Source organism: Anomalospiza imberbis, chromosome 2 (assembly GCF_031753505.1).
Source record: "Anomalospiza imberbis isolate Cuckoo-Finch-1a 21T00152 chromosome 2, ASM3175350v1, whole genome shotgun sequence".
NCBI lineage: Eukaryota > Metazoa > Chordata > Aves > Passeriformes > Viduidae > Anomalospiza > Anomalospiza imberbis.
Genome location: NC_089682.1, coordinates 69,804,780 through 69,875,316, shown reverse-complemented (window position 1 = coordinate 69,875,316; position 70,537 = coordinate 69,804,780). Strand labels below are relative to the sequence as shown.

The window sequence follows — 70,537 nt, the reverse complement described above, 5'->3', positions numbered from 1 at the left end:
TGCTCGGCGCAGCTCGCGCAGCCCCGCCTCCTGCCGGGCCCGCCCCGCCCGCCATTGGCCCAGCCCCCACACGGGAGTGGCGGCGGCGGCCGCTGCCGGGGCGCTGGGGTTGCCCTGCTGCATGGGAAGCGACTGGGCGAGGAGCAGTGACCACCAGTAAAACCAGTGACCACCAGTAAAACCACATGACGTTCCACCTCAGCACGAGGAAAAGCTTTTTTTACGTTGAGGGTGGCAGGCTGCCTTGGGAGGTTTGTGGAATCTCCCTGTCTGGAGACATTCCAAACCCACCTGGACGCGTTCCTGTGTCACCTGCTCCAAATGGCCCTGCCTGGGTGCGAGGATTGCAATAGGTGGTGTCCGAGGTCCCTTCCAACCCTGACCACGCCGTGATTCTGTGCCTCGTTCGCCTCAGCAAGCGGCCCTGCCCTCCGTGTTTCTCTGATGCCCTCCCTTTATCAGTCCCCCCTCGCACCAGCGTTTCCAGGTCTGCACAGAGCCAGCAGCCGTAGGAGAGCCAGGAGCAGGGGGGGCGAGAGCAAAGTAACACAACCTGCCTTGCCTTGGTCATTAGATTTGCGCAAAGGTATCTCTTGGAAATGAAGTTGCTTGAAAAGCATTTTCAGGTGTAGCCATTCCTTCCCCCCACACTTCCTATTCCTTGGTAACCGGAGAACTGTCAGCATTTGAAACAAGGCAAGGGGTGAATGCTTCATTAAAACACACTGCATGAAACACATCGTGTGGGATCTTGTTTAAAGTGCGAATTGTATATATATATATACACATACAGACATAAATATATTCTGCAAATATAGTAGAAAGATAGTAAAAACATAAGCCTGATGCATTTCTGACAAGAACTGCTGCCTGTTGTTTTATATGGCTAAAAAATTTAGTTTGTGTGTTCACATTTGTATCCCCTTTACGAAAAACAGAGAAGGAGGGAACAAAAATGCAACGGCATCTTCTACTTGCCTGTTGAATTGCATGCTCATGTTTGTTCCTGTAAGCCTCAGAACACTGTACTTTGAACGCATCACTTCGCCTTTACAGTGTGTCACCGGAAGATAAGAGAATAAAACTGAAGTTTCTGTTCCTGACTGACCAAAGCTGAGATCGCAAGACCTTTTCTCAGAGTAAATGTTAGCCAGCTGTTTGAAGACACACTGTCTACGAAAAATGTTAATTATGTGCCAGGAATCAAGCCATAATGTATACCCAGTTTATTTGGCAAAACCAGAACACACTGTTCTGCTGCTAGGGGAAAAATGTGGGGGTGGGGAAATCTAGCTCCTCTCCAAAGTGTTTGTGAGTTAGAATTCTCGTTCCTATTAATTACAGGAGCAAAACCAATAATAGAAACAAAGCAGCCTTGATGAGGATACCATGTGGTCCAAGGCCACCCTCAAAACCAGATTTGCTGTTCACTAATCAGGAAAGGACCGAGTCTGCTGAGGTGAAGCAGTTTGCTGCCTCCAGAACGCAGAGCCTTCCTGAGACCGAGTACATCCAACATGCCTGAGCAGATCTCATGCTTTAGTGTAATATTTGTTTGCCTTTTATAATTATAAAGTTTGCCTTTTCCAGTCTTCATGTGAAGCCAGTGGCACCTCACCTGTTGGTGGTGAGGAGAGCCTTGAGGCCCCTGTGTGCCGATAAGTCATGGGAACACTTCATGCTCTAAGCGATTCCTGAAACAGCACATTAAGAGTGACACAGGAATAGCCCTTGAGTCTATCCTCGGGCTCTTTAATGAAAAAAGTTGATCGTTATTACAGAATTATTATTTGTGTTACTTGTATTGTTAATTACAGGAATTGTGTGGTACCAGCAGTGTGCGCAGAGTAAGGGTTTCTCTATGCCTACAAAAGCACACTTCATACACGTGTTCTTGAACCTCCTGTCAAAAGCAGAGCTTTGCTGAAAGCATCACCTAGAAATGCCTCTGGTGCAGCTGTATTCCACTGCTTCTTATCACAGTTGACGTAGCTGTCAGATAAAGTTTGGATATTTGGGTCATTTGAGGGTTTTTTATAGATGCAGCTATGGGTTTTGCTGGCATCAAACCTGCTAAAAAGCCTCTAAACTAGACCCACATATAGCACACATGCCTGGAGAATCACCAGCAATTGGTGATTAAGGAAGTTTTGCTGGATAGCCATGAAATTATTGTAGTACATAAGAAAACATGTCAAGTTAAAACACCTTCTAAGGATTTATTACATTCCAAAACATTTATAATTGAGAATAGTCATGCTTGTGTTTATATGTTTATGTATTTATGTGTTTATGTTATGAGATTAATTTTCTTAGGAAGTTTTATAAAATTCCTTTAAACTATTTTATAGCTATACGAGCATCGGGGGGTTGAGGGGGGAAGAAGGATCTCTAGGCATCCAGAAATGTTCTTGCTGCTTTTAATTTTGGAAAAGTGAAAAAAACCCCAACTAATTAAAAATGCATCCTTTTTAACATGTCTGGAAGTGGAAAACACAGACACGAGAGAAACAAACACAGTGTCGATTTTTAAATATTGGTTTAATGAGATGCAAATTACCCCTCCGTGTATGAGCTGAAGTCCTTTGTTCTCCAGCCGAGATTCTCTTAAGGAAGCAGGCTGTGTTTCTCCTGTTTCTCGGTGGGCTTCCCAGAGGGTGGGGGTGCAAAGCTTTATACTCTCGTCAAGCTTCCAGAGCAGCTGTGCTGTCTCTAGCCTTGCACTCGCCAGCAGCTGATTTCTGGAACAGCCTTGACTAGAAAGTTTGCCGATGTAGCTGCAGTAGAAGACCTGGTAAAACCTCCTAGGGACGGGATCCAATTTAAATTGCTTTAATAATTATCTCTTGCTTATAGCAGAACTGCAAAGGGTGTTTTGGTTGAAACCACACCTGTGGGTTTTTGCTGGCAAAGCTGTATTGATTAGTGAGTGTTGTTAGATCCCGCTATTGCTAAATCAGCAAAACTTTTAAATATAAACCAAATCCCTGTCATCTGCCAGCCAGATTACTCCTTGCCCAGGTTACATAGGTGTCAGGCAGCTTCCCTCACTTTTATTCACCTTTAGAGTTGTACCTTGGTGACCTCTGTCTGAATAACCACAAGCTCTTTCTAACTGGATTAGCTTCTCTTTAGAGCTAAGCACCGGGGTTGTTCTGAATGCGGAGAGCCTAGTTTTGTTCATAAGGTCAAAATGTAGGAAATGCTGGAATTACAGATCTGTGGAAGCACAAAAAATTGCAACTTACTTTTCTGGGGAGTACACCTGAGTTGGAGATGCATGATGAAGGAACCACCTACTAACATTTCTTTACTTTCAAAATTCTGGCTATTGTAACTTTTCTAATATGTTAGCCTCAGGAAGTCTAGATTTAGTAAAAGATTGTTTGCTGAGTTGATAATTAGGAAAAATTCAAACACAGACAAAGTGAAAAACATGTTTAGTATGTCTAGACAAATGTACCAACCTGTATTGCCTTTCAAAGTTCTGCAAGATAGTCATGGCAGCTTGCAATCTCTGTAAGATTTTCAGTGTGATGGGTTCATCTTTACAGGAAGGCAGACAGACCTCAAACATCAATGAGCCACGATCGAAGACTAAGGATAAACAGGAAAGAAACTCTTGAATCTACATATTCCTGTCTTTGTCAATCTATACTAAAAACCATGGCAATTAAAAGATCTCTGAAATATTTTGGACAGTATTATCAAACTCAGTATTTGGTATGTGGACATAGCACCCAAAGATGTGACAGTAAGTCTTGTGAAGCACATCCATATTTACACTGACTTTAACTATGTGGGCTACCACTAAAAGCCTGCTGACAACACCTTTTAACTTTGTGTTCCTGGTGCTAAAGTCTTGCTGCCTCCCCAGGAAGGTTTCTGTAATCTTTGGAAACCCCATGTTGTCACAGCTAGATTATTACTGGCACCCAAGTTGACATGCCACTAGCTCACCTTCTGAAATGACATTTTTGTGGGTCTTGGGAAACTGGAGGACTCAAAACCCAGATACATTTTACTCTGGCACATCTGTGTCATCTTCAGCTACCCAGAGAGATATTTATTACCATTCTGTGTTAGCTGGGTGACATTTTGCTGGGCAAGGTTCTGGGTTGCTACAGAAACTGTCTCTGCAGATCCATTCAATCAAGCAAGGATCTAGTGACAAGACCCATGCTTTCAGCAAGAATATAAATAATTCACATTTTTGCTGGCCAGTTCTCCATGCCTTCCCTACAAACAGGCTGGCAGCTCCAAGGAAAGAAGCTGCAATTAGCTAGAGCTAATATCTAGAGATTTAAAAGCATGTTTACTAAGGTAGACTGTATTTTGGAAACATTTTGCTTTAGAGACTAATGTTTTGGGCTTTTTTTTTTTTTGAGAAGAGCAACTCCAGCGTGCCTCTCTGTCAACTGTTTTTCAGAAAGATAATGAGAAAGACTCCTGGTTTAATTAAACCTGCTCCTATCACATAGCATCACACTCCCCCATCCATCCCTCGTGCAGTACAGCCGCCAAGGAGGCAGCTGGCTTTCTCACAGATAGAGCACGCAGTCACATAACACCATGGAATTAACATGGGAAGGATTCCCTGGTGTTTCAGATCTGCCTGCCTACCTCTGCCCACGAGCAGCCGTTGGCACAGATAGCGCTGGGTACCCATAGTGAGGGACTCGCGATGCTAAGGCTCTGTTTACACAGGGCACTGCAAGTGCTCATTAAAACTTGGCATTACGCTGGAGAACTGAAATGCTGCTTCTGCACACAAATTCAAGAGGATTCCCTCTGCACAAGTTGTAAACACTTGTCACTTCAACTTCTTCCATCTATGCAAACTATCTGTCCAGTGTTTAATCCATCCCCTTCTCAGCTGCACTTCTGCTGTTCAGTTCCGAGAGTTCAACTCTTCCTTCTCCTACAAGAACATCCCCTTTTACAACTATTTTCAATGAATGTCAACCAATACGGGATAGATGTTAAGGAGTGTGGGATAAATATCACTGAATACTGGATAGATGGAGTCTACAGCAGTGTTTGGATGAGCCAGTCTCGTCCATCTTTAGCAAGAAGATTCGTCCAAGAATGTTGTGAGTAAATTCCATGTAGTTAAACAGTATTTGGGTTGTTTTAGTGTTTAATGTGGCTGCAGTTAGCCCAGCCTCTGTTCAAGTCATGGACTGTTTTTTTTTTTTTTTTGTGTTACAGTGTGGTCTGATATCAAGTCCTTTAACACTTAAGTGTGTGCTGGTTTTGGCAGGAATAGAGTTGTTTTTTCTCACAGTGGCTGGTATGGGGCTGTGTTTTGGATTTGTGCTGGAAACAGTTCTAGTAACACAGGGCCGGTTTTGTTATCCCTTTAGTGGCAGTCACATAGAGCCAAGGCCTTTTCTGCTCCTCACCCACCCCACCAGTGAGGGGGCTGGGAGTGCACGGGGATGTGACACAGTCAGGACAGCTGACTCCAACTGACCCAAGGGATATTCTAGGCCATAAGGTGTCATGCTCAGCATATGGAGCTGGGAGAAGAAGGAAGGAAGTGGGGATGTTTGGAGTGATGACATTTGTCTTCCCAAGTCACCATTACCTATGACGGAGCCCTGCTGTCTTGGGGATGACTGAACACCCACCTGCCCACGGGAAGTGGGGAATGAATTCCTACTTTTGCTTTGCTTGTGTGTACAGCTTTTACTTCACCCGGTAAACTGTCTGTATCCTGGCCCACGAGATTTCTCACTTTTACCCTTGTGATTCTCTCCCCCTTCCCACGGGTGCAGGAGCGTGAGTGAGGGGCTGCACAGGGCTTAGTTGCCATCTGGGCTCAAAACACAACAACACCACTTGTCTTTAGTGGTCACCTGCATCTGCTGGAGGTTGTAGGTGCTAGATCATTGTGCTGGGAGCTGCCACATGAATTACAGCCCCTCCTGCCTCCCCTGTTCTACTCATCACAGCTGTTTCTGCCTGTGGGATTTTGCGGGGGGGGGGGGGGTGTGAGGCTTCTGGGCATTGCACCAGCTTAATAAATGTTTGAAGTTGGTATGGGAGAATGCATCTGATTTTCCTAGGTCCCTTTTTAGAAATATTCCTAGTCTGCCAACTCTGTGGAATAAGGAGACTGGAAAGCTATAGACTTCTGGTTGTGATTTTAACTCCAAAGATATAATCCAGTCATATTCATGCAACTGATGTTTCTTGCAAAGTATGGCAGGTGGTGGAAGGTGTGTTGTGTTTCTTTTTACTTCACAGATCCTTTTGGGAAAACCAGCTGCTCACCAGCTCCTACTCAGCCTGTGTGTCTGATTGTTCATGCCTTAGTGTCTGACTTAATGCAGGTCCCTATTAAGTTGAAGTCCTGAAAAAGTTGCTCTGGTGGTCAGGTTTGTTTTGAAATTGAATCCCATCCTTCATTATAACTGTGGCCTTCCCAGTTTTGCACTATCAGTAAACTTCAGACGTGTATTTTTTTATTCCATCATCTGCATTGTTAGTGAAACACTGAAAAAACTTGGATAGAACCGTGTAGCCACCTTTCTGTGCTGAGAATATATGAAACCAAATTTGTACGGCGTCTGTACGGGTTTCTGTTAGTTTGTTTATGAACATGCACAATGAGAAAAATCTCACTGAAGTCCACATATCTGATGATATCTACAACTTCTCGCTTATTTATGAGTCTTGGCAGTCTATCATAGAAAGAAATTAGATTGCAATTTCTACCAGATATAATTTATACCTGATGAATCCATTGTAGTTGCTACTCCTCTCCTTGTTATTTTCCAAATGTTTACAAGGAACTGTTTATCTACTCCAAATTGAAGGACTGGAAGTGGCTGGTCTGTAATTTGCTAGTTCCAAAGACCAAAGCCATCAGATCCTACTTCTTATTGACAGTATTGAAGTTACACACCTTACAGAAACCCACTAGAAATGCTGGAATTGATTTATATAATGAATTTACAGCCTGCACCACTGCATGCTCACAAGTGAGCGAGGACTTGACTAACAGAGGACCATCTGATCTTTGCACTAACATGTGAAAATCAATTGGGAATAAAAAAGACAGTGTAAACTTCAAGCTCTGAAGAGAAAGAGCTATTCCCTTATGCCTTTATGGAAGCAAACCTGAGATGAATGCCTGCAGGTGCACATCACTCTGTTCTGACAGTGAATCACTGATAAATATGTTCTGAGAACAGTTACACAACCAGTTTTGCACCTCCTTAGAAGATGTAGCTGCTTTGCTTATGGGACTGTTATGTGAAGCAAAAGCCCTGCTCATGTGGACATTTTCAGTGCTTTTTTTTTTCCTCTCCAAAAATCTGTTTACCCATGCAAGTTTTGCTATTGGCTTGAAAATATTTTTTTCAGATAAATTGATGTTGTCAATTACTAATGTCTTTGTTATCTCTTGTAAAAAAAAAAAAAAAAAAAAAAAAGAAATTGAAATGTTGGCAAAGATTTGCAAGACATTTTTTAAAATGTATATTTGTGAGGTTTTTGTTTGGTTGGTGTTTTCTAATTTAAAGCAAAGCTTCCATTTCTCTTTAAAAAAAAGAATCCTGTCCATCAGAAAATGCTCAGTTTTGCCATGAGGTGCAAAGTAGTTTTCCCAAAATCAATAGATAATGTAGATGGTGTCTTTCTTTTAAGCTCTTCGTTTAAATTAGAAGGAAGCACCTTCTAATTGAATTGAATTTTATACTGCTCCTCGGGACATTTTTCTGGGAAGAACTGTTGTGATTCTAGGCTAAAAATCTCCCATTTGGCTAAAAGTGTCCATTTTTGGGGTCCATCTTACATTACTAGCCCAACAAAACTTTATATAGTGGTGAAAAATCTTTTTGTATTATATTGCAGAAAGCTTCCAGCATTTCTCTTGAGAAGAGCAAATCTGGTCTTGGGATGGTGCTTTAACTCTTACTTAACACAGCTGTGGTTCCAGCAACATTAACACCCACGAGTAGGAGTAGGACACATTAACAGGCAGGAGTAGGGTGTAATGTTCCAGGAACATTAACACCCATTGAGTAGGAGACAAAGCCGGCACCCTCCCTCTCTTTTCCCACTCCCATGCTGGATGGCTTGTAACGTTATGCATCTCCCTACTAACACATCGCTTCCCTCTCTAATTTTCAGCCCGGACAAAAAAACCCATGCATGGATAAGAAAACAAATTATTCTTGCAGTGCCCTCAAGCTCGTGTGTTCATTAAAATACATTTGTTGCTAGCTCAACTGCAGAAACACTTCCTAGAACCTCTTCAGTCCTTCACCCACCCTGGACAGACCCTGAAAAATATCAAACCACAGAGGGCTGGACTCCGCTAGCGGGATAACCACATAGAGGGTGGGGAGACTGCAGCATTATCAGCATTTTATCTCTTGTTATCCAGAAAAGGCTCTCCCCTGGTTCCTCAAACAGGATTTTCCTGTTACTGTGTGTGGGCTGGAAGGTTTAACTACTTTCTGACTCTTCTTTGCTAGGCCTGCAATTGTCTCACAGAAATCTTTATGGAAACCTTTATGCAAGGAGGCATAAACCTGCTTGGGAGAGTAGTCTCAGTGCTCGGCAAACCCAATCTTTGCAGCTGCCATCATCACAATACAGCCAAGCGAGCAACCAGCCTCCTCAACCCTTTACACTAAGGAACAGTTTTTGACTTAAGCCTATTTTGTATCTTGTAAGAAGATTAAAAGAATTAAAGAGAAACATGTTCAGTCCATTTAATATTAAGCATATGACACATAGCTTCATCTTGTACAGGGTCAGAATAAACAGAAGGACATAATGATTATACACATTTTATGCTGCTCTTGAGGACTTTTGAGCTGGAATACCCTGCCTGCATCCATCTCCAGAGGATCCCCAGAGCTTTGTAGTTACATACAGATGCCAGCAGCCACAGTTATTGGAAAAACCATCCTGAGTAAGTAATCACTTCGGTATACTGAAAAGGAAAGCCCCCTTGGCTGTGCTGCAAAGGTTTTGAGGAGGTGGAAAGTGGTTGGCAGTGGGTGGGATGGGGCTAAAGTCACAGCATCCCTGCAGACCCTGCCCAAGGGGTACCACACAAGGTCCACATGAATCAGCACTTCTTTCATCAAAGGTGTGAGTAGACCCTACTCGTCAACCACATCAGTGCAATGGTGGCACATTGGTGTGGGGGACATGGAGAGGACAGAAATTATGGCCTTGAAGGAGGGGCCCTGCAGCAGATCTGTGCCTGCCAGCCCATTCCCCAGGACTGCAAGACAAAGTGATATGAGCACGATGACTTCTTGCCATACTGGCCATGCCTAAAGCCCTTGCCTGTCCCTCAGTAAATGCCAAACTGAGTGCAGCCATTTTGAGGACTGTACAGTAAAACAATTCACTGGCTGACCTAAATGGAATAATTACAGAAGTACTTACAATGTACTTCTTCACAACCATCATAAAAGTCCTGGGCTAATTCCCAACTGCTTTTACAATCTGTTTGCCTGAGTTGCTAGCAGGAAAAAAGCTCCAGCTACAGTTTATTTGCATGGTATAGGAACATACGGCTGCCTAATATCTCTATTTATTTACAGCACGTTTGTTCAAAATGTACATACAGTAAATATTGTCAATCATAAACAATCCATAATGAACAAATGAACTGTTGTCTTTGTCTTGGGAGCAGCAGGTATATTGGGACATACCATGAGAATCAGCATTTGGAGATGTGCCAGGTGAGATGAGATAGAATTGGGATGGGTTTCTGGCCTCGTCACAGCCAGTTATTGCTTTGAGCTGGGTTTATATGTGACAATACCGTGCTTGGGTGTCTTAGTGTATTTTTAAACATATGTAGACAAAGGTAAAAGTTATGTGTTTCTGTGTCTAGTTAACCACTTCAGTGCTGTGAAAGGAGACACAGTCTAGCCCCATAATAAAACCAACCCACAATAATCCAGATATGTATTTACCCCACATTTTATATGATTAGGCTGCAATTTCAGTAAAGTCAATAAATTTGCAGATTTGAATTATCCAGTCACTAAATAAATATAGCAAATAAACAGAATATATACATACTGATGAGCTAGTGATTTATAGCAGAACTCATTAGCAAGCAGACACATTAGTAGGTTGCTCAAATAAAATCTTCTTAGATTTTCTCTACCTCCATTTTCTTCCCGATAGCAGAAATTCCGGCTTCTCCTTTTGCCCTCTCCCCCTTGCTGCTTCCATCAGGAATAAGGAAGTATAAAGTTACCTATTTGTTTCACTCACACTATGTGAAACACTGCAAAGTGTACACAACAGCTCATAAATAGGTAGAGGAGCTGCAAATATGCCTTGTTCAAGCTCTGCATCTGTTGTAAAGGGCCCTGTGGTGCAAAGTGTGCAAAGGCACAAGCATTTAAAAGGGCAAAACTCAGACTCATTGATACAGGCCAACAGGGTAGCTCTGCTGAGGTGCTTCATGAGTTCTTCTCTTTTGCCTTGCCTTTTTATTGCTCTTTACCTCTGTACTCACCTTTTGTACGTGCAAATGCTCAGAAGAACAACTTGATGCTTCCAGGCCAAAGTTTAGCAATGAGTTTACATTCAAATCTTTGTGTTTCACAATTGGCTCTTGTCATGTACACGTGCAAATCTACTAAGTGCAAATCCACTAACCACGGGGCAGAGGAACAGCATCTCCAGCAATGAACTAAGAAATTAATATTATTATCCTGCAAGACACCTTAAAGCAGGCACCTCCTCATTTTGGAGGTAATAAACATTTATAATTATATTAGCAGTTTGGTGGAGTCAGCAGATCTTTGAGGCGGACCTACCTCCGGTTTTCCCTTGAAACATACATCCCAAAACACAAAGCTCTTAACTTCAGAAATCAGATTTTGTTAAACATAAAGGAATACTTTTTACAAAACCCCAACAACAACAACAGAGAACTCTTCAAGTTAGGCAGAATAGAAACAGAAAGTTTCTAAATTAACCCTGTGTTAGTTTAGGTTCTTTCTTCCAAACACTTTTCTCTGTCCATCCTATCCTTAAAGTGGTTCACTGAACTGATCGTGCTTAACAGCACCAAAGAAAAGCATCTTGTCCCCTTTCCAGGGTTCCAACCACAGCTGCAGCATCCAAGACAGAGGCAGCATCTTCCCTGGTGCCAAAAACACAGCCTGTATGTTTTGTTATACACCGTGTTCCAGGGAACACAATAGATAGTGGACACGAAGAGAGCAGGTACTCCCCCTGCAAGCTGCAGAAGGAGGCCCAAGGCTGTGGCTGCTGTGCCCTGCGGCAGTCAAGTTAGATGCCCTGTAACTGCCTGCCTTGTCCTGTTCCAAACCAGCTGTGTGTGTCCAGGTAGGTGCTCATTACAGGTGAAGACATCTGGCAATTTTGTGCCTTGTGTTGACTTACGTGGGTAAATGAAGGCATGTCAGTGCATGCAGAATGAACATGTATGTTTATACTCTATATAAACAGCTACATTGTCAGTATGGCAAGATAGCAATCTCTTGTCACTTTTTTGGGGATGTAGAACCTGTGCAATGGAAGGCATGTAGGTAGTCACTGTGGAGATGGGTGCAAGAAGCTGGTGATTTTACGCCAAAGCTGTATGCCTTCACAGACTGTGACCCAGCTTGTGAGCTGATGAAGTAAACAGATACCATGTCCCATGTATGCATGAATCTGACAAAGCACATTTACCTAGTTTACTTAAAATTTCAGCAGACTGATGACAAACAAAGCAATGATCTATATTTTAGATGATTTAGGCTGTGTTTTCAGTGAAGTCAATAAATTAGCAGATCCAAATTGTCCAGTCACCAAGTTACCACAATGGATAACCAGGTCACATAATGAAAAAAGTAAGGTTTTTTAAGCTTATCTTGGAATACAGATTAAAATTTCCTAGTTTTCTTTTAACTAGAAAAACCCAGCTACTATTTAGCTAATAATTTTTTGACATAGTTAACATGTCACTGGAGGACCCTGTCATTACTGGGCATAGGTGTCTGTGGAATTTTAAGGGTATATTTTGGTTTTTGGCCAGTTAAATGATCCAAGCAGACAAGAACTGCATCTGAGCTCAGTACAACAAGTGTAGTTATACAAATGCTTGCAACACATCCTTAAATCTCCCTGCTTGTACATGTTAGCAGTTTCACGTTGTTTTTGGCATCTCTATGCAGTTACAGAGAATTCTGAAGATTTAACATGCAGACAGATGATGGCTGAATCATCTCCAACAGCAGTTTTCACATAGCACTGGCTTTTTCACTGAGAAGAACATACCAGTGGCAGTGTTCTCCTTTTTCAGCAACTTTAAGAGATTCACCCTCCTCCTCTCTGGCCATGGCTTAATGACACAATAAATGCAACATTAGGGCCCTTGGCATCAGACCAGATATACCATAACCTGCTACCCAAGGTGCAGATCCAGCTTTCACTCACACTGTCAGCTAAAATTTCTCTAAAATGTTGCTCATTTCTTACTGACACACTTAATGTGACTAAAACTACTGCTCTCTGTGCCATTGTCAGTTCATGTCAGATTAGATATCAGCTACCAACTGTTAAAAAACTCATATGAACTCCATATGTTGCATGTGTATATCTTAATTCAATGGCAAGGTGGTCGTGTGCCCACTCTGAACTGGAACCAAACCTATATGCTTGGAGATCCATCACTGCACACATCCAGTACAAATCATGGAAAAAGCCTCACACATGCACTGCACACACTAAAATTAAGACATGCTTTCACTGAGAAAAAGTTAAAACATGAAAGGTTCAAGCAGCTGTTTAATTTCTTAGGATCTCTCTCCTTAATCTGGAATTTTACCATATTTGGTGTTCCTACATAAGGGTGCAAGGCAGTGTGTAAGGGTCATGGTTGAGAAAACAGCCCTGGCTCCTGGTTCAAACTGCAAATGCAGGACCTCCATCACTATCAATCTTGTTTTACAAAAATAATTAAAAATTTAAAAAGTGCAGTATGTCCTTACATTCCTTCTTTTCTTGTCAATCACTGTCATGCTCTCAGCATTTTTAAAGCACTCCAGATTCTTACTGTGGAGGAACAGAACAAGTAATAGGAGCTCACAGTTCAACTTGTTAACTTTTGGCCTAAAAAACACAAGGCTGTTTGGCATTTTGTAAGAGGACATTCCACTCATAGCTAAACAGTTTTCTTGTACCAGTTGTCAAGGGGATTTTAAAAAGCTTCGCATGTTCTTTATGTGTGAGTAAATACTGAGGCTTGGGAAGACATGGTGTGCTGTTGGTTTTGGTTGTAGTGTTTGAGGGAAGGGTGAGGAGAAGAATGGAGAGAGAAGAGGTATAATCTCTGTTTTAAGTTAGTTCTTGAACTCCTGGCTACTTTTGTTTAGTTACATTTCTGAAAGATAGAACTGCTCTGGGCACTGCCTCACACTTTCCGCTGCTTGAAGTTTGATCTTTCAGTATTAAAAAATGGCAGTTTGCAACCACCCAAGTTTTGCACTGTTGATTTCTCTCAGGAGATTGACATGTCTGCCCCACATCAGCCATGACCAGGCAGCAGGGTGATATTTTTATGTACTGTTGTACCAATATGTATTTCTTTCCTTTGTCATAGAAGCTGCAGCATTGTCAGTAGAAAAACAGACCCTGTAATTACTGCCAAGACTCCTAATCCTTAGCGTTTCAGCTTGCTTGAATACTTGCCTTAGCTCAACTCAATAGAATGACTGGAGCTGCAATATCATGTGCAAGGCTGTTCTTTAGTAAATCTCTTTCCCTTTACTTCTCACAAGATGAAGCACCCCCGTAGCATTGCTGCAAGGCAAGGGAAAGAGTCAAGCTTGTTTTGCTGATAGGAAACTGCTTTTTGAAAGAGAAGCAGACCCTCCTCTGAGCATGCGTTCTCTTCAAACATGTCACAACTTCCCTGTTTCTAAAGTCTGTCCTGTCAATTCCTTCCTTGTTGATTTTGGCAGAAAATTCAGACAAATCGATTAACTGGTGACAAATCTCTGCTTTAAAAAAGTAAGATCCCACTGAAACACCAAGAATAGCCATTAAAAACGTTCCACAAGAAAATGCCTCATGTAGCATCTGTATTTAACTTGTCAAAGACTTTTGCAAAATTCTGTGCCTTGATGAAGCAACTGTCAGTTGTCAATGTCTAAAGGCATTGCATTTCAAACCTGGAAAACTGCTGGCTCTTTTACCCCACCGATGTAATTTCATTTGTTCCACCTTCTTTCCTCCTTCTTTATAGGACAACAGCTAAAATGAGCTGCTTCTAGGAAGGCACGGTGGCTTTAAACTGGCATATACATTATGCTTGAGTTCACACTGGGTCCAGGGATAGGTAAGATCAATAAGCAGATTATTGTCTTAGGTTGCAATGCAAGATGTAACCGTAAGTATGTATTCTGTTACCATCTGCAGGTGGGGCAGTTATTTTCTGTTAATGGGCCAGCTGTTAAAAAACAGGTGGTTTAACCTTTTCCCACTGGATTCCCAGAGGAAAATCAGACCTGTCTGCATCACCACTAGACTTTCAGAGGAGAACCACACCCTTCTGCAGAATCACTGCTTCAACAGAACCACATTTATCACTCCAGGACGACTGCAGCCACCAGACTGCTACGTCAGGTTCTAGTCTGACTGTATTTTTTTTTTTTTTACTACTGCATTTTTATTTTAATTTTCCTAGTAAAGAACAGTTATTCCTATTCCCATATCTTTGCCTGAGAGCCCCTTAATTTCAAAAATACAATAATTCAGAGGGAGGGGGTTTACATTTTCCATTTCAAGGGAGGCTCCTGCCTTCCTTAGCAAACACCTGCCTTTTCAAACCAAGACAGTGACTTATGACGCTGTCCCAGAGATGTACAGAAATGTCTCTCTGGCAGAAACAAATTAACAACAACAACATCACTCTGCAATCTCCAGCTATTTGGCAGCACACCCAGCAGTCTGCACAGCCACTAGAAATGCAGCTCTTCAGCCAAGATGTTATGTCGAAGTTAAACTAAATTTAACCACTCTAAGGGCCATCCAGCCTGCTCTACCTAAGCCTTTGGTATATTCTGTAGAGAAAGGATAAAATACCCAACGAAATACCTCACAAAAGACTTTTTGTTTTTTGCAGACACCTACTCTATTTCATCCCTTGAAGGATCAGATGTCATATTGCTGAGATTTCACTGGCATTAGGGCCTCTCTCCAAAAGTCAGTGAAATATAATCTTGTGGAGCATTACAGTATATACTTTCCATCTGAATCCAGAACTTTGTGGACTCCTGGACTCATTATGCTGTGGGAGGAAAGTTAGGTACATACAGTAAATACAAGTAATTAATCCCCCAAATCAAGAATCCATTAACTTAAACCTAACTATACACAGGTAATTTTTCAGTAAGTTACTATAATTCAAATCAGCAGTGATGTGAATCAAATCTTTTCCCTAGGAAAGAGCAGTAATTCATCCAAAACTGGTAAAACTGGGACCAGTTCAAGTGAAAACAGTTGTCCAGGGTCATCAGTCCAAATCCCAGGGGACAGGTCACAAACAACAAAGAGCATGTACAGGGAAGGCTCAGGGGTTAGAGATGACTCAATACTTCACTGCATCATTACAAACAGGAAGAGGCTATTTCATAAGTCATGGGTCATTTCCATAACTTGAAAGCCCATCTGTATACAAACAGGTCATTACAGCAAGGAATCACACACAGGATTTTCCATCTTAACCTCAAGCAGAGCACAAATGCTGGGCACGCTTACATCCTGCAGAAAGCTCTGTATAGTCTGGTGTAGCCTGGAAACTTCCAGAAGAACCACAGTGTATGCTGGTGTCATGAATACACCCTTGTGTCTGCAATAATCTTCTCTTATCCTCCTGACCCTTTTCCTCTAATCCCTTAATCATTGTTGTGGCACGTCTGTATGTTTACATACATCAAACCCTTCTTGCACTATGGACATGGTCTTGGAAACAGGTTCAAAAGGCTTGATACCTGCCGATCAGGCAGGGAGGAGGAAGTGAATCCTATTCATATTTGGTATTGCCTGTCTTCTGTGGAAGAGAAAGCCAGAGGTCATCTGCTGTATCTGCTGTTTGTAGCCTTTGTGAAGATGCCTCTTCAATTCTTTGCTTGAGTTGGTCCCTAAGTTGTTCTATTTCCGCAAACAGTGAGGGATTTTACCTGCTCTAGTAAATACTAAGGCTGCATCTGTGCTATACTTTTGCAATTCCTCAAACTGCTCATACTCAGGTGTTTGAGCTTTTTAATTGAAGAACTTTAGATAGGAATTCCATTTTGAAAATAATTTCTGAAAGTTAAATAAACTGAAATAAAGAACAGAAGTGTTTGAATTTTAGTTCAAACCTTTTAAAGCTACTTAAAGATATGTAGGAAAATTCTGAATAGAGCATCTAATTCAGAATATAAATCACTATATATTAGAACACAAAATATTTTCCATCATCATTTAATACTATCTTTTATTTTGTAAAGCTTCTCAACAGGTCTCCAGTTCAATAACAGCCTGAACTACTTATTCACACACACATGGTCCCTTGTGAAATTCCACTGGTTTCAGAAAATTTAACGACTGTCTACTAATTATGCAACTTTAACTGTTACATTTTAGTCCCTTAGATGTGAAATCAGATCTATAAAATCTATTAAGTGTGTGCAGGCCTTCAAAGATGAAGCAGAGTGTTACCCAAGCAGAGTGTTAGCAGCAGCAGCCTGCAGGCACAGCGGCTGAGCTGTATCTCAGCTAGATGTGGAGGTCAGATAATCTTAACTTTGAGCTAGTTTAACCTCTGCTTCCTCTGTGGTCAACGAACAAACATATCAAGAGACAAATTAGTCTCCCTGCAGCACAGACACAAGAATTGATCCCATTCCTACATAAACTACTCACATAACTAACCATCTAGTCATTAACTGTCACACATAGTGGGACTCCACGTGAGAATAATTATACACACACAAGTGTTGTTTGGGCTCAGGCTCCTGCTAGCTCGTGTTCTCGAAACTGAGATCTTGAATTAGGGTAAAAGGTGCTGAAATCAATCTTTGGATGTGTGCAGTGCTCTCCACAGAGTGCAAGGAAAGCCAAAGCACACACTGGGCACCTTAGGTATCTGAAGTTCAGGGAAATTACTTTCATTCACTACTCATGTCTCATGTTTCAATCCCTAATGAATGCTAGAGCATTGACAACTTATGCAATTACTTATTTCAAATACCTTGATCCTGGGCAGAAGCAGTTCCCAATCAAAACCAACATTATTTCAAACCTGTCTTCCTAAACTTAATAATATTTGGTTATTCTTATCTGGAACAATAATGCCAGAGGGGAAAAATCCAAAAACAAATCAGGGAGGGAAAGCTGAAACAAAAATCTTTTCTAGATACTTCTTTCTTGTAATTACTAACTAAAGATGAAGTATTAGGCACTAAAGGAAGCACTGAGGCCGTCACACTCAATATTCACACTGTAGTGTTTAAACATTACAGCAATACATGAACGGTCTTAGAGCCACCCTCTGCTGGTGGACACCCACGGGTACAGTGGGCCAGCAGCCAAGGCAGCTACAGCAGCCTCTCCAGTTTCAGAGCCAGCAGATATCAATGCCCCTGATGTGCATTTTGCAGCACCACGCAGAATTCAGCTACCTTTAAAGACTTGAGCAGTGTGACCCAAGGGGAGCTGGGAGGGACCGAGGTAAGCTCCTCTCTTGTGCCCGTTTGCATTACAGGGTGCCTCGGGTTCTGCAGGGGAAGCTCTGCTATTCCCTTTCTCCCCTTACAGCTGCATCCAACCCGGGTTTCACCTTACAGCCGTGTCCCTAGGAGTTTGCCAGGAGAGAACAGGATTTATGATTGCACAAACTGCACTCTTTGCTGCTCTGCAGGCAAAACAGGTGGGCTAGGAAACCACAAACCCTGCCTGAACTAACCCTGTACTGACTTGCACAACCACCTGCATGCATTCATTTTATTTTAAATAAAACACAAATGTAATGTTTCTGTTTTGAAAATTAGGCCTTCTTTTATGACTCCTACTGTTTTCTAAAGAAATATCATAAAGCTACCTTGCATTTTGGACTCAGAAATGTGAACGTACCTGCTGATGTCAAAACCAGGCCATATGAAAATGGGTGAATAATTAAAACTGTATCAAGAAGTTATTTATCTACAGATGGCTTCCAATATAATCTTTACTAAAGAGAGAGCAGTAGTTGACTATGACTATGAATACACTACAAATTAGGGGAACCCTACAGAAGTAGTGCTAAGTCTTTGATTCTCCTTGTTAAAATGTGTCAGCAACTTTTCCAAGGGATAACATCTTTCACACAGAACACTGTAGACATAACGTGTATGAAGGACTGGGTTTGCTCAGCCTGCTGACAGGTTTTGCACTATTGTATTTTAGCTGTGACAGTTGGTTCCCAGCAATACTGTGGGTCTGCATCTTCCCTGGGCATCTGCAAAACACCACTTCTGTATTAGAGGTATAGGTATTTGAAGCAACTGGCTACAGAGATCTGGTTTTCCTCAGGTTTCATCAGTTTGGGAAATAGAAGGTACAACTTTAAAATTTTAAAATGCAAAGGTTAAATATATGAAACTTACCACATGAAGAGCACTTTTTGTCTACTTTTTAAGTGCTATTACATCTCTTTCCCCACCCAGATTCAAGGAGGGCTCTTTCCTCTAAGCTTACTTTTTTCTTTATAATGATGGGATGCTATAGGTGGAATTCTCCAGACACCAAAATCACCATCTCCCCACAGCTAAAATTTATTACTATACAGAATTATCCTAGGTTTTCTCACACACTAAACACTGAGTGCAATGTACTACTTATGGGTGCCAAGGAAATAGGAGAAAGAGCAAAAAAAAAAAAATAAAAGGAGTTTGGAAAACCTGTGTGTTGGCAGACACATTAGCTAGAAACAAAATGGTGATGAAAACCAAATGCCATTTGTGAATAGTGGACATGAGCAAAATAATGCCTTGTTTTTCCTGCTAAGTCACTGACTGCTGAGCAGTAAATTCAGCAAAGACTAGGATAGCTACTCCCTTACATCCATGAAGGTGAACATTACCTGGAGGTTGCACACATAAAGCACTCTCAGAGCACAGGGAAAGTTCAAGGTTTCCTTTGGGAGAAATAAGATGATAAATCTATAGTACTCAAGAAGCAAAAACACTCATACCAGAAAGAGTAAAGCAGACATATTCCAAAAACAAGATCTTGGCTGATGTGATTTGTACCTAAATTTAACTTCAGGTAGCAGAGAACCGAATATAGCAGAAGTATGGGATATATCTGAGGTATCATCAAACCCATGCAATACCACTCAGAATGAACGGCAGCAATGCCACCCATCCCAGAGAGCCACATCACTGAAGTGTTGACAGAAACTTGTGAGAGACCCCTCACATTCTTGCTTTCATGGCCAAGCATTTCACATGCCTCAGTACTCATGACAAGGTTAATCCACCCTCTCAAGGTTAAGAGTTTAAAAGAGTTTGAGCAGACATTTTAACAAAACAATTCATGCCAACTGTATTTGTTGTGGACCAGATGTGTTCTATTTGTTCTCAAAAAGGAACAGCTTCTCCATCCCATGAGTTTGTCAACACAAAGTTCCTCTCCTTTTCCATGATTCTCCCAACTTTCTAATTTGTATTTTAACAAGTGTTAAACTATGACTAATATATAAAACAATGTATACAAATGTATTTAAATATATACATTTTATATACAGACATATATGCCTAGATTTCCAGATATGTACTTAAAAACAATTTACACTATAAAAATACTTATGAATGATTGTAGAAATAATTATAATGAATAACATTCATTTATTCTCTTTGGACCTACTAAAATAAACTCCATTTCATCACCTCCTTGTTTCCAGGAAGTAGCTCTGGGACAGCAGCTCCTCTAGTCACAATCTACCCTGGAGTTGACAGGTTTCAGTGGGCAAGAATTTTCAGGAGGCCAAATGGACATCACTGCTGTGAGTTAGTAAAGTGTGACTGCCTGTCATCCCTGGTGACACACAGCACCCACCTGGCTGCCAGCTCATGTGAGGCTTGCGTGTGCCTCTACTTCATGTTTGCTTCTCCAGAAAGGTTAACAGCAGCAAGCCTAACTCTTGGGGGATGCAATTACTCTTTTAGCTGATATCCACTGACGCAGAGCATGTACAGTGAAGCCACTGCAGTCCTCTCTTAAACAGCTGTCACTTCATTGTCCTCATCAGAGGGCAACATTCACCACTATCAGAACAGAGAAAGGAAATCATAATTGCATAGTAAGAGCTCACAGCAGAGCAGCCTTCACTGGAAGCAGGAACACTGCAAAAATGAAATAGGGATTAGCTTTTTACCTATCATATGTACAACATTTTAGTAACCAATTCTCTCTTTTGCTGATCTACTCTGCCATTGAATATATAATTGTATTTGGCTATGTGTGCAGGGGTAACATACAACTTCATATATATAAGAATTAGTTCCATCAAAGGAAAATATATTGGTAGCTTCAGTAATAAAAAGCCCCACAAACTTAGGAGAAAAGTGTTCCACATCTAACTCCAGCTCTGTTTACAACAATTTGTCTGGAGTACATTGAACAATCTCTAGTGCTGCTTATAGACAGCAGGGTTGCTTGAGCTGCCTGGTCAGAAGGCTACACACAGCAAAACCACATAAAGCCTGTGTCATGAGACCTAACACAGAAAAACATGGTTAACAAAAACACCCATGTGCACAAGGGACACTGCTGCTCCTCCCCACAAAATTAACAGTATCCTTAGACGCATGATTTAATGAGTCAGAGACATCAGCAACAAGGCAACAACTTTGGACTTCTAGCATGCCCCCGGCCAGCTGTTTTTTGTGCCATGGTGAAAATGCTCTAAAGCAGTTCACAAACCTAAGTCAAGTTCTAGAAAGCCACAGAACTACAAAACTCCTCCTCCGAACATCTGCAATGACCCACAGAAAAGCATACCCAGGGCAGGGAGTGTGTGTTAACACCCTGATTAAAACACTGATAGCTCCATACGCCACTCCAGGTAGTTGCATTAGTGTGAAAGGGAATGGTGTACTGCAGCATGGGAAGGGGCAAGGGCAGGAGGTAACACCAAACTCCTCAAACTACCAATGCCACTGCTGCCTTGTTTCACGCAACTGCATTTTTCAAGAGCTCAGAAGCAGGGAATTCAAGTAATTACACCACCTGGGAATGCATGCCTAGAGGCTCTACTAGAAACAAAACAATGCTGATACCCCTGAAAACAGAACATGAGGGTTAAAACTACCTTGAGCAAGGTTCCTTAAGTCATCAACTACACATCTCCATGCTATCTATCTTTCCTGTATTGTGGCACATCAGACCTATTAAGACATGAAGAATATATCCTTCCCACCTTGTGTTCACCGTAGGTGTTGTGCATGCAGAAGAAGGTTCAGAAATCATTCTGGGTCATGCAACTCCACAGGTAAAGTGTGCAACACTAATGTGACCAACTTTAAATCTCTGCAAGAGCAGTGTAACATTATCTTTTTCATAAAGTTGTGCATCAGGAAACCAAGGGCTGCAAGAGTAGCCACTGAATTCATGAGGAAGCAGGTTTGTGTAACCTATGTGGACTGCAGCCCACACAAGGTTAGCTCCTCACCAGCAATCCATTACATTACATCCTTAGGACACCACATGTAAATAACTTGACAAAATGAAGCAAGTGAAACCATGTGAGTGGAAACTTGGCCAGGAACCTGAGATACTTACTGTCACTGCCAGTTTTCCAGGAAGAGGCATTTGCAAATAAACAGCAAAAAAAACCCACCCAAAAATGAAAGAGTCAACCAATGGTAACATACAGAAATACTAGAAGTTTGGGTAAAGAATCCAGGGCTAGGAAGAGAGCAAACCCAGGCAACTGTGGCACAGGCAACACAATCAAATGTTGCTGTCCTAGAAGCCGCATGTTTTTTTGCAGTGCAGTATTTACCCAAAAGGAAATGGTTTGTGTGTACTGACGAATGCTCTGACTACAATGCTGTTGGATTAGGTACTCACTGCCCAAGCTTGTATTTTAAACTGAATCATAGAGGAAGCAACACGTAATTTTGCACCACTGCACTCAAATAGCTGAAGAACCCAAAGACACTTGCACACATGATCAGGGATTCCATCAATTTAGGTGTGGGACTTCCTTTGAAAATTAGTAACGGTGCATCACTTCACATAAACATAGCTGCTAAAATTAAATGTTAACCTCTGGTTATGGCTTTCACTCTCCCTTCATCCAACATTCTTCCCCTACAACCTCACAAAAGAAAGGGCCAAATAACAGTGCTGGACACTTGCCATAACCAAAGGCTCATACTGCCCTTGTCAAAGGAGGCAATTTCCCAAAATGCATTATTTCAATAAACATATTCTTAGTGAGCTTTTAATTTCAGTAAAATTTATGTGGCCTTTAAAAATCCTGTTCTCTCCACTCCCACTTTTTTTTTTTTTTTTAATGTTGAAAGATGTAAAAGCTAGTACCATGCTTGAATGTTTGTCAGCTCATGGACTGCTCTCCTGGCATGGACAAGCCCATCAGCTAAACAGTACGAGTTACCAACTCAGGTTTACCACAACACAATAGAAATAGACCTTCCCTGGATTAGTGACAACTGAGTCAGGTCCACACCAACCATAACCTCAGTGGGATATCTCTACCTGCTTTATGCAATACCAGATTTTATCAAGCTTTGTGCTGCAGAGGGCAGTGTACACAGAAAATACATCTAAACATGCACTCCAAGTGTTTCTTGTTCCACATGGAAGTGCTCAGGGCACCCATTGTATATATTAAATCCAAAACAGTGACAGCCAAAGGATTTATGCTCAGCCCTGAGTCTATCTGAGCCACATTTGTGTGCCATTATCCAGCAATCCAGGAGCGGTGAAGGCTTATCTTCAGTGCACAGCTGCAATCAGCCAGCTGGCTCTGCAGGAGTTAGGTGGCCCCAAAAAAGCTATTGTTCCAAGAACTAAGAGTATTTGACAAAAACTGAAGCTGTTTGGGTGGTTCTGAACTGGGTAGTGGCATATATCATTTTAAGAGAAATGCAGTCTGCCTACAGCCTTATGGTCTTTAGTGGCCATGTCAGGCCATCTCACCTTAAGAGATATATCCATGTGTAGGTAGCAGTTGCAGAACTTTAGATTCCCCTCGTGTTTAGCAAGTTCTTCCCACTGCTAGTGCGCCTTCCAAGAGGGAGCTTCCCAAAACTGAAATCTTGGAGCCTCCTGTACTTCAGCTACCTGCAGTTTTTCAGTGTCCTGACTAGCACTTTTAAGTTCTGCATATTGTGATTATCTTCCCCAGTATCTAAAATAAAATCAATTTCCTGTTTCAGTGTTAGATGTGCTCTTTTTTCAACTGAGTTTGTTAGAGTGAACTGAACAAGTTCGAAGTTGTGGAAGCAACCACCTTTCTCTCTCTACTGAGTTCTTTCAGATACAGATCTTAAGAACATAGGGACTTGCAGCAGCCTGCACACCCTTTTCTGTTGTGTAACTGCTACTGAACTACTGCCATGTTTCAGCTGAAGAACATGTCCATCCTAACTTGACTCTTGACTGCTCTTAGAGCACTCTTCTTTCTGCTGAAAGACAAAAGGATAACATTTTATAATTAGTCATTAGAATTATTTCCAGAGTTGCTTTACACTCGTTTGGCTCAAGGTATTGGTTTAACAGCTGACTCCCCACAATTTCATTTAGAAGACTTTAAAAATGCACAGAAACCTTCCACTCTTTCCTGTTTTTCCAAGCTCACAATGTATTCTTAGCATTAAGATATCTGGAAATACAGTAATGCGACATACAAGTATTTACCTGTTCTTCCCAGCTGAACTCATCCTCTCACCTTTCCCCTTGCAGCTCCAGAAACTTTTTGGCAAAGTTCCAGCTCCACAGGAAACAAACCAACCTGCATCACAGCTTCTTCATCCACTATCATCTGAACAGTAACTTTAATTTGAAAGAGTTTACACCCTTCCCCCACGGGCTTTGAAATAAGCAGTTGGTCAGTGACACTTCCACTCCTTCCCCCAAAGGGACTGCAGACAACTAAGTTTTACAGCCAGGATAATTTAAAAAAGAGGATCTTAAAAGAAAATGTATGTGCCAAGACTAGCATAGATGGTATAACTCTTAGAAACCATATAACACTTCGTTTCAGTGCACATGCAAATCTTTCCGTCCAGTTAATTTGTATACCAGGAATGACATTATGCCTGACCATCATTTCCAAGGACCCCAAGTTTTCTGTGCTGTACTGTGGATGTGACAGTAGACCTAGACCACTACACACCTTAAAAATTATGACATGATGTATTAGTACACCTCATCTTGAAATCTGTATTTCTTATGCAGCCTGGCTTTGTATACTACCCAGTGAATACTCAATTTAAGCATCCAAATGCTTGGTTTCTGTAAGAGCAAACTTGTCAGAATGAGCACTGAGACAAGACAGGCTTCTCGTATGAACTTGGATTAAACTTAAGACTGTGCAATTTCTTCTTTGAGCAAAATGATAGCACATTCCTACTTAACTTCCTCATCCCTCCTTCAGGATCTTCCAACTGATTCTCCAGGTCAGGAAACAGGGTGGTTGCTTACCAGAGTCCACAGTGACCAAAATCGCTTCAATAACAAAGACAACCCATAGGTATTGCAGAGCAGGATGTCAGCATAGTAAAGTACACACAAACCTCTCAGCTACATAGGCTGAGGACCACACAGACAGAGGAGCAGGTTTTCATTAACAGCGTTAAAGCAGAGCATATTGATGTTTAGGAAATGCCACAGGTGGGTTTTCAGCTCTACTGTCACCTTCTATCTTTTCATATGAGATGCAGCCACAGCACCTATTTCTGCAATAGGACTGTAAGCTTCTTACAGACGTTGCAATTAAGGCCTGTTGGGTCAGGATAGATTTGGACATTGGCACTTTCAGGTGAACAGATGATCCAAGTCTGAGACACGTAACACAGGTTTCATCATTAACATGTCTGACAAGCTGTGACCAACAAGATCCATACACTGGCAAGTATCAAATCCTCCAAAACAGACTAAAGTGAACAACACACGCAGAGAAAACTTGTTTTACTTCTCTCTTGCATCAGGTGCTCATCTGGGTCTTTCTGAAGTAATTTATTTTTTCGTACTTTAGATGAGACATCAGTGGCATCTACATCTACAGATAAAGAAATAAATAACAAAATACAATTATCTGTGAAGTGGGGTGCACAGCATCCTCCTCAGAGCAGCAGCACTGACTGCAGGGGGATGGGGAGGGAGTGAAGGGAACTACTGCAGGTCAAACCAATTGTTTCTAAACCAGTTTAACAAAACATACTGTCATTCGGCCAGCAGACCATCCTGGATGAGAATTTCACATGCACTTTTTCTGACAATTAAAGAAAAGATAACCAAGCTTGACCCAACCATTGCACTGCAATATTTATCATCCTTACCAGGTATCAGCTGCAGAGATAAAAGCATAGGCCTAAAGTCTACAGCGGACAACAGCTGTGACAGAAGTCATTGTGCCCTTTATTTCACCCACAGCTCACCTAATCAAAAGTATCTGTGTAGAGGAGAAACAGAATTAGGAAAGAAATAAAAGGGGCTGTACTTGTAATTCGGAATTCTCCAGATATATGGAACTATTGATGCTACAAATTTTATTAATAGAGCATTACACCCCCACCACTCCTTTTTTTCAGTGAGGAGTATGATAAAACAGGAGAACCTGCCTGTGAGGAGAAGCACACTCAGAACACTGGACTTTCTGCAGGATGGCATGCAACTGGTTCAGCTTCTTTAACTAGAGGGAGCTGCATCTGAAGTGATAAAAGCATAGCATACATTGCTGTAGTACCAGCAAATCTTGAAAGGCTGCAATGTTCAGGTGAAGTATCTGCACGACAGAACATCTCACAACATCCTTCCTCCAGCAGTCATGTATCCTGTAGCAAACACACCATCTGTGTAGTTACTGGGCAGCAGTGCCCTCAGCAAATGCCTTGTACTTACCTCCAGGAGGAGCCAAAGAATGAAATACACCGTTGTGACTCCATTTTACCTGAGCTGTACCACTACTGGACTTTTGCCAAGACTTCAAGCAAGCCTGCAAAACTCTTCACAACCCTTTCCAATTTAGTATCCTCTTGGCACAATGAAATGCTTTATTTCACAGGAATCAGCTGTAACTAGAAATGGTATTATTTCACAAGCCATGCAACACTTTGACCATCTTCCCTTCCAGTTTCGAGCACAGGCCTTCCACACATGGTTTCATGGAACTCCAGTCCCTTTAATGCTCACAGAAATTTGATTACTCTCTCATTTGATGAACAAGTACATTCCCCAGCACAAAAGACTAGCACAAGCAGGGATAATGTTCACTACAAGAAAGTCTAAAACCACTGCTCAAAATTCCAGCCTACGTCCTGCATGCCAACCAGAGGGCTGAAACTAAGAGAGCTCCTAGTCAGCTGGCTAAGCCATGGCAACATGAGACAGTAAGCACAGGCAAAACAGTGGGGAAGCAAGTCAGCATGGCTGCTCCCATACCATGCCGAGAAGTCTTACACCATCTCATCTGCTCTCTCAGCTTTTTTCAAACATGATTTACGTGTCTGTGGACACAGAATTATACATTTGGGTTGGAAGTGACCTCAAAGACCATCTGGTTGCAACCCTCTCCTGCCATGGACAGGGACACCCTCCAGTAGACCAGGCTGCCCAGTGCCCCATTCAGCCTGGCCTTGAACAGTTCCAGGGATGGGGCATTCACAGCTTCTCTGGGCAACCTGTGCCAGTGCCTCACCACCCTCACAGTAAAGAATTTCTGCCTTATATATAATCTCAACCCACCCTCTTCCAAACAAGCTAAGGACTTTAAAAGGAAGCAAAGCTCCTCCTGCTGGTCACACCAAGGCGTATGTCTCTGACAACCAGACAGCATTAGTGCTATTATGAGGCATCAGACAGAGCCAGAACCCTCAAAAAACCCCCTCAAACCAGCGATGCGCAAGCTGTCACCTGGTGTGCGACAAAGACATGTTCCAATCTGCTCTCTGCGGGCAGCCGCCCCACCAAGGCCAGCCCTGCTCTTTAACCCACAGTGCGTACTTGATCCAAGGGCCAAGCACCGTGGCTGGTACAGCCCCGCACGGGCCCCTCTCCCCGGAAGGCGCGGGGGCCCCATCCCCAGGAGCCACCGGGCCCGCCCCGGCTCCTGCGCCACACAGGGCGGCCTCCCGTTCGCGACCAGCACCGCCCCGGCAGCCGGGACCGGCCCCCGCTTCACCGCCACGCCGCCCGCTCCTGCCACGCACCCACCGCAGCCGTGCGGGCCCCTCCAAGCCCCGGGGCAGACTCCCATCCCACGGCCCCGGCCCACCACAGAGCACCCAGAGCCGGCAGTCACCGAGTGACAATCGGCCGTGTCCTTCAGGGCACCCCTCTCCTACCCGCCGCGCCCCTCCGGCTACTCCTCAGCCTCCCCTTTCTTTTTCACCCGCTCGCACAAGCTCTTTCTTGCCCCTTAAACCAAGACAGGACTCCCACCCTTCCCCCTTTTCCGACATCTTAACCCGGCTCCCCGACCGCTCCTCCAGAGCTAAGCGTCCCACGCCATCAACATGGCGGCGGCCACCGCCTCCTTCCCTACCCCGCTTCCTAGCGCGGCCGCGCGGCGCGGGATCTGCCGGGAAATGGAGTCCACGCCCTGCACGCTGCCGCGATGTGGCAGCAGAAAAGAAACTACAAAACCCAGAAGCGCCCGCTGCCAAGGGGCGCCAGCCAATGGCGAGGCGGCGGCGCGGGCAGTGGCCCCGCCCCGGCGGGCGAGAGGGGTGATGTCATTGCCCAGCGGGGCCGCGGGGGCGCGCCGCGCGCCGCCGCTCATTGTGCTCGGCCGGTGCCGCGTCCGCTGCCGGACACGGCGGGGGGGGGCCGCGCTCCCGCTCCTGCGCTGCCTGGGGCGGGCGGCCCTGCACGCATCCCCGCAGACGGCTGCCTTGCGCCGAGCCCTGCAGCTCCTATCCCGGGCGTCCTGGCCCCGGGGTGGCTCGACGGCGTTCCGGAGGGCTGCGCTGCGCTGCACGGGCGGTGGGGACTGAACACCCATCCCCGAGCGGGACTGCCTTGCGCCCAACCCCGCTGCACCCATCCCGGGGAGCTGCCCTGCGCCGGGCGGGTGGCCAGCACCCATCCCAGTGGAAGTGGGCTGCCTCGCGCTCATCTCCGCGGTCCGCACCTAGCCCGGCGTGCGGGGGCTGCAGCGCCCAGCCCCGCTATCCCCAGCGTGCGGCGGCCCGGGGCCGCCGCTTCTTCCCATTGCCGCTGACCGGCTCCTGGCTCCCGCCTCGTTTTATGGTCGTGGAGAGGGAGGAAAAATCCCAAACCAGGTGAGTTCTGCGCTCCTCTTCTCTTTTTGTATGCTTTTCCTTGTCCCGTTACCTCCTCCCTCCCCGGCCCCCATCTCCCGGTGCTCTTCCCCGCACTGTGCGTTCCTCAGCGGCGAGCAGCGCTGCCGGGCGGGACTGCGCTGTCGTTCCCTGGTCCTGCTGAAAAAGGAGGGGCGGAGGGACGGGAAGGGGAAAAAAAAAGCCCTAATCCGCTACGTGGTCTCATCCCGCGGAGATGAATCCCTCTCGCTGCTCTTCGGGCCCGGCGGCTGCTCCGCCGCTGCCCTGCGCGTCCCGCAGCCCCCGGGAAACTCCCGCAACTCCGGGATGCTCCGGGCGCCCCGAAGCTGCGCGGTCCCGAGCCGGCGGGGAGCCCTGGCTCGTTTGTCTCCCTCGCTGGATAAGAGTGGAAAATAAGATGGGTTTTGAATTGCTGTCGTTAAGCGCTGCGGAGCCTGCGAGAGCCGGGCTCCTGAGGACAAAACAAATACGAGGTGTGCTTTAGGGTGGTTTTGGGGGCGTTGGTGTGCTGTCGTGCGGCTTCGCTGCTTTGACGCCGCTATTCCTCCCCTCTTTCAGAGAAACGGGGGAGATTTGAATCCAACTGACTCTCAGTCCTGGCTGTGTGCAGTTGGTCCAGGTATCTTTTCCAAGTCATGAGTTAGTATCTTTAAAATTCTTGGCTGGACAGTCTGATGTTTTATTTCAACTTTCAAGCTACTGTTCTGATCTTTTTCACTTTTATCGTAAATACAAGAAGTGCCTCTATTTTAAACTTTGTAGAATTTTTGTGGTCCAGCAGAGCTTCATTTTAGTGTGGCTTTTTATTTTTTCCCTGTTCCTTGCTGTTTGTGAGGTGCAATTTCGATCTTTACTTGAACAGTGCTAAGGTATTAGTACAACATAAACGAATTTTTTTGTTGTTATTATGTGACATCAGAAGGTTTTATCCCCTTCTGTAACTAAATTACTTCTGTAATTGCCAGTGGGCCCCAGACACCTCATTTTGTGCTGGTGGCAATGAAATGTGTGCACACAGAGGAGTCCTGCTCGCTTCAAGTCTGTCAGTATCTTTCAGTGCCTTTTTCAGTTAATCCTCACCAAAGCCCCACTTGGAGGCTGTTCTGAGAGCAGCAAGAGAGTGTGCAGCTGAGCTGATATTTTTAATTCTTTTCCTCCCCTCTGCTGCATATTTACTTCTGCGCTTCTCTTGTGTAACTGGCACTGTGTGTCCTCTGGCAGGGCTCTCCCTGGAATTGCAGTGCTGGGGAGAGGGTGACATGAGTGCAGTGGGGACAATGAAACTCCCTGTTTGGTTTGCTCAAAGTGTTTGTAAACACCCAGGCGGTGTTGGGGTGTCCGTATGCAAGGGATGGTGCTTTACAGCTTCCCTTTTTCCAGTGGGATAAACATGCTGCATCCACACCTCCTTGCATTTATTTTAACTGTGTTTTTTCCTTCCTCTTTACTACTGACTCAAAGGGAAAGAACAACACTGTTCACAGGCGTTGCCTTTGGTTGGTCTTTTTTTAACATTTTTGTTTCCTGGAATGGCATTTCCCCCTTTATTTTACAAGGCAGGGAACAGATAATCTAATAGAGTGTTTCCCATCTTGGCTGTAAAAGGAGAAGTTTTATAGCAGTGATTTTGTTAGCTTGGGATAGAAGGCACTGGATATGAAGTGATAATTTGAAAGTGTAGGCTGGGAATTGTTCTGGGAAATACTGATTTAGAAGTTGGTGAGAACAAGCAAAGAATCCATGGCAAGGGATTTTGCATTTAAATAATACAATTTTTGTGATGCCAATCTTTTTAAATTCTGTTTTCATCTTTCTATATGTATACCTCTTGAACAAAACATGCATAAATAGCAGTACATATTTGTATGTTTTTCAAAATTTATTACATTTGTTGGATTCAGAAAGACTGGTGACAATGCATGCTAGCATTTTCAAGCTATATTATACTATATCAGGAGGTGGATTAAAAATGTACCTCAAAAATATACACTATTGTATTAATCAGCTGAAATTTTGCCTTTCAGAAATTGAAATATAAAAAGGGACAAAAAGCTGAAAATTGCTCAATGATTGCTGTGACTCAACCTAAATGAGCTAGGGGACCCTTCCTCTTGTCCCACAAAGACCTAAATGCAGTGTATGTGTTTATTCTGAATCAAGAATTCTCCAAAATGCCAGTTGCTGGAAGCAAAGACAATATCCCAGGAAGGCAGCACTAAACATTTCCTCATGTCTTTAACTTTTTCCCTCCCTTTCTTACACATGTCAAGTTTCTGAAGGGAAATTTAAGATTAGGTGGTCTCATGGTCTTACTCTCCAGAGTTTTCTTGTATTTTAGTCCTGTTCTTCATGAAATTGAGTATGATGCCAATTTTTGGCTTCCTAGTGAAGCCAGAATTCACATCCTTGCAAATTAGTTTTATGAGCATCATCTGTGTGCCCTGAACTGTGTTAAATTGCCTGTCCCAGAAGTGTTGCTGCCCTGGGATGCTTGGGTGTCACCCAACCTTATGTACAGGGGAACCCAAAGGCTGGTGAGATGAGGGGAACTGGGACGAGCCAGAGCTGGGCCAGCCTTGCTGACTTTTCAGCTTAGCTTTCTTCTTTGATCCAGAGATGAGCTAGGAGAGGACAGGGATTTCTGTAGCCTGGAGCTGGAATCTGGTGAGACAGATGAAGTTCCTGAAGCTGGAGGTGGATGGCTGAAGGTGGCTCTTCAGGGAGGAGCTGCAGAGTTGCTTCCCAAACAAGCCCAGGGAGAAAGGCGAATGCAAGCAAACAACCCCCATTTGTCACCCTGCTGTGAAAGAGCTTTTCTCTGTTGGCTGCTGTGTGCTCCCCATGTTCCCAGACCCAGCTGCAGGTGGTAGGTGTTGCTCACAGCCTGCGCTGGAGTGTGGTGGCTCTCTAATGCAAGTTTTAGAGAGCGCATGGTTTAGCTCTGGAGCTGCCTTGGTTGGGGTCCTCGCTGGGACGGCCAAGCTGGCATCCATCAACTGGCAAATTGAGACACTTGCTCTGAGTTTTGTGGTGTGTCCCAGAGAGGTGTATTTGCAGCTGGGGTTTTTGTGAGAGGCATAGGTTTGTTGGCATTTTCTTATTTTTACATAGAATGTAGCCAAACAAGAAATTATAATAGCTGGTATCTAGATCGATTCCATTTCTCATTTTTTAAGGACAGGACTAGCAGTTTGAGTGCAAACCCTGCTCTCTGTGAGTACAGAAGGAGGAGTGGGGAACATGCTAGATGCTAGTTCGTGCATGTTGTCAAATAACCACCCAGGCAGTGAGAAAATTAGAGAGATTCATTGCAACTGTGTGGATGGCATGGCAAGAGTGCAGAAAGTAGCACAGGATGGGCATACCTTGCAGTGGTGAAGCTCCTTACATGGAGCTCCTCCATACTGATGCTTGTATGGAGGTTTGCAAAACATTGGAACAGGAGATTTAGGAGATTGTAAAATAATTTCCTGTATTACAGATGGGTTTCTGATACCAGAAACATCAGTCCAGTTGGAGAGGTCTTGGGGCAGTTGGAGAGGTCTTGAGGCAGAGATGCTCAGCAACAGCTCTGCTTTGGCCAGAGGGCAGATGAGATGACCTGAGGCAGTGTTTTGATTGACTTTATAGTTTCCACAATTTCATTTTGCAGCAAGTCATTTAGCTTCCTGCTCCCTCCCAGTGCTTCTGTCAATAACTAACTAAATTCTCATTTTATTTTTAATGGCTCTCTTACAGTGGGAAAGAAGTGGTCTGTCATGTTTGTCATATAATCCTGGTTGGCCCGTGCATAAATCATGAATTTAAAGTGGGGGGAGGGAAGGGGTTGAGTCAAATATTCCTCAGGTGCTAATATGTTGAAATAATTAGGGCAGAACGAGGATAAAACTTGTCCCTTAAAATCATTATCAGCTTTTAAACAGTCTAGACCACACTGAAGTCTGTTGTTGTTGCAGTAGTTTCATAACTAACTTGTGCTATTAAACATTGGCCCTGCATAAGGTATTAGTGAGATTTGTGTTGTAATGTCATTTGATTTCACCTTGCATAGATAAAAATAATTAGAGAGCTTTGCTGCTTTGAGCTGAGCAGAGATATTTAGGTTGTGAACAGCTTGAGATTTACTCGCTATTTGTCATCTCACCTCTCCTGGAGTTACTGCTTTCACTACACTGCAGAGGTGCACTCTTCCCTAATATACTTAAGGCAAAATTTAAACCTATTTAACACCCATTTAACCTAGCTATTAGTTTCCTGCGATAATTAGGGAATACTTGTACAAAGAGAGGAGAAAACCTTCAGTAAGGTCTCACAGAAATCTGCTGCTGTCCTTTTAAACATCACAGGATGCCCTGTTTATTTTCTTTCCTTTTCGCAGAAATACTGTCTTTTGAGCACTGCTGAACTAAAAAGTTAACTGTAACCTTTAAGTATCTGAATAGTGTTTTCTTTTAGACCTTGAAAAGAGTAATGAGAAAAGGGAAGAAAGGAGAGGAAAGGCTGTGCTGGCATGAAAAAAGATGAGCTTGTGCGTGGTTTCTTAAAAGACTGTATCCTGCAGGCTGAATTTAAAAGGGGAGGAAAAAAAAGAGGTGTTAGAGATGCCAAAGTACGGAAGTCAAGCAGTGCTTGGGTTCCTGTGTCCTGCTAAAGATGCCCTCCACAGGGAGAGGGACTTCATGCAGGGCCCCAGCAGCCCAACCCACTGCTGCACTGTGCTGCTTCTCCTCTGCAATGAAGGTTCCAAAAAACTAAACTCTGCTTTTTTTTGATTAAGCAAAAACTCAGTTTCTCAAAGGGCAGCATGTGTGCATTTAAAGTGGGAGTATTTCTTGATATAAATCCAGGCTGTTGTTTGTAAAAGAGAATTGTCATGGAAGTACCATCCTGTAGGCTGGTGCTGAGCCTTGATGCCAATTTTTTCGGAACAGTGCAGAAAATGAATCTGACTGCGTATCAGAGTCTTGCATCCCCCACAGTAACAACCATTTGCATGTGCTTTCCTGGGTGTTTTGGACCAAAATCCTTGCAGAAAAAAGAAAAAAAAAAAAAAAAAAAAAAAAAAAGGAGCTTTTATTGCTTTGGCAGGAGGGATTACCCCGTTACCTGGCTCTGGAAAGATGGGACCCCTCTCCAGAGTAATCAAGCACTTAGAATAGAATATTTTCAGTTGGAAGGAACCTACAAGGATCATCTAGTTCAGGGCTGACCATAAACATGTTAAGGGCATTGTCCAAATGTCTCTTGAACACTGACAGGCTGGGGTATAGACCCCCTCTCTAGGAAGCCTGTTGCAGTGTTTCACCATGCTCTTGGTCAAGAAACACTTTATGTCCAGTCAGAATCTTCTCTGGTGCAGTTTTGAACCATTCCTATGCATCTTATCACTGGGTACCAGGGGGAAGAGATCAGCATCTCTCTCTCCATGTCCATTCCTCAGGAAGCTTCAGGGAGCAATGAGGTCACCTCTTTTCTCCAAACCAGAGAAACTCAAAGCCTTCACTGCTCTCCAAAGTGCTCTTCCAGCCCTGACAAAGCTGTGTGGGGTTGTACAGGATGTTTCACTGCTTAGTGGGGTGTTGCTGAAGGGACAGAACCAGCTCCAGGGGAGCTGCTAATGTCCTCGTTCCCACTTGTTTTCTCCCTGCTTGTTTTCCATCTGCCTGAGCCTCTTGCTCCAATGCAGCCACCCCAGCTGCACCTTCAAGAGCTAGGATACTTCCAGACTACAAATAAATCTGAGGAGTAAGTGTAAATGGAGACTTTAACTGAAAAGGATGTGATGGCCATACAAAACAGATTAATAGAGGTGCTGAGTAGAAGAATTTGCATCTGGTTAGTAGGCATGTCTCATTTAGGGTAAGACATGTTAAGTTTCATGTCTCACCCTACATGAGACATGAAACTTAAGGCACGGGAACTTATCAAACCCTCCTGTCTTTTCAATGGTCATTCTTTTGCTCCAAATAGTCATTTATCCATAAATATGAGTGTGATGAGAGGTCCAGAAAAGTCTCAGATCCTTGCTTGGGACATAGGCCATTAGTTGAGATGTGAACATCAGCATTCAGATTTACAACCAATCAAAGAAAACTTAAAGGATTGCCAGGATTAGAAAAGAGATTTTGGGTCTGCTATATTGCAAAAAACGTTTTCAGTAATGAAAAGCGGACTTGAGAAATAATCATTAGCACTTCTCTGTGATTTAAATTTCATTGCCTGAACTTGGAGAAATGGAAAATAGATCAGTCAAGTCTTTTCATCTAATGAGTTTTTAAAGAAAGCCAGATTTGTGTCTAATTAGTGAGAATCTCTTCATGGTGCTTCGAGGGCCTGAAGAGTGGTGTTTTCATGACAGTTGGGGCTGCATGGGAATATTTACTGAAAATAACATGCTTACTTAAAAACATGGTAAGACAACCTTGTATAACCTGAATTGACATCAAGAAATCCACTCCGGCATCTCCATACTGTGTGGTCTTATCTTCCTGTTGCTTTCTGATGTGGGAGTTGTAAGTTCCTTCTTCTCCAACACTGGAGATTGAGACTTTGTTACAATACCCATTGAACTTGATTAACTGAGAGAGAGGACAACTGCCACTTGAAAAAAATTATTATTTTTCTGTTGTTCTTGCTTTACAGCTATTAACACAAATGCCTGAAAAGTAAATACAGGCTTGAAAAAGCTTTCCTGGCTCATTTGGTATCCCTGCTAGTCATTTGGAGACATCAGATTATTCCATCCTGAGATGAGTAATCTTTAGAGGTGAGAATCAGGTAGCCTGAAATTGCTGTGGGGGTGTCAGTTTATTTTTGCATATTGAGAAGAAGGTTAAAAGAATTAACATTAGCCTTTTTATTCTTGCATCCCCCCTGAAGTTCACAGTGCAATGTGTCCTGTGGAGAAAAGGTATAAATTCAGATAAACCTGTGGTAATGAGTTTATTTAAACCCCAGCAAAGATTAGAGAAATCTCTAGCTGTCATGAAAAGGTAAGGGAAGGTTTGGGGTTTCTGTGTTTCTATGTACTGCTGAGGACATCAGAATAGTCAGCATCTGGTTCACTGGAGATGTAGCAGCGAGTTCAACCTGTGTGCTGATGGCTTTGGGCTCTGCTGTTCTTCTCTGTAATCCCTTTTTCTGTGGCATAATTACAGAGAGTGCTTTTACTCTAAAGGGATGTTTTGACACAGTTTGCAGCTAATTCCATATTTTCTGTCTAAAATACGCTCAAGTGCAGTGAGTATCTGCACCACTGCAATTACTCCAGCCTTGTTGACAGTAGCTGTCTTCTGTCTGTAGCCAACAGAAGATTGTGGTACCCTCTAATTTCTCACATATAAGAATCCTTACTGTAAATATTTGCTCTTGAGAGTGTTAAGTAGTTATGAGGGGGTTCTTGAACAATGTTGGGTCTATTGAAAAAACCAAACATGTGAAGACTGTGTCAGAGTTGCATGTACCAGCAGCTTGAAACTGTAGAAGCAGAGTAGGTGCCTGATTTCTCTATTGCATTTGTCCTTGTTCTGAACAATTTGTTCCTTCTAAAAAGGGAAATGTGCCCATTCCCTTCAAGTCAGCAGTATTCACATTTCTAAAATGTGGTGATAGCATTTTGCTTGTATTGATGTATTTGTGCACACATAGAAAACCCCCAGATAAGCCCAGGTTTCTGTTAACTCTTTAATTTCAGCAGGTAAACAGGAGTCTAAAGTTGAGCTCTTAACTCCAGGCTAATGGATTTCTGCTTAACCTATTTAGGAGAAGGAAGCATGAGCATAGGACTCGGATGGAAACTGCTTTGTGGGATCTGTAGGAGTGAAGTCTCGTCTTGTGTTGTGACCTGTGGTTGGCATGCCATGAACACCTTGTGTAGGGACGTGGTGTATGTTCAGTGCAGGAACAATCAGTGTCTTTAAGCAGTTGTTAACTCCAAATTCTGTCTCTTTGCCTATCGCCCAAAACTGGAAAATAAATTTAAATATATCCATATTGTGGTTCTGAGGTACTTCTGAGTATTTCCATTATGTTTGTAAATGACTTTTTGCTACTGTAGAGTGTTTCCCTCTACTAGGAAATCTTCTTTTAAGTAGCAGTTCTGTTGTCACAGTTCTGCAGGAAAGCTGTGTCTTGGTGCACTTGCATTTAGCTATGCATGTCACTGGTTCCTGCGTGTCACTAGGAAGCACTGACAAAAATGTCTTCAAAAGCATGGCTTGTGAGAAGGGTCTGCTGGGTCACATCCCTGTGCTGGAGCTGCTTGAGATTGCCCTGTCCTGTGCCATTATACGTGGTTATTATGGACCATTCCTGAATTTTCTACTGCAGATGTGAATGTAATATGGGGAACTTCTAAAGCTCCTTTTCAAGCTGCTGCCTGGCCTTCATGAGTGCTTCCATCATGAGTAACTTCACCCTGCTCATTGTGAATATTCAGTCTTTTGTCAAGGGCCATCACATTTATATCAGTGTTGTCTCTGATCTGTTGCGCCTCTGGATTGGGAAACTGCTTGGATTAGTCTGTCGTAAAATTAATCTTTTTTTGCTAGGTTAACTTTTTGGGATAGCATCCTCAGGCTGATTCATTTTGCAGCCATGTGGGTGGTTAGCTAGTATTTAATAACAGTAAATAAAGGCATGTTTAAAACAAATCCCCCCTAGTTAAGAATTCGCAACTGAAGAAATTCAGAATAAATTGAGTATTGATTTGCACAATGAAATAACCAAGGAAAACATTCATTGTGGGCTGAAGCTAATTCTGTTAGAATAAACAAGGCTGATTATGAAATAAATATTAAATAAAGCATGTCATTAAGTTCCACAGTTTTACAAAAGCTGTCGCCTCGGGGAGGAAGAACCTGGCTTGAATGATTGTTTGTTTACTGCAGCTGTCAGTCATTGTGGGGGAGAGCATGGTGCATCAGTTTGTGGAGTAGCCACTAGTAACCAGGTCATCCTGCTTAAATGTCAGGCTTCTTGCTGGAAAATGTGTGAAACTACATAAAAATTCTTTCCGTCTTCTTAGCACATTTCTCGCAATATTTCTTGTTTTGCTTGATGACATCAGTTCTTGGAGATACAGAGGAAGGTTTTAAAAATATCTCCTGGGCAATTCTGGGTGATGCTTAGCTAATGAATTTATTGATGTCTGCCTGATACTCCGGAGGGTTGATCCATTTCTTGTTTTTCCTCTGATGCAGTTTTTGAGTCATTAATCTCTTTATGACTGCTCCTGTATTTAGTGTATTGATTGAGTTTTATTATCCACTATAAGGTCTTTGGGATAGAACTTCTGTCTGTTAGTCCCCACTTTCTACAGTGAAAAATCTGCACTTTTCTACAGTCTGTAGGTGTTACTGTAATGTGAGTAACCAGTGCTGTAACTTGGGTGGGAATAGCTATTAGTAGTTTTGGGGAAACAGTCTCCTTAATTTCATTGGAAATCAATTTATATAATTCACAATTTCCTCTAGAAATTACATCTTTTGTACTTTGAAGGCAAGACAATTGAATTCTGCATCTCTCTTGTGTTTACAGGCAAGCTGCTTCTAAACTTTGTTTCTTGGTTGCCTCTATGCATAAAATTGAGATAACCTCAGAGGGCTGCCTTGAATATTCATCAGTGATTTATTATATGCCACTGAAGAAAAGTGTTACCAGCAATGCTAATGAAGTTTATTACTCAGCCCCTCTGCTGCACATTTATTGGTATTTCAAAGATCTGCAGTCTCCACAGTGAGCTCTAGCAAATTCTTGACTGGACTTAGCCTGTAGCTGACACTAATAACTTTGATTTATGTGGGGCTTTCCCTTTGGAAGAGCTCCAAAGAATTGTATAAACTGCAATGCAAGCCACAGTGTAAATATTGCCTTAGCAGCCACCAGCTATCAGGGAGGTGCTGTGTGATGGATATTGCAGTGCAGCTGGATGTGAGGGGATAGCAAGGAAAAAAAAGAAGTTCTGCAAGCGTTGGAGGTGACATAAGGAGAGAAGTAAGAAAACAAGCAGCCACTGCCTGAATTCTGACTTTTGTCTTTGACATGATTGATTCTTATAGATCAAGTGACTCTCACATGAAAGACGGCATTTTTGTCGCAGCCTCATGATGCTGTGGTACTGGTTCAGTTGAAGTCAAGCAGAGCAAGCCCTGCTAACAACCAGGGTTTTCTTTTCATGCAGAGTATGTGTGTTTCTGGATGTCTTAATTCAAATATTGGGCTGCAGCAATGTGTTTTCAGTGGTTCCTCAGGCTGGTGTGGTTGGCTCTATGATTTCCTCCTCTTGTAGAAGCTAAAGGCACAGTTGCTTGGAGCTTGCCCTGTATATGATCCAAAAGACTTGAAAGCACACCCTCTTTACTATTCATGTCCCATTAGCCCTAAATCCTTTTAGAAAGTGTAAATAACTTTGCAAAGATGTTGGCTTGAATTTATAGCGTTCAGTTGAGTTTGTTCACAGAATGGCGTAGCCTTGGCTTTTTCCCCTGACTCATAGGTGCCCAAGTTGCATTGTCTAAATAACATTGTTACTTTAGGTCCCAGACACCATCATTGCAGAGAGGTAGCAGAGTCAGAAGTGGGTCATTTTGGTTAATTCCTCGAAGGTGGGTAAGATAAAACAGTGCCACCATGTACAATATAATCTGCCAGACCAGTTAGTGTTTTAGAGGAACTAAAGGCACAGGGCTTAAGGTGTCAGATCCCTTATTAATAAAGGAGTGGTTTGGCTTTTCTGTCCCATGCAGGAGCACCTGTTTTAGAAAGGTTTGAGCACTTTCAGCTCTGGTAGCTGAGTGCTGCAGCTTCAAGGGCTCAGAAGCAGTAGATGGAGGTCCAGAAACCAGATAGCTAGAACTGGAAGCTGTGATTGGAACAGTTGGAGAAGAAATGCATGGCTGCTAAGTGTGCTCTTGGTTGACAGGCACCAGTGTCCTGAGCAACCAGACAGCTGTAGCCAAACAAAAAATGGCAAAAGCAGAGGTCAGCCCAATAGTGAGTGTGGATGCTGATTTTGGGCTCATCCCAGCCACCTAGAGATCAAGAGAATTGTAGAAATCATATTGTTCTTTATAATTTTGCCAAAACACTCTTTCCTTCAGTAAATTCTGAGCCTGTTGGCCAGGTTAGATGATTGTAAAAGCTTGTTTTTCTTAGAAAACAGGGCTAAAGCATGTATATGCTTTGAGGAGCAGGGAGCTTGTTGAATTCAGATGCTTGGCAGTGCTCATCTGAAGATTGCATGACATGGAGTAGAGGTTGCATTGTATCATGTTTAGGCTTGGTGTGGGCAAACGAGTATTTCTTTTGGAGCACCTAATGGAGACCTCAGCAGTCAATAGAGCGGAGTTTGTGGCTTGGCTTTCTGCCTGACTGTAGGCTTAGAGCCATCTATACAACAAAAACAAAACGCAAAGTGTAATTATAGCCTGGTGGATGAATTTATATTTTTTGGTATATTCTGTTACTGGGATTACTTTAAAGCCTCAGTGTCCAGGATTCTGGTCTTTCTAGATATTTAGTTTTGTATTTTCCTAGGCCATACCATTAAATATATGTATATTGATAAGAGTCAATGAGTCCATTAATGTTTAATTCAGTACATTTTTCAGTTTTAGGATCCCATTCATTCATATTGCTGTAATCGATTCCTCCTGGAAACGCTGTGGTAATTAGAGGAGAGAATGATTTGCAAGCAGTGCTGTGACATGTGTAACCAACCTGTCTTGTTTTGAGCCTTTCATTACCTTAGCTTATGACTATAATTGTGTACCATCTCAAGCAGGAGTGTGAACTTTTCATTTGCATGTTAATGGCACTTTGTCTGGGAAGGTGCTACAGGGATTCAAGCAGTGCTATGCAGAAAAAGTAATGTGCCCAGTAAGTGAACAACTTTGATGCTTAGTGGTTCAGACGTTGGTAATAATAAGGCTCTTTTTTCTTCTGATACAGCAAATGTATCTTTCAAATGGGCAGGACAATTGGTGTTGTTTAGAAAGAGAATTGTTACGGAGAACTCCTTCCTGTAATCAGCATCTGTCTCTTCTTAAGAAAGAAGAAAGTGCTTATAACTTGTGTGCCCTTTTGAAAGGGAGAACGTATTAATTGAGACTTTATATGTGTTGTGATACGTGAAGATACGTTGGGAAAAGCTGTGTGCTGAAACTCACTGGCTTTCTCATGTGCGAGATGTGAAGCTTGTTTGGCATTTGAGGGCTTTGTCCAAGGCTCTGACATTTTACTCTCTAGCTTGTAGTTTTAAAAAGGAACATCTGTGATTTTTATCCTAAGCCTGAAGTGGGTCCCAGCATGCCTCAGTGTGGGATTGAGGTTGTTTGCCCTCTTGCAAAGAACAGGCTCATAAAGGCTATTTTGGTTGTTCCTGGGAAAGTAGACTCTCCATCATACTTCTACTTTTGCGTGGGAAGGGCTCCCTCTGAAGGCACAGAAATCCTTGTAAATATCAAAAATGCATCTTGTGTCACATTTCAAATGCTTCATAATTCCCTACTCTCCTGCTGTTTGCAAGAAACCCAAGCCACATGCTTTCATCTCGCCATCACCTCTCAGCCTGATGGATCCAAGAGGAATTGCCATTCTCTATAGGTCATACCTGGAGGAAAATGGGTAATAGGGGCATAACAGCCTAACATTTCCATTTAGGAACAGCTGAATGAGCCTCAAGAGGGGAGACCTGCTGTTTTAAATTAAGAGTGACCACTCAAGTGAGATTCCTTCTGCCTCCTGCCACTGTATGTTGCTGCAGCATCCCATGGTCCATCATTGCATCCACAGTAGCTGTCAATGGCAAAATGCAGTTTCCACCTGTCAGAGCTCAGTGCTTTTTGGTGGGTGACTGCAGGTTATGATCAATAAGAGGAAGGGAAAGGCCAGATAACAGCAGTGTTTTTTGTGCAGGGGAAAGCTCAGTGAGTGTTTTCAAGGAGACTGACCAGCTGAGAGGGAGAACACGGTTGACAGGGCTGCTTTTGCTTAAGGATAATTAGTGGGATGTAGGCTAGGCTGTAAAATGAATGTGAAAAGTAATAACAAGGAGTTGGAGCCATAGAAAGAAGAAAAACTGGAAACCCTGAAGATAAAAATTGGGCAAATTGTGCTTTAACAGGGTACTTTTTTTTTTTTTTTGGTTTGTGTGGGGATACCAGTGATCCAAGATGAGATCTATCAAGGCTGGAGAGGTACAATTGCAATAACTAAGATGTGAGAAGATGCTGGATTGGATTAATCCTGAAGGGATGACTTTTTTTTTTTTAAGGAGGCTTCACTACTGTATTTCTGCAGGAAATAACTCTCTTGCCAGCTGAAAGTAAACTAGTTCTTCTTATGAATGATCTGTGTGAAGAGCAAAGGTGCAGGTTGGCAAGGCTTTGGTTGGGAAGAGTAGGGCTGTTCTGTGAGAAAAGGGAGGAGAAGGTTTAAGGGAAGCTGGGTGGTGTTTGTTTTAAGCTGGAAATCTGAAATCTTCTTAGGTAAGTATCAGCTACTTGAGAGCTGCATCAGCCAGTTCAGGTGCACATAGAACATTAAATCAGGATAGACAGTATTTCTGTTTGAGTCTGGGGACAGAGGCACTAATGTCTAGGAGAGAATTTGGACAGTTGCAGAGTAATGGGATGTGGCCTGTCTGCATGGAGAAATGGTGAAAACCCCAGGAAAGGCTGGGCCATCATGGATGGCCTGTCTTCCACCACCTAGGAGTGAGTGGGAAGAGAAGGCAGAAGAAAGTATTATCTTCTCTATTGTGGCAGTTATAGCTTTTATGCAAAACTTAGTTAAAAGGGAAAATTTCCTGAATATGGCGTAAAAATAGTTCCCATAGAAAAACACCAGCCATATTACAACTTCCTTGGCAGACAAAGACAAAAATGCACAGAGAGTATGATACCAGGGCACAGGAAGGGGGGTATTGAGACTGCAGAATGAAAAGATACTCATCAATGATTGTAAAGAAAAGCAAAGCAGAGTTGGGGACGTCAGCAGGGAGAGTGAGACTGGAGAGGTAAAATAGTTCAACAAAGATAATATGAGGCATAGGTCTGGTTTACATGGGGTTATTTCTGAGTTTCTCTAATTTGAACAAGTTACCTGATCTGTTACTTTTTCCCCATTTTGCCTCTGTGTACAGAGTGCTCAAAGATGGACAGTAATTCTTAAGTACAGAGTTCTATAGTACAGAGTATAGTCAGGCTATCAGCCCCAAATTCAATTTTTATCATGATACAGGCTTGAAGTTACTGTTAATGATGAGGAAAGGGGAATATGTTCATACTGTTTATAGGCAACTTGCTCTCCTCTAAAGTTTAAAGGATGTACAAGGGGGTAGGTGTTAGATGGAAAGTGTGCTTGTAATAGTGAAATGTTGAGTGAAGCTTTTGACTTCTTACTCCAACATTTTAAAAATGCCACAGGCTACTTTCAATGTGATAGACCAAAAAAGAGATACATTCTCTCAAAGCACAACTTGCATGTTGTTGGAGCCCAACCTTCTGTACAATCTGGTATAAAGAAAACTCTTGTCATGCACATGGAGGTACCAACAAGGAGAAAACAAGAAAACAAATAAGAGTCCAACAAGTGTGTAAAGCAGAGATGCCACCCATATAAGGTCTGCAAAACTTCTCTGGTGTTCTTAGATAACCCAGCTAATGTTTGAATTAGTTTTGTGTTGAGTGTTAGCTATTGTAATAAACAAAGTAATAATTTGCTTCTATTCTATATTACATATTTAATCATGGCTTCCTAATTCCTATGTGCTTATCCCTACCAGGCTCTGGATGTGTCCATGAGTGTATTTGTGTTGAGGGTAAAGGGAATGATATTTGTAACCATGCTGAGACTTTATTTTGCTGGCTTTGGGGCAGATGTGTGTGGACACAGACCTGCTCCAAAAACATGCACAGACTGCTTAAAAAACATTTGCTGACTTCTTAAGCGTAATTAATATCCAAAAAAACCCATGACCAAACAAAAAACCCCAAGCCCAGTGCTTTCTGTGTGACCCCCGTTGTTTGCAACTCTTGTGTTGTACCTGGGAACTTTCACTTGGTGCTTGCCCAGTTTTGTGGGAAGGGAGAGAAGAGGTTATCAGTTGCCAAGAAAAGAGACCCAAATGAGTTTCAGGGAGCGCTTGGAACTTCTGGCTGTAACTTCAGGCAGTATGTGAGGCTCCTGCTGAGTAGCATCAACAGGGCTGTGAACCAAGGCATGGAGTTAGCAAGCCCACAATGAAAACTTATATCTCTCCACTGGAGGTGAAGTTCTTCACTCCAAATGCTACATAGACTTTTTTTGCCTGTGGAACACTTGGCTTTGCCCCCAAGCTCACCTACATCACTATGCCAAAACCATACTGAAACCTGTCCCCTTGCATTGCACCACAAATGGGATATTTGACCTTTAATGCCCAATATTCCTTGATTGTTGTGGGCTGTTTGGTGCTTTTGACAGTGAAGCAAAAGCCTATTTGTGACTTACAAAGGCATGTTCTGTTACAGGTGGATGTGTTAGCTGGGGCTGTAGTGACTGTTTTTCAGGCTGGCACTGGAACCTGATTTATGCTCAGGGTTTGAATTCAGATTCCCAGATCCAGCACACAGTATTGCCAGCTTATGCACTTCCTTTGCAATTTTAAAAACAGCGGATGTTCTAACTTTTGGCAGAGATAACCTCATGGCTTTTATCTCTGTAGGTAGCTGGCAGGTGTCGTTCCAGAGTTAGGGATAGTTTTTTGCCATTTGTTTTTCCTGCCCTCTTTTGCTGTGCTGGGCAGGGATGCTCCTCTCCGCAGTGCGGCTGGCTGGGCTCATGCCTTGGTGCTCCAGCAGCATCTGCCTGGACATCCTTAGCCCAGATTCATCCCCTGTTCTTTGTGTTTCCCCTGTCTTTTCAACCTATAAATCTTATTTCTTCCTTTTATAATCATAATGTAAAGTTGCCTCAGTTTCTTTAAAAACACTTTTTTTCCCCTTTTTAAACTTAGATTTTTACAGCTGTAACATGTTTCCGTTCACCGTCATCTGTAGCAATTGAGAGTACTGCCAGCTAAGCAAATATGCCAGTCCAGATGAAGCCAGTTTTACAAGACTTGTTACCCTGCCTGGATTCTTCACCATCACAGCAGCTTCTCTTTTGTTTTTGTTATACATGTATCCAGTAGTTCAAGTTGCCTCATTTTCAGTTGTTGTGCACATGACAGAGGCACTGAGGAGCTTAGCCTACAAGGGAGCAGCAGTACATGTTAAGAGGGAGTTTTTTTCCCTTTGGAGAGAAGCTAAATAGATTGGAGGAAAGAGTAGTTTGAAAAGGTGGTTCAAAGCTGGAATCCTTATATTCTTGCTGGAGTTAGCTGACTGCAATAAAATTGTGCAAGTAATTGTAATCCCTTTGTTTTCAAAGAGAAAGCCACTGACTTTTTATAAATCTGCTTTTAAAATTAAGATATAAGATAATGCTGTCATTCAAGTTCCTTGCACAGAGCTTTGCAGGATCGGTGGATTTGGGCTTGCAGTGCCATTTCAGGGTAGTGGAAAGAATAAAGTCTAAAGTGCTATAGAGCACCTGTCCTGCAAGAAGTCAGCCAAGTATCTTCTTATGTTCTGACTTGTGGTTTTGGTCTTTTACCTGCTAAAAGGATAAATATGCACCAAATAGGAAAAAAAAAACCTATTCTGTTCTCTGGATGTCTGATTTCAGTCACGTGTAGTATAGAAATACATACAGAAGGAAATAAATATGGAGCTTCTACAGAAGTCTTGTTTTTGCTTTACACAGGCTCTGTTAGACATGCAATCTCTTTAGAACTCATGGCAATTTGCTGTGTAATAGGAGCTGTTGTTGGTACATTGCTTTATACTTGGTGGGAGCATGCTGTGCTGGAGGGCAGCAAGGCTGTGCTTGTGTTTGAGGGGATAAATGGCAAACTGAAACACAATGTGAGGGAATTCTTTATTTCCCTAAATAAAAATGCCTTATGTTGAGTTTTGAATTGCAAGCAGTATTTTTTGGGTAGACTGCCCATTTTGTTAAAGAACAAATGGTGCTAGTCTAAATAGTTTTGTGCAAAATTGGGAAAATGCAAGGGATGAACAAATGTGACATGTGCCTTACCCCCATAAGCACAGTCTGTCTGCCTCATACCATCTCAATTGTCAAGCTCTATCCTAAAGGAAAATGTTTAAGTATGTATTTGAGAAGCTGAAAATGCAGTCTTTTTTGTGACTGAAACACTTTTCTTCCTGTATTGTGTGTCAAGATCTTGAAAACCTGAGTGTAACTAGCTGTAGCCTTGAGACTACTGCTAGGTCTCCTAATCAGGTTGGAAAATATTTGCTCTGTCACATCCTTTCAACTTAAAGCTATAGAACTGTGTGGTGTCCAAAAGTGGCAGCTTGTTCTTCTGTAATACCCAGTGAGAACTACTCTTGTTTGGTTTTGGTTGTCTCAGTTTCCCTTTATTTTTGCAGCATGCCTTCAAATTCCACTTTGGCCCATGCTCTTTCCCTTGCCCATTCCTTCCCACAACCAGGTACATGCACAGCAATGCAGGACCATTCTGGACCCTGAAGTGAGGGTGCTGAGTGCGCCAGCCAGCAACCCTTGCAGGGAGGGCATGCCGCAGAACCAGTATGACAAGGGGTAGTCTGGCTGAAATCCTCCATGGAAAAATCATGTTTTCTATGTATTTGGCTTATTGGATGGGTGAAAGAGCCAAGTTTTCCTAGTAACTTGAGTAACCTGAATGTTCCATCTCCTTGGTGTGGGTAAAGGTTAATGCCTGAGGCTTGCAATACAATTCAGCGTTGCAGCTGAAGTTACGGTGGGAATCTGTTTATCTCGTACTTGATACAAAGTGACCTGGCTTTGGTACATGCAGCCTGGAAATGAAGGTGGGTGTGTCACCCGCAGTCCTGCAGGCACAGCCTGGCCACAGAGGAAGGACAGCGATGACTTGCCTTCCTTCTGCCTCATATCCAAAAGAGAAAGGATCCAAATTAGTTATCCATGTGTTATCTCATTATCTTTAGCTAATTTGTATGGGCATCCCTGATGATGGATGATGTTTGTGCAGGAGCATGGTTTTGCTGTTGGGATGAAGTTTCTGCAGTGCAAACTCACTGAGCCTTTTGGGAGGACGTGGGCCTCGGTATACAGACACAGCCAATGTTGCAGTGCAGTGTTGCAGTTTGGTACACAGCTGCTTTTTCAGGAAGATAAGGGAAAGAGTGCAGGGTCTGTTGTTGTTGGGCCTCACTCCCTGACTGGGGTGTTCTGGAAAGGTGGAAAAGTCTCTCCTCCAACCCGTGCTTCCAAAGAAAGACTCAGTAGTCTTCAGTCATCCGGTCTCAAGGTAGTTTACTGTGTGTTATCTAAAAGATTTTCTCCCTGAACTGCTGCGGTCTGTTCAGCAGTCAGGCAAAGGCACACCCCGACACCCTTGGGGCTGGTGCCTTCTTTTGTATCATACATTACGTATTAGATGTTTACAGTTTTTCCCCAATGCCCATCACTTATATTGAACAGTGACTTTCTACTCTAAACCAATCTGTGAGTGCCAACATCACCGAGAACATGGAGGTTAGGAAGAAGAAAGAAAGAGGACAGGGCACACCCAAATCCCTCCATCTTAGAACTTCTGACCCCCATGTACAAAATTCAGACCCCTCTGTACAAGGCCTAAAACCCCCCTGTATAGCACTCAAAAATCCTTCCTTTCATTTTGTGACTACTTCTACTATAATATCTAAACTTTTGTGATTTCTTGTTCCTCCTGCAAAGTTGGTAAATTGTTCCATGGATCAGGTTCAAAGCCACAGGGGTCTGTGGCTGCATTCCAGGGTCTCAAAGGCTTTTGACCTGGGCCTGGAACATCCAAGAGTGTCCAAGGGACATTCTGGGTTCCAGCAAAAGAGCTTGTGGCTTTCCTTAGAGAAGGGGCTTCTTTCCAGCCAGCTGCCCATCTCTGGTGGTGCAACTTCTGCTCCTCCCAAGCAATCACAGTGGATGGGAGTGTTGGAAAAAATATAACCTACAGAGGAGCACTGCTTGCCACACTGTACAATAAACATTATTCCTTAGGGTCCTCTTGTTCCTTCTAGACAAGAGTATTGCACTGAAGTTCAGAAGTGGAGAGTGATTTACAGGAGGGGAAGGGCTGGAGACAAACAGATGACCTAAAACCTGGTAATGAAATGAATGATGTAAATCTGCTTTGGGGGTATCCTCAGCTTCCCAGATTTTTAGCCTGCAGCCAAAAATAAAAGGCAGTGTGACTGGAAGGAGCAGGCTCACTGAGGACCTGCTTTTGAAGTTACAGACAAATGATTTCCCTGTATTTAGAAAATCTACTGTAATGAAAGATGTGTGGTGCTGGTCATGCAGGCAGGGTGTAAGGTACTTTGGATTGCCTGGTGGGGGCAAACACTGGGGTGTCTTTGCTGCTGTTACCTGTCTGGCAGATTAAAACTCACACAAGCATCCATGGTTCTGTTTTGCTTTGAGAACACAGGAAAACACACCCATTGTTGGACATGTGGCCAGAAATGGCACGGTGATGCTGAGTGTGGGGCTCACGCTGCTGCCAGCTTCTCCTGGCCATGCTGTGCTGGCAGCCTCCCCTGGGAGCTGGTGGTTGAGCCCTCGTGGAGCTGAGACCCCCCTTGCAGCTAGTTCAGGCTCCCTTTGGCAGGCAAGAAGTCACCACATCCGAGAACACGTGATTTTCATTACCCGTGCCTGAATGTCTGCTGGGGCTGAATTGCCTGGATCCCCAGGAGCTGATCAGTAAGAAACAGCAAACATTTTCCCTGGGAAGGAGCAGCTGTTTATAAAGAGTGTGCAGTGGGTTCATGAGTGATTATTAGGAAAACATGCTTTCCAGTCATAAAAAAAGGGCATTTTTTCCTTTCCTCTAAAACAGGCAAGTTGGAGAGTCAGGGATTTTCATTTGCCATGACAACCAATGAAACTGCCAAGCCATGTGATATCTTTATCCTTCCTATGATTAAATCTTTAAAAAAAAAAAAAAAAATTAAGGCCATGTTGCTAACAGTTGGGAAACATCAGGTGTTGTTTGCTTTTCTCATGTAGATTAGTCAGGATTTAATTTGCATGTTTTTATTTAAGAGATGTAGAGAGCTGGGGGTTATTGACATTTCCATGATTTATGGTAAGGATGGAATCTTAGTTCAGAGTTGCTGTATTGTACTAAAATCTTCCCCCCCTCTGCTCCTCTCCCCCTTTAAGACAGGACCACTCAGCACTGTCTCCCACAGGACAAAAATTATCATGGGACCCATCAGTGCTCCGGACCAGTGATGAGGTTCAGAGCCTTGGAGATGTTGGTTTACACAAGATACAAATGGCTTAGGGACTTTATAAGCCAATAAGTATTTTCCTGTTCTAATGCCAGGGCAAGGTTTTGCAAAGACAGAAAGCGTGAGGGATGTGACTCTTGATGCTTGGTCCATGTGAGAGCTTCCCTTGGCTCTAGGTCTGAGCATTTCACGCTAAGCAAGAGCCTGGTGGTGGTGTTGCTGTCAGCAAAGCTGAGTGCCAGCATTTATCCTCTCTTAAAAATTGCTGCCTTCTATTTAGGAATTTCCTCAGGGTGACAAATATAGATTCAACACGAGAAAGAAAGCCCCATAAGCTCAAAGCTCAACCCCAAAAGCTGCTCTGTTGCTAAGGAATAAAAATAGATGGTCACAAACAGGGTGCTGACGTGCCAAGTTGTGTCGCCATGACCGTGCAGCTGCGAGTGCGAAGGCCCCTGTCCCGGTGGCAGCACTGCCCAGGCTGCCCGTGTCATGTTGGCATCAGTGTCTACGAAGGACTGGCTGCTGCTTGCTTTAAGTAAGCAAGAGGAAGTAACTTTGTTTCCTAATCTTGGTCCCAAAGAGGTATAAACTTCAGAGGGCTGCTGCCAGGAGACAGTAGTAATACAGGAAAAAAAAAAAAATTTTGTGTGCTTATATCTATAATACAGCAATGTCTGTACTGGAGGAACCCTGAGAGATAGGAACATGCTTTTGTACAAAAGCACCATTCTTTGGGAGCTCCTGGGCTATGTCACAGAGTTGCTGGTCATTGATGACATCAGAAGGGTGAATATTGGTGCCGCAGAAGCTGCAGTTGTGCCTTCACCTTCTCTCCAAATGCAAATCTTTCTCTGCAGATCTCTGCAATAATTTATTAACCCATGTGGCTGGAGATGGGGAGTAGCTGAGCTGGGTGTAGAGGTGTGCAGAGGTGGAGACATGATTTATCTGGGCTGGAGAGCGGCTGTGGCCAGTGCCATCTTTTAATGTGTGTGTGCATGCACATGCAATGCTTGGTTTTGTAGGGCCCTGCTTGCTTAGTCCTCAAGGTACTGCTTGCTGCATCAGCTCTAAACAAAAAATCTCAACGACCCTGGAACACAATTTTTAAAATCATGTTTTCAGATTTTGTACTTCTAGGTGAGCTATTTGACTAATGTCCCTGCAGTAGTAGGAGGCCTGGAGCAGAAAACTTCTGCTAAAGAGCTGCCTTTTTGTGTTTAAGGATTTGTTTTAGTTTCAAGTTTACCCCATACAGTTTCTTGAATTGCAACTGGTCCAAAGCTGAGATGAGGTTTTAACAGCAGATAGCTGCCCTAGAAGACTAACTACATTTGCAGTGGTTTAGGGTAAATAAAAATTACTGTAACCACCTGAAACTATAAGGGCAGGTGAAAATAGGCTCTGTGTAGTGAGCTAAAATATAACCAAAGCATGAATACTGTTCCTTACCTTCTGAAGAGATGTGTAATATCCTTATAAAAATCTTACTTAGGAGCTATCATATAATGTTACTGTTATTGAGATACTCAAGATAGTAAACATACTTTTTTACAAAATTAAATTCTGTGACTCAGGCTATAAAGTCTAATTCTGCTGTCCCACCCTGAGGTTTTTTTTTCCCATCTGGACTGGGTCCCTCCTGCAGCTTTCTAGAGCAAGCAGGGTTGGAAGCCTTCCCTTTGGAAACATCTTCTTAATCCAGTCCTGAAGCTACACCCAAGTCTCTATTGTTTCCACTTTCTTCCCTCTCCGAACAATTTGTTTTCATGAAGCATCTGCTGCTCTGGCAGATACCCACAGTTAAAGCTGTACTGCAGTGTTTCTTTGCAGAAATGCAAAGAATATTCCCTGCCAGATCAGTCACTTGCCAGACAGGATGGTTGATTCCAGCTGAGGGGTTTCCAACAGATGAGACCATTTTTAGAAGGGAGAATTTCTTAGAGGGCACATATAATGCTTGAGCTCGTAGTGTAGTTCCATTAGGAAGCTGAAGCATTGTGTGCACGAGCATGCCTGGTACAGGTAAAATGTGCTCCCCATCTGGAAATAGGAGGTGGTAATCTGAGGACCACTGGGGCAATAATCAGCTTAGGAATAGGTCAGAATTTATCACCCCAAACTTGACTTCAGTGGCAGAGAGGGCCCCCTGGTTTGGGATTCCAAACTCATCTTTGGAGGCAAAAGCCTGTAACATTCAACTGTATTTTATTCCTCCTATCCTTTCGTTTCATGCTCAAAACCACTGTCACTTCTAGATAAGAAACCTTCCCTTAAAAGGTGTAACAGAGCCAGAAATCCTTCCAAAATGCAAACCTGCTGTGGCAAAGTGCTGCCTGTCCTATTGTGGTGGCCCAGATGTGATGCACAGCGCACATGTGGCTCACATATGATGTTGCATGTGTGCTTGTGAAGAGGGAGCCTCCAGCTGAAACACAGGGTCACTTCTTTATTTCTTCGTGTTAGTTGAAAAATAACCACAACAAAGAAGTATTTTATCTTAACAATCCACCTCTGGAGTAGTAGGTTGCCCTTCATTTAGGGGGCATGCCTGAAAGTTTTGCCTGGGAGTGACAGCCACCTTCTTCAGTTACCAGGAAGAAGCTGCCCCTGTAACCCAAATACAAATGACAGACTGCAGATGAGTTGCTTGAACTTTGCAAATTAATGCCCTGATAATTTTGTGCTTGTTCCTGGATAAAGTTCTTTTAAGCAATTGTCTTGAGGAGGCTGCTTCACTGCACTTCAGGCTGCAACAAAATGTATGAGAGGAGCTGGTTAGGGATTGAGCTTCTCTCAATGAAGTGTTACTGTAGAATCCTAGAGTGGCTTGGGTAGGAAGGGACATAAAAGATCACTTGGTTCCATCTCCCCTGTTATGGGCAGGGAACCTTCCTCTAGATCAGATTACTCAATGTCTCATGCACTTGAACACTGCCAGGGATGGTTTTCCTGGGTCCCTTCCAACCCAAACTATTGTATGGATCTGTGATGTTTATCTTTCTCTTCCTCTGCTGCTGGTATTGCTAATTTATTACTATTATAATATTTAAATCACATATTTATGATAGATTAAAATATGTATTATGTATTTAAATACATATTACTTTATATGTTAAAATGTATTTTTGAATATATTTATATATTCTATATTTAGACTTCAGTATGATGTATCTGTCCTGGGCCAAAAGCATTTTTTTTTAGCTTTTTGATTGCTAATCCAGAACACTGTTGATTTGACACAGCTTGGCTTTCACCAGTGGCATGCCATCAACATGCCATGGCAGATGAGCATCATTCACCAGGCTGCATGGAGCCCACAGCCCAAGCTCTGAGGTACCAAGCACTGCCCAGACCTCAGACATCTGAAAGTGCAATTAGCTGAGGTTTAATTACTTATTACTTCTAATAGGTTTGATGGAGAAGCGATAAAAATCCCAGTAAATCACAAGCTTACTTAAGCAGAAGCGAAGAGATGGAAATAACAGCTTATTTTTTCAATTAGAAAGCATTCTTGCTAAACAAAACCTTATTAGATTTTTTTAAATTTTGTTCATGCCACAGACTGACACAAGGAAAACAAGATGGTCAACAGCAGTAAGAGATGTCATTGCAGTTAAAACTCAAGAAAATTTTCTTGGATAGTCTGGGTTATGAAAGTGTCTCTAAGGCACATATTCATATTTCACAATACATTTATGATTATGTCACTGCTAAATGGCACACTTACACTTGTGCTAATTTGGCACTTGCAACCTCATTTGAGTCATGATGTTCCTGTAAATACTTTATTGAAATTCTTTAGTTGTGATAGCTTTTCTCATATATTCTCAAAAATGATGGTGTCAAGCTGTCTAATCTTCCAAGTTTTTAGCAGAACCTTGTCACCCAGTTTCAAAACTTTTCCGTGTATGATCATGATGCCACTCAAACCCCTGCCAGCCCAGCAAACTAATGCATCAGGAGACTGCTTTTTACGTGTTTGACATGCACAAGCCTTTATTCTAAACCAAGGACTTGTTTCTCCACTGGCTTTGCCTCCTTGTGAGGTGGGCAGCCTGCACTTCACTGCTTGGAGTTGCCCTGTCCCCAGAAACCTTGTGGGAGACACCTGGGGTTCAGCCTGATCCTGCACCTGGTTTCTAAACACACAAAATCTCACATAAGTTGCTGATGGGTTTCCCCATTTTAGTGGATTAGGTCTTAGTGTGGGAGCTTTATTTCACCCTGAGAGCTGGACTCAGTAAGCCTTCCTAGCTTTTCCATGCAAGATATGTTTCACTTACCCCTTGGCTGTAGTTTAGAAAATAATTTTGTTGGGTTTTTTTCCCCCTTTGGGAAGAGGCTGTTTTTAAGTATGTGAAACAGCATTGTTTGGCTGGATTTCTGGCAATGGAGTTTTTTCCACACTTGGAAGTCAGCCTGTCTGCTGTGCTGGCTGTAAATGCTTCAACACACAAAAGCATGTTGCTGCAGAGTGTAGAGTTTAGTGGTCACAGGATGTGCTAAAATGAAGCCAAGACCAATGGAGTGTTGTTTTGAGCATGCAGTATTGTCCCCGTACCCAGGCATGTCTTAAAAGATGTTTATAAAAGCAAGTGTTAATATTGCACCAACTTTTTGCAGTGAAAACCCAGATTCTGACAGTAAATGGAGTGTCAGGCTGTTCTCATGCTTCCAAAGATGGTGTGTGTCCTGGGGGTGCTGGTGTGTGGTCTGGTCTGACACCATTGAGGCATTGTGGCTGTGCATGTCAACAGGTTTTTTGTTTAATCCTAAAGAAATTTTCCATTTTTACTACTGCATGTACCTCATTATTCCTACACAACACAGAAATCTGATTAGTTTATCTGTGCAGGGAGAATTATTATTATTATTAACAGTTCAATCCTCAGATGTGTGTGATGGACTATAACTTGCTGTCTGCATGCGATATTTAGCACTTCCATGGCCATTCCTAATGGTGACGTGCACCAATGTCTCTGAGTGAGAAAACTTTCTCTCCAGGAGGTGAGAAATTTAGATGGGGACACTGCACCAGGAAAGCTGTGAGTTCCCTGATCTCTCATGAAGGGTCTTTGGTGGCACTGAGATCCCCCAGGAGGTGTCCAACCCAAACACATCTCTCTACCATCCACCCAAAAAGGATTAATGATGTGTGTTAATGCTGCTCTTTATACTAGTAGTAGCAAAGCCCCTCAGAAGACTTCACTCAGAAGTGGACACAAAACCTTTTCACCATCAGGGGATGTCTGGAATGTGTGAAAACCCAAAGATTATTCCTGAGTGTGAGATCTGTAACCTCTAGTGTTAAGCCATGCAGGCAGATGGAGAGTGCAGTCTGTATGCCATTACCTCTGATGTCCAGCCATGGGCTGGGGTAAGCCTGGGGTGTCTTGTGTTAAGTGGGAGCACCACAGCAGAGCACCCTGTTCTCCAGAGCTGTGGCTTCAGGCTCTTCTTTGGGATGATATTGGTCTTGGATTTACCTAGCTTGTTCTGTGGGGAAGCAGCTGTGATTGCTGACCACTGTGTTCCTCCGTAGTACCTGCACAGGCTCCTGGAAGCCAACTCATGTTTGAGCCATGACCTGAGCAAAGTAGTTCAGAGAGCTCCAAATTTTCCATGGTGGCAAAAGTGGTAAGGGGAAGCCTGTGTGCTCTGTATGGTCATTGATGCAAAACCCCTCAGCTTCAGCTTTCCTTTTATTTATAGAAATATATCTGTGGAATAAAACATACATCTGATACATGACAACTTGTACTTTCTCAACTTGCTTGGTTGCTGTAGGAGAAACATCCAGAGTGAAGCACTGAGGAGCATGAATCTCTCCATATAGCCTAGGGCTGAGGTTTTTGTGATCTGTTTTTTTTTCAGATGCACTTTTTAAAATGTGACTAGACTTTTGAATAATCAGCAGCTCATCAGCCAATGTTGCTGGGTTTGCTGTGCATGGGGAAGGTCCATACCTACCTGCACTATGTGCATAGTTGCTTGGTGCCTCCTGGAAGTGTTGGATGGATTTATTGAGTGCTGTTGGGACCTTCTTCCTTCCTTGAAGAGGTATGTTTAGGATTGCCAGGGCACAGGCGACTGGATTTAGCTCACCTGCAATGGTAAGTGTGGTGGGAGGAGTTGAGAGTTGTCAAGCTCTGCAACCTTAAGTGCCTACAATAAATCTTTCTCCCTTGATTTTGGAAAATACATTCCTGGAGTTTTAATGTTGCACCATGCCAAGAGCATGCATCCCATGTACTTGTGGTTTTGCCACCATCACCACAGAGGCATGCATGATCCAGACTTTCTTGGGAATTAAGTCCTTCTTAATTTTTCTAGTGTGAATGGAAGTGAAATCAAACCCTGTGGAGATGAGGAGTGAGGAGGGTGGGCAAAGAAGCAGAGGGAAATGCAGCCTGCTTGTTTGCAGGGGGGCATGAGCTGGACTTGTGCTTGCTGAATGCAGGAGCCTGCTTGGGTTGGCAGGTGCTTTGGTAAGGAAAATATTTTATCCTGAGTTATGTAATGCAGCAGCATGTCCAGACCTGAATTCCCTGCAATTTTCTGGCCTGCAAGGAGTAATTTTCTGCTTGAAATATTAGCCTGCTTTGAATTTTGTTGCTCATATGGCGTATGCAATCAATGTAATATCTGTATACATAAGTGCTGCTGTTTGAACTTGAGGTGTTTGGGTAAACTTATTTTTGTTTATAGCTGTTGGGTGATGAAGAACAGAAAATACTTGTTTATTAAAAACTTTATAAATACATCAAAACCTGCCCTGGCCTACTGGTTAGATCCAGCAGGTGAAAAGGCTGCAGATCCTTCTCTGTGCCTAATTGCAGCAGTAGGTTGTGATGGGGTTTTGAGGTGGGATAGAGCTGAGGTGCAAATTATCAGCATTCTACGCTTGATATGGTTTTGGTCTTTATCTTTAAATGGGGGAAACCTTTGCAGCTGTGGATAGTTTGTTTTTTGTTTTGTTTTGTTTTTCATCCAGCTCCTTACTGGGTAGAAAACTGTCTGGATGGCTGAGCCCAGAGAGAGTTGGTGAATGCAGTTACATCCAGCTGGCAGCTGGTCCCAAGTGGGGTTCCCAAGGGCTCAGTTTTGGGGACACTCCTGTTTAATGTCTTTATCAATGATTTGGAGAGGGGATCAAGGGTGACCTCAGTCAGGTGGTGGGTGGCAGTCAGGTGGATCACATCAGGTGGAGTGGGAATTTTCATCTGCTGGATGCCAGGATGAGAGGTCTGGAGCACAAGTCTGATGAGGAGTGGCTGAGGGAGCTGGGGGTGTTTAGCCTGGAGAAAAGGAGACTCAGGGGGACCTTCTCATTCTTACAACTGCCTGGAAGGAGATTGTAGTGAAGTAGGGGTGGGTCTCCTCTCTCATGTGAAAAGCACTAGGATGAGAGGAAGCATAAAGTTGCATCAAGGGAGAATTAGATTTGGATTAGGAAAAATTTCTTCACTAAAAGGGTAATGAAGCATTGGAACAGACTGCCCGGGGCAGTGGTGGAGTCACCATCCCTGGAAGTGTTTGAAAAACATGTAGATGTGTCTGTTACGGAAATGCTTTAGTGGTGGACTTGGCAGTGTTGAACTTGATGGTCTTAAAGGTCTTTTCCAACCTTAATGATTCTATGAATCTGTGAAAACTAAGTCTAAAACTGTCCTTCAGCTGCATTCCCACTGATGGATCACCTCTCCAGGTAGAATCAAAGCCCTGCTTCGATTTATCCCTCCTGGCGTCTTGTTCTGCCCAGAGTGACCATGTGAGGGGTCGCATGATGGAGTGAAGCAGAGCAGTGACACAAATGAAATAAAAGCCCACAAAACTGCTCCTGTGTGGGGCTGGCAGGAATGGCCTATGGAGGCTGGTTGGGATGCCAGCTGCATAAACTGCCTTGGGGAAGAACATCTGTGAAACCAAATTTTCTGCCCTACTGCCAGCCTTGGACTCTACTCCTGCTTCATCTCATGACAGGACATGTCTCTGTGCTGTAGTGTTTGTGATTTAAATGAGTGTGGTGAGGGGTGGCTGAGGCATGGACTGGCATCCCATCTCCTGCCCTCACTGCAGGGTCTTGTCTCCTCCAGAGGGTGGGACAGGCAGCTGCATCCTGAACACCTGAAACCACTGCAGGGATGCGAGGCAGAGCCTTGCACCTACAAACACAAGGAAAGAGAGGGGAAGAGAAAACCCAAACCCACACCAAAAAACTCAAGAAAACAAAAAACAAATTGAGAAGTTGTGCTCTGTGTTTGTTTTGGGTTTTTTTTAAGCATATAACGCAATGTGCTGTCTTGCTGAAATGCACATTCCCCAGCTGTGGTAAGTGGGGTAGAGGGTGAGACACATCTTCTCTGGAGAGAGGGGAGGGTGTTGTGAGCCTGAGTCAGCAGCAAAGGTCACTTGGCTGCAAGGCTTGGCGTGCAGGAGGAGAGGATTTCATAACGTGGCCAGTGCAGTGTTTGTGTGTCCAGCACTGGCTGCGTGTGCACTCGGAGGGAGGAGCACCACCTGGGCTGATAGGGCAGCGATGTCAGCTTCACCTGCCCACTCTGCTTCACAAAGCACTGCTCACTCTTCCTTGCTGCTTCCTTTGCTTTGTCCCTTCCCATGCCCTGTCCTCTTGTATCTCTTCAGTTCTGGCATTTAATCTCATCATTGCATGATTTGTTTTATGGTCTTGGCTTGTCTTTCAGTTCCCGTTTGGGGTGATTATCACATATGATTAGTCCTTGAGCCTAATGAAAGGGATCAGACATAACTTTAGGGTATGTCTGAGCCATTTAGCATTTCTGACCTCAAAGATCTGCAGAGAAAGTTTATTTTTAAGCTTCCTAAGAAGATAAATTTGAATTTTGGATTGTTTAGGGTGCATGTAATGGAACTGAAATCTCTCTGGATGGAGCATGCCCTCTGGGGTATGAAGAATCCCAGGAATAATTATGCAGTGCTGCATGAGTATCATTAGTCTTGAAATAGACTTTTGGTGGATGATCATGTTTTTCTACATGGCAGTAGCGAGTGTGAAACCTTATGTTAACATTTAGTCTTCATTTAAGAGCACTGTCGATGTGTGTTTAATACTGCTTTTGTTATCAGTCCCACTCTGGGAAAGACAGTCACAGAGATATGAAACAATTACATAAAGTAAGTACCCCAGAAAATAAAAAAGGGTGCATTTTTTTTGGCTGTTTTTTAAGGTCCCACTCTTTCACTCTACTAAGAGAGGAAGTACTTATGTGTTGGAGCAAGGTGAAGTCAGAGCATCCTCAGGACACCTCCAGCTGCTACTGTTTGGTGACACTGTGCTGCACTATGCCCCTGACCCCAGTGAAGCGATGTCTATGCAATGACTCAGCTGTGTTCCTACTAACCATCTGCTGATATGATGTAGCTCATTAGTCACTAATTGGTGTGGTTTACCCTTTTTTAGGCTGTTGGAAAGGCCAAGGGCCGCATAGATGTTGAAGCAGCTGAGTCAGACTTCTACCTCTTTTGCCCTCAGGTCCACCAGACTCTTGGCTGGAGAGCTGTTTCAATGTTCTCTGCTAGGCAGAAACAGACTATCTCAGCTTTATCTTGTACTCTCTGATTGTTTGACTATAAGCCTATCACAGCTGTTTGGTGAGACTGGAGTCTGTAGCTGGAGCCTTCTGGTGTGTGTCACAATGAACCCTCCAAAGGAAGGACTTTTGGAGGCAGTGGGAGACAGCACCCTGACTTTGGACTGAGCATGAGAAGCTGGTTTCACCCAGGCTGCATTTCCTCCCTCCATCAGCTCTGTAAAATTCCTCTAAGCAGTCTGGGGATTTACTGAGGATAGCACTTCTGTAATACATTTTTTCCCCCCATTCCCCACCCATCTGCCCCATACTTCTGCTACACTTACCATCCTTGACTCTGTCACCTCATTCTATACCTAATCTATAGGTACTGGTGGGTTAGGTTTCTATATGTTTTGGTTTTGCCTTGCATGGTATCTGAACTGATGGCTTGTAAATCTGTCTCTTTTCTGGTATCTTGAGGGCAGGTCTTTGACGCTGTGTGTAATACCTCAATCCTCCTGGACATAGCTAGGTTTGGACACTGACCTTTGCTTCCTTGTCTCTGCGCTTTTCATTCTGCCTAAAATCTCCAGCTGAATCTCTTCTGGTTGTTGTTGCTTTCCTGAGAGGTTACAGACTACTTCTCTGGGCCCAGTGTTGCCAGCACCCTTGGGAGCACTGGACATGAAGGTGTGGATGCTCATCCCTCATGATTTGCTCAGCTGCAGCAAATGCATTTGTCAGCAGCTCAGCTCTGCATTTGTCTGTTTGGTCCTCCCCATGCTGTGAGTGGTGTAGGAAGCCATGTGGATCTTCCCCCATGCAGGCAACCCTGCCCATCTCCTGTGAAATTGCTGAAATACCAGTCTCTGCACCCTGCCAAGGAGCTTGGATTTGGGGCATGGAGGATGCTGGATAATTCCTAAGTTTCTCTCTGTTCACTTCCCATTTGAGCAATCAAAAGATTCCTCACAAAACTAAAGAAAATTATCAGAGTAGTAATGTTCCTAATAGCATCTATTATTTCTTCTCTTATAAAATCCTCTTGTAGTTCAGCTAAAGTGTTACCCCACTTTTCACTACAGTTTTAGCACATGAGCTTTTTCTGTTTTTAAGGCAAGCACTGCTGCTCTTGTTTTAAAATGAAGTCCCCTACTTGGCCTCATGTGTGCCCAAGCCCTGCTCTCTGTGGAGGAGCTCATGGTGGGGTTTGGGTTATTTCCCTAACAGGAGTCAATTACATGACCCCCTCAGACAATGTGATAAAGTCCATGCTGTCCTTTGGAGCTGATGTAGTTAAAAGTAAAACAAACATTTGGGAACATCTAGGAACCAGTGTCTCAGGTTTGTGGAGCACTGCTTGGAAAGCTGAAACCAGCATCCCTAACTTGTGGGCAGCCAGGTGAGACCGTATGAGAACCAAAATGGGGCCAAGGTTTCACAGCAGCTGACTTTGACTACGTGGATGCCCTAGCTCAGAGTGAAAAGTGTTTTTCTCCCTTATCAAGGATCCATGTGTGTGCCAAGAGACCTTTGTTCTGAATATTTGGAGTAATAAAGTTCAGCCGGGATAAAAGGGCATGTCTCCACTGACTTGGTTCACACAGTGTTGTGCTCTCTGTCTCTCTTGCAGCTGCGTAAATGAGTATGGAAGATTATGATTTCCTCTTCAAAATTGTTTTAATCGGCAACGCCGGGGTGGGGAAGACCTGCTTAGTCCGTCGCTTCACTCAGGTAAGGCTGGTTACCTCTTAGGTTTTGGAATGTTGGGATGGGGACAGCACTGGCATGGGAGTGTGGAGCCTGCAGCTCTGCGCTGAGGGCTCTGCCAGCATCACAGCTTCAAAACATTTTGTTGCTCACACCCTTGGGTGCACACATCACATACAGTGACATACTGGCACAAGAAGTGCATCTGTATCTAATGCTGCACCTGGCCCTGTTCTGGAGTTTGTGTTGAAGAAACCTCATTCCTCTCTGAAGGTGGAAAGTCCACTCTGAAAGCCACCGGGACAACTCCTCCTGTTTTGGTGGTGTTCTGGACCAGTTACAAGACCAACACGTCTCCTGGTCTCCTCCTCAACCTTTGATGCACAAAGTGCTCCCTGTTATTTGTCATTAGTAAATAATCTGGGTCCTGAGCTGTCAGTCCAGTGTCCTTCTTTGTGGCAGAATAGCCTCTGTGATCCAGGGCAAGGGAAGACTTTGCATAATGCATCATAAAGCACAAATTGTGGGGTTTTGGACTCTCCACTAGGAATTGCCAGCAATTTTACCCATCACTGTTAATTTTAGTTTTGAAGCTGTAGTGATTTTAGATGCTCTCCAGAAACATGTGGCAGCCAGTGGCAATAAAGCTAGTCATACCCAAAAGGTTTACAGCAGAAATCTTTGGCAACTTCTGCTGCTTGTTCTTTGGCAGCATAGCTGTAGAGTATGGATGTGCCCCAAAATCAACATGACTTGGTAGACCAGAAATCATAAAGCTCTCATTTCGTTTGCTGCTGCTCCTTTCTGATGGTGCTGCAATCAAATACCACCAGCATTGCGCTGTCCCTTGCCATCGCTGTGGCACTGGTGATGGCTGGCACTGTACTTCGCTCCTGAAATGCTGTCCAACAATGCAACCGCATTGTTGAGAGCTGCCAGAAATGCCTATTGGTGCTGTGGAGGGAAAAGGGAAGGTGTGAGCTTGCAAAAGGTTGCAAATGCATCTCATCCCACACAGATGTTCACACACCTTGCAATGCATTGGGAAGTAGGATGGAAGGTCCTCACCCTTCCCCTGCTTCTTCCATCTGTACAGAAGGGTTCCCCCCCACCTCCTTTTTTCCTCCTTTTCTTTTCCTGTGTTCCTACTTCTGAAGTCAATGACTTGCTGCATAATTAGGGATGTATAAGGCAGGGAGAACACAACAGGGTTGAATTTATGGTAACCTTCATGCTGGGGAAATGTCACACTCTAAATGTGATGGAAGTGTCATGGGAAGGGGGCATCAAATGAATAGTTTTGAAGATGGAAAAGGGTGAGGATTGGCACCCAGTGAGACTTTTTTCTTGTTGTAGAAATAAGTTTAATCAAACTCTTGTTTTCTTCCAGGGGCTTTTCCCACCAGGGCAAGGAGCCACGATTGGGGTTGACTTTATGATTAAAACTGTGGAGATAAACGGTGAAAAAGTAAAGGTAGGAGCTTGATGATATAAAATCGAAATTCATGTGGCTGTACCATAGCTGAGGTTTCTTGCTGCAGCCCTTCCTCTGCTGGAAGACACTCAAGGAAGGTCAGGGCTGTCTGGCATGGCTTGGGCAATGCGGGGTCTAACAATCTGTGTGCCCCTCTCCACCATTACTATCAGGATTGTAAAAGTGAACCTGCTGGAGGGGAGAAAATGGAACAGGGAGACTTTGCAAAACTGTTGTCCTTGCTTAGGAGACAGTGAGGTCATGCCTAACTTGAGGAAGCCCAAAGAAGCATTTCTGTGCAGCCTCTGCTCTCTTGTTTCTGGTAAGCAGAATTTTGTTGCATTCCCACTGGGATGTGCTTGAGGAAAGTCTTTTCCTGTGAGCTCCCAAGATGGCCATTAGGGAGAACAGATGTCTGGGCTTGTGTGGTTCTGCCCAACAGAGGCTCATCTTCCACTTCTGCCAAGTTATGGATTTGGGAGAAGCAGAGCTCATCACTTGTAGCAGTACTTGTGTTTCAGCAAACAAAGGGCAAAATTCTCCATATTTTTAACTCTTTCACCCTCTAAAATAGGATGGAAGCCACTTCTGGGAAACTGTCCTTTTCCTGAGCTGACCCCCAAAATGAGCCTGAGCATCACTTGGCAGAGAGCTACTTTGCCTGGGCCAAAACACACAAAGCATGAGATTGAAGAACACTCTCATGCTTTAATGGGGTCCATGGTTGGGTTCCAGAGCCCAGAAGTGTTGGCTGCTATCACTTTGTTCATTACTAGAGGTTTCACTTGAGCTGCTGTGGTATCTGAGATGAGAAAAAAGTACAGTTATTTGAGCCTGTAATATCAAGGTGTCTGTCGTCCCTGAGCTGCTCCTGGAATTATTCTGTCTGCATGAAATTCAGGGACATCAAAGTGAAAACCAGCAGTTTTCCTCTTGCTGTCTTTATCAAACCCAGGAGTGGCACCAGTGTGACAGTGGCTGGGTGTGACACTGAGACCTGTTTTTAAGCTTGTGTAAAGTGATGGTGTGGAAACAGTGGACTTGGGCAGATTTTCAGCCCTGTTTTTTTTTTTTTTTTTTTTTTTTTAACCTGTACCACAGCACCACAGAGGGGTTTAAGAAGAAAACGGGGCATTGTGTTGCTAAGTTTAGGACATATTTTGAAAGCTGTGGTCATGTCAGCAAGCTGCAAGTCTGCTGGGTGAGGAGCTTACAAACCTATGGGAAGTGGTGGTGCTTCACCAGGAGACCTTCCCACCTGAGCAGATGAAGGACAAGAGGTAGAAAATCCTTCACCTGATAAAGACCAAGGTTATACTTAGCATGTGGCTGTGCAAATGGGCCAGAGCAGCAGGCAGGGAAGCAGAGAGGATCATGTGTGGCCCAGGTGGTGCTGGTGCTCAGATTTCTGGTTGTGATGCTCATTAGCGCGGCTGGTCAGGACATGAATGCTGCTTGTCCCAAGCTCCGCAGACAGCAGAGAGATGTTTCTCTCAGCCAAAAGCAGCTCCAGTGAAGCAACTCAGAGGATCTGAGCTGGTAAATGGTGTGATCACTGTACTGGAGGTGGAATTTGTTCTTTCTTATATACATAGTTTAAATCAGTGGCCTCAAGACTGTCCTGGTCATTAGAGGGAGAAAAGCAGTCCCAGGGGACATGAATCCCATCCACTTCAGATACTTCTCCTTTTCAAGCATCTGGTTCTCTGTCAAATTCTGCTGGAGCTTTAGAACATCACTTGTATATGAGGTCTGGGGTTTGTACTGGTGAACTTACCCTCAGGATTTGTCTGTGTTTGAAGTGTTGCTCCTGTCATATAATCCTGTTTTAAGACTAATTTGGACTGAGGGTGCAAAGTTCTTAAGAGAATATTGGACGTAGTTGTGCCAGTATGAGCTGTCTCAGGGGCAAGGATGGTTCAGGGCAGCTCTGCAAACTAAATGAAAAGTCTCTGCTGCCCTGCAAATGTCTGATGAATGCACAAGTGTCCTCTCTGAATCACCTTGGGGCAGGATTGTGTGTCACAGAGCCTTAGCAAGTGCTAGCTGCTGTATCCACTATATTTGCTGTATCCACAGCCAAAACTGGGTTCTAAAGTCCCTCTCCTGCCCCCACCAGTGCAGTAAGTTGCTGGAGCTCAGTTTCAGTGACCAAGCCTTGGTGGGAGCTTAGTGTGATACATTTGGGCATTGGAATGAGCCCTCTGGCGTCTGGAAGGCAAACAGATTTCTTTCAGTGGTCTTACAGCTGAAACTTTTTGAATAAGCAGTGCTTCTGAGAACGAACATTTAATGAGGGGAAAGCAGGAATGAGTCAGAGAACAGAGCTGCTCTGGCTGTTAGCCATTTAGCAGTGCCCAAGCCATGATTCTCTTGCCTCTGTGCTGGGCAGCCTCCCCTGCATGTCTGCTGGGGTCCAGAATGAGGGAGCAGAGCTGTTTGCCGAAAGAGTTTTCAGACTTGAAAATAATTTATGGATTTCTGAAGAAAAATACTTTCCAGCTTTCAAAAGAGCATTATAAAGTCAGTGGAGAGGGACTCACTAGTATGAAAGCTGTGTGCAAGCTTTTCCAGATATGAGCAGCTACCAAAGCTCTCTGCCCAATGAGCTGGGAGAGCACTGTGCAGTTGTGGGGGGATTTTGATCTGCCTGGCTTCTTCCAATAAACTCCAAAAATATGTGCAGCACTTGTACCAAGAGGGCCCACAAATTGATGCAAAGCAGATAGCAATTAACATGGGCTGGTCAAAGCTAAGCATCCTCAGAGCTGTGAGCAGAGGGCTGTGCTATATGGACTTGGTGGAAAGCTGAATGTGTGTGCAAGTGTTGAGAGGGCAGGAAGCATCAGATGACACCAAGAAAATAAACATCTAGATTTTCTGCAGGCTGAGTCAGACACTGTCCTTTGGTTTTGTTTTTTTTTTTGGAGGGGGGGTGAAATTGTACAAATAAAACAGTTGCTGTGAAATATTTTGACAGAAATAACCAGTGAGGGAAACTGTGAGATGTGCGTTTTGGGTGCACGAAGAGTTTATCAGTGCCTGTAAGACTGGGGGCTCTTCCCTGCCTTCTGCACCCACCTCACAGGTAGACTCATGCCTGCTCTCCCCAGATCCCACATTTCTTCTGCTTTCACTGTTCATTAGATTAAAGCAGTGGAAGAACATATTCACATCAAGTTTCTATCAATTTAGAGATCTTCTCAATAAAGGCAGAATATATATAAGCTGGAGTTAGCCAGTAGACAGTGATTAAATGTTTTTCCTGGAAAACAGCTGAGTAACAACAGAATTATCTGCATCTTTCCATCTGCCAGAGTTTGGAGGTTAGTTTGTTTTAAAAAGGACTCATTCATTATCTGGTTTTCATGTGCAAGTAATTTCATTTATGGTTTTGTGTGTCACTTTACAGATACCAGGTTCAGCCACTTAAGTACAACTATGCCAAGAGATGAAAGCACAAAGGTGCCCAGGAGTTGTGAGCCAGCCACAATTACTTTCTCTGAAAAAAAGTGGTGTTGTTGGTTGTTTTTGTGGTTTTTTTTTTTTTGTTTTTTTTTTTTTTTGTTTTCCCAAAATTGTGCCCCACATGTAAAAGCTGCTACCAGGAGCTCTCATTTCAAGCTAACATGTTTATGATGAGTGGCTGGCATAGCTCAGCTTTGGAACTGGGCAAGGATAAGGTTTTCTCTGTACAGGCTGCTGAATATGTGGAAAAAAAATCTCGAATACTTTACCTTTTTCTTCCCAAAATACACAGGATTTTGGCTGGAAAGCATCCTTCCACATATTTAATTCCAGGGAGAGCTACTTTAAAAAATTAAGAGCTGAAGCAGAGAAATACTCTTTTGTCTTGAAATTATGTTAATATTGGATGTTTTCCTTCCTTTTTGAAGCATTGAGGTTTTGATGACCCACTAAAAACTATCAGATAGTCAAAATATAAAACCAGTATAAGTGTAGTTTGTATTGGGAGATACAGGTTGTCTTCGTGGATTCAGAGGGTTTGGCCAATGTTCATGAGTTTTTTTATGGTGGTGAGACACAGGAAGAGGCTGTCCAGAGACGCTGTGGATGCCCCATCCCTGGAAGTGTTAAAGGCCAGGCTGAACAGGGCTTTGAACAACATGGTCTGTTGGAAGGTGTCCCTTCCCATGGCAGGGGTGTTGGAGCCAGATGGTTGCTTCCAACTCAAACCATTTTGGGATTCTGTGATGTAGCCAATTCTGCATGTTGGGAAGGCAAACAGTGAGCAGCTGGATGAGATGGCTGAAGTTGTAGAGAGGAAATGTGTTCCAAACCTTAGATAAGCCTTCAGCTGAGCTCCTTGTTCATCCATCACTGCATTGTCTCTGGATAACTGCAACCAGTTCCATGAGCTAGAGGAGAGGCATTCTTATTCCTTCTTGGGAATGGAAGCTGCTGTTGTTAGACTTAACTAGAAGTTACTTTCTCCCTCTAGCCTCTCCAGGCTGGCAGCTCTGCCCACTGCAGAGGGAGATGCTAGAAGCTGCATGGAAGCCGACAGACCTGCGGCTTCCAGGGCTGCCGGCTGCAGTGCCAGCTGACTTTGTGCCTTGCATTTCAATCCACAAGTGCAGGAACAGAAACGAACAATGCTGGGGGAGCAGAAGCTGAAGGCAGAGGAGCAAAGGGCTTTCCCAGCATTGGTTTTACCCTGAAGGGGATTTTTTAGGTCAAAATGGTGCTGCTATCAAATTAAAAAAAATTAAATAATCATTTTTTTGCCTTTTACCACCCTTCCTTGCTATGGCAAAAGCTGCAGATCTGGGACACGGCAGGCCAGGAGCGGTTCCGATCCATCACACAGAGCTACTACCGCAGCGCCAACGCACTGATCCTGACCTATGACATCACCTGTGAGGAGTCCTTCCGCTGCCTGCCCGAGTGGCTGCGGGAGATCGAGCAGTACGCCAGCAACAAGGTCATCACCGTGCTCGTGGGTAAGCCTGAGGGGGAGAGCTGTGCCTGCCTTGAGCCCAGTGCTTGGACCATTCCTTCTGCAAATAGCCCCAGGATGCTCCAAGTGGTGTTCAGGATGCCACCCCTTGAAGGGTGGTCCTTGAGGGACCCCTTGAGGGATGCTTCCACCATAAGGGACCGAAGTGTAGGTGGTGCAGCTACCACCGAGCTAAGGATGGAGCAGTTCCCCTTGTGACTCCAAGCTCAGGTCTCCATAAATAAGTGAGGACCTGCTCGAGCTGGTGATGTCTGCAGTTAGCTATACTCCATAGGTGTGGGATAACCAGTCCTGTCTTATGTGGTCAGGATCTGGGAACCACATCAGGACATGACGGTTGTGTGGATCATAGCGTTCATAGGTGGGGCAGAGCTGGAAAACTGGATGTTCTTGCATGGATTTTAGGGAGACTAAAAATAAACACTGGAATGTTATATTAATCGGTAGAGCTTCAACTCAAGGCAAAACAGACCTCAGGCCATCTGTCTGCTACAAGCAAGGGGAAGGTTATTTTGCCTACCAGTGCTTTTCCATGCTCTGCTTTCAGCATCTGATAGTTGGGACTTGGCTTTTAAAGGTCCAAGAATATATAAAGAACAGTGGAAAAATAACTTGGGGAAAGCTAAGAAGTTTCATGCTACAGTGTCACCTTTAATAGTTTGCTATTTAAATGAAAATATCTAGGTCATTGTAAGAGGTGTCTAAAAGTGTATTTTAAAGGAAAGAAAAAAGTCTTTTGAGTTTACCATGCCCCAGAGCTACTTCAAGTGAGCTGTGGGGTTTATAGAGCTTCCATACAAGAAACTCATACTCCATAAGTATGGTACAAATGGTGCAGAATCAATTAATAAATGACTAACAAATGTACATTAATTTTTTCTGTGAACATTAGGTTAATTGCTAGCATCTACAGCACAACATATAAATCATATTTTAGTCATAATACACCCTTTGAAGATGATGACACCCATAAATCACCTGTGTTGGATGATAATCTGTTTAGAAGGGCAACTTCAGTGCAGGTAGTGGGTCCAAGACACTGCCTTATTGGGAAAGAAGATCTCATATAAGGGGAAGGCAATGAGAGAAGGCTTTCTGGTGGAAGCGCCGCCTTTTCCTCACACGAGCTCTCAAAAAATTGCTGGTAGGAATGGGGCCAGAAGAGGTCTCCTCCTGAACCTTCTGAGTCTGTGGACAGAGCAGCCTGTCATTGCAGGTCCTGGTCTGTTATCTTCGTTGTAAGATTAATTGCAGAAACATCACGTTTGAAGTTGAGTGGCCAGCAATACTGTATAATTATATCAGATGCTGGCTTGAAGCTTTAATCGACTCTATGCTAGACAGGTCCCTCTGAACCAAAGGGTTGGTTTCTCACCCCACCTCACTCTGCAAGTGCCCTGCAAGTCCATTCCTCTTCCAGCCTCCACAGACAAATCCTACACTGGAATATTGAAATAGGGAACCTTCCTTCAATGCCAGACTTTTTAAAAAGCTTGTAACAACATGATGAATATCACATTTAGTGTCTCATATGCTATAATTGACATTAAGTGCTCCTCAGAGCAAACACAGGAGAATTTTCAATAGATGTTAGCATGGAAATCCTTTAATGTTGGTTGATAATGCAGCAAACAGATGCACTGGTGCTAAATTAAACAAACTGGCTTGGACGTTCCCAGAGCATATTTCATTACATGAGCTGATATTAAATGGACTTGGGTGTTTCAGGGAATACATTATTTGGAGGGCAGAGCAAGCACTAGGAGTTACATATCCAAACCACTGTCCATACATATATCAAATCAAACTCTTATTTATCTTTTATAGACCTCAGTTTCTCTTGGTTTTGAAATTAAATTAACTCATTTTCTAAAATATTTTCTCAATGCAGGTAATAAGATTGATTTAGCTGATAAGAGGGAAGTCTCCCAGCAAAGAGCTGCAGAGTTTTCTGAAGCACAGGACATGTACTATCTGGAAACGTCAGCAAAAGAATCAGATAATGTGGAAAAACTCTTCCTGGACTTGGCCTGCCGGTTGATCAGCGAGGCACGACAGAACACCCTTGTGAACAATGTCTCATCCCCCTTACCAGGAGAGGGGAAAAGTATCAGCTACTTGACTTGCTGTAATTTCAATTAAAGAGCTGGCATGTGATTGCCCCTTCTGCCATGGGCCAAGTGGATTTTTTTTTTCAATGCTGGGATTTATCTACTTGAAGGAGTTCCTGCCAATCAGACCCATCTGGCTTACTCAGAGTCAGGTTACAGTCCTGGAAGCATGGCAGGCTGATGGTTCCAGCTGCATGGCAACGTAGCAGAATACAACAGGGTTTAAATTTAATTTTTCTTGCAGTCTGTGGAGCAGGTCAGAAAAGGAAGAGTTGCACAAGTGCTTCATGTAATGCAGAACATGAGCTGTTTTGTTTCCTTCTGTGGGAGAGTAGACCAGCCATTCTTGAAGATACTGAAGAGATCAAAATCTCTCTTGCAGAACAATGTGTTTGATCCTTTTTAAAGTAAAACAAAGTAAGAAGAAACGCAACAATGAATGCTGACTTTGGACTACCCTGGCAATTTTCTGGGCTGTCAGTGAGCGAGCTTGTAGGACGTGTACATAACGTCTGCCCCTGCGTCTTCATGGAGGACTCTGGTGTTTGAAATAGTGTTATGTCTCTCATCTACAGGCACTTTCATGAACATGGAATAAACAAAAAAGTTACATATAGCAGCATTTTCAAGATTGAAGAAGACATGGATATGGCTCAGTCGCTCCCTTTGGTGCTAGCAGTTCAGCAAATATTCCATAGGCCAAACGTAGTTTTACTACATTACTGTCTTCTGAATGTGTAACTTAGACTGGTTAGGAAAAAACACTAATAAGCACTGTTCATAAAAATAAAAAAATCTCATTACCTCTTTTTCTAGGCCTGAACATGGTGGGAAAGGACTGTGTGCTTCTTTGATATCCAACAAAGGATGAAAAGACTATCCAGAAATAAAAATAAATAAATAAATTAACCATTCCTCCTCTAATTAGTCATGTCCTGATGTAAAGAGTTAGCCTTGGGAAAGGTGATTGGTGGACTTGGCGAAAGTGCACCAGACATGACCAAAGTCTTGTGCGTGCATGGATGGCGTACAAGGGTTCAAAGGAACGCAGTCTGAACTGGCAGTCTGCAATGTGCGCAGCTGAAAAACAAAGCCTGTAGACACAGCTCTTGTTGGAAGGCAGGAGTACAAATTTGTAGAGGGTTTGTTTGATGGTAAGTCGAAGGAGCAATGGGTTGCAAGTGGTGTCCTTCCATGCTGCTCCATCTGACTCTCACCTTGTGGAACTACTCTCAAAGGTGCTCCTTAAGGTCTTTTCTTGGTATCTGGTCTCTCTGCTAGGGTAGCTTTTAGGTTCAGGGCTGTAGAGTCATTTTATTTACCTGATGCTTTGCACCCTTAATCCCAAACCCTGGTACATGTAACCGTTTAGGCAACTTCTTCCTACAGAACCTCTGAAGTAGAAGCACCTGGAGTTTGTGATGTTACTCCACCTCTAGTGCCATACAATGCATTGCAAATTTACACATTGGCATGGAAGCAAAATCAGAAGGTAGTGAATGCGCACATAAACAATTATATTTAGGAGTTTGAGTTCAGTTTAGCTAATCTGGATAAATCTCTCCTGGTGATTACATGGCTGTGATATGCTGCAATTTAGAGTTAATCAATTTAATATTATTTGGCTTTTACTGAAGATTATAACAGAGCTTTTGTATCGACATAAAAAGCTGCCAGTAAGTACTTATTGAAAAAAATAGCAATTAAAAAAGGCATTTTGAAATGCTTTTTTTGTTTCCTGGAAAGATTATTTTTTTGTTTTTGGGCTGCATCATGTTGTGCCTTTGATATGTAATAGGAAGTTGACTCTGTGTCAGAGAGAGGGGGGATTGGTTTGTCATATGG

At 43.4% G+C, this 70,537-nt stretch overlaps 1 protein-coding gene and 1 long non-coding RNA gene across 9 annotated transcripts; one reads left to right on the top strand and one right to left on the bottom strand.

The window, feature by feature from the left end:
- Positions 1 to 11,725: 11,725 nt before the first annotated feature.
- LOC137469153 (uncharacterized) lies at positions 11,726 to 28,215 on the bottom strand. Of its 7 annotated transcripts, XR_010996365.1 has the most exons (4): positions 28,095 to 28,215; positions 27,767 to 28,055; positions 23,920 to 26,300; positions 19,730 to 23,687 (listed from the first exon to the last, which is right to left on the bottom strand). It is a non-coding gene; the product is annotated as an uncharacterized lncRNA (long non-coding RNA). The 7 variants fall into 7 exon arrangements; XR_010996364.1 differs by lacking the exons at positions 27,767 to 28,055; positions 28,095 to 28,215 and adding an exon at positions 11,726 to 16,330 and having other exon boundaries at positions 17,243 to 23,687; positions 23,920 to 27,633; XR_010996363.1 differs by lacking the exon at positions 28,095 to 28,215 and having other exon boundaries at positions 27,664 to 27,768.
- A 154-nt stretch (positions 28,216 to 28,369) lies between these two features.
- RAB30 (RAB30, member RAS oncogene family) lies at positions 28,370 to 69,616 on the top strand. 2 transcript variants are annotated; one of them, XM_068181659.1, is made up of 5 exons: positions 28,370 to 28,505; positions 60,050 to 60,150; positions 61,517 to 61,600; positions 66,381 to 66,564; positions 68,473 to 69,616. In XM_068181659.1, exons 2-5 carry the CDS (start codon positions 60,058 to 60,060, stop codon positions 68,721 to 68,723), a joined length of 612 nt encoding a protein of 203 aa, XP_068037760.1. In that variant the 5' UTR covers positions 28,370 to 28,505; positions 60,050 to 60,057; the 3' UTR covers positions 68,724 to 69,616. The 2 variants fall into 2 exon arrangements, with proteins under 2 accessions (XP_068037760.1, XP_068037759.1); XM_068181658.1 differs by lacking the exon at positions 28,370 to 28,505 and having other exon boundaries at positions 59,995 to 60,150.
- The last annotated feature ends 921 nt before the right edge of the window (positions 69,617 to 70,537 follow it).

Bases quoted from the DNA above. Each gene is read 5' to 3' on its own strand.
- RAB30 (XM_068181659.1), top strand. From the start codon at position 60,058: ATGAGTATGGAAGATTATGATTTCCTCTTCAAAATTGTTTTAATCGGC. The intron at 60,151-61,516 runs GTAAGGCTGGTT...GTTTTCTTCCAG, and splicing joins TAGTCCGTCGCTTCACTCAG to GGGCTTTTCCCACCAGGGCA. The intron at 61,601-66,380 runs GTAGGAGCTTGA...CTATGGCAAAAG, and splicing joins TAAACGGTGAAAAAGTAAAG to CTGCAGATCTGGGACACGGC.